The 72,089-nt window shown below is 39.4% G+C and overlaps 3 protein-coding genes across 3 annotated transcripts; all 3 read left to right on the top strand.

Annotated features, from left to right (window-relative positions):
• The first annotated feature begins 35,856 nt into the window (after window positions 1-35,856).
• Window positions 35,857-37,204, top strand: LOC141607275 (uncharacterized). Its single transcript, XM_074426632.1, has 2 exons — window positions 35,857-36,385; window positions 36,852-37,204. The coding sequence occupies exons 1-2, from the start codon at window positions 35,857-35,859 to the stop codon at window positions 37,202-37,204; spliced, it is 882 nt and encodes a 293-aa protein (XP_074282733.1).
• Window positions 37,205-57,752: 20,548 nt separating this feature from the next.
• Window positions 57,753-60,236, top strand: LOC141605355 (DNA repair RAD52-like protein 1, mitochondrial). The gene is made up of 4 exons (XM_074424077.1): window positions 57,753-58,194; window positions 58,812-58,849; window positions 58,957-59,051; window positions 59,738-60,236. The coding sequence occupies exons 1-4, from the start codon at window positions 57,839-57,841 to the stop codon at window positions 59,879-59,881; spliced, it is 633 nt and encodes a 210-aa protein (XP_074280178.1). The 5' UTR covers window positions 57,753-57,838; the 3' UTR covers window positions 59,882-60,236.
• Window positions 60,237-61,368: 1,132 nt separating this feature from the next.
• Window positions 61,369-69,068, top strand: LOC141605353 (single-stranded DNA-binding protein WHY2, mitochondrial-like). Its single transcript, XM_074424075.1, has 8 exons — window positions 61,369-61,527; window positions 62,351-62,529; window positions 62,627-62,712; window positions 62,829-62,921; window positions 65,369-65,463; window positions 65,543-65,613; window positions 66,601-66,689; window positions 68,375-69,068. Exons 1-8 carry the CDS (start codon window positions 61,463-61,465, stop codon window positions 68,492-68,494), a joined length of 798 nt encoding a protein of 265 aa, XP_074280176.1. The 5' UTR covers window positions 61,369-61,462; the 3' UTR covers window positions 68,495-69,068.
• Window positions 69,069-72,089: the final 3,021 nt, after the last annotated feature.

The following is a 72,089-nucleotide window of genomic DNA, read 5'->3' as shown; positions in this document are numbered from 1 at the left end:
TAATTCATTCACGCAAACGCTAGTTATTCGTTCACTTAATATGAATTATAATTTAGTTGATGGGATCTTCCTCGTATAAACAAAAATTGAGAACGGTCTTTATAGGTCAAACTCAATGACTCCCTTCTTCGTCGGTAGGCATAATATGACCCCTTCTACGTCGGGTAAGTTGGAACCGATTGACCCATTTTATCTCAACACTATGGTCACTCGTACGATCCTGTGACTGTGGTGGACTATAGATAGGATTTACGGAAATCTATCGACCAAGAGTTCTTATGGAAGAATTAGCTAAACAGTTGGCTTATCAATTTACAGAAATTGAGTCTTGGGATCACTTGTATCATTCTTGAGGGAGATCAATTATGCAAGTGCGAGAGTCTACATGTTTAAAATGAATTTTAAAATAGACTTAAATCACCTCGATGAGTTGCTTATTTCGTTTTGTTTTTCCTTTCTTTTTCAGTGTAGATCACGAACTGTTAAACTGCTAATAACAAAATGGCTGGTCACTTGAACGACCCAATGCCTAGTGCCACATTGGACCGTGAGTCCTGGCTTCGGATCTTCATGAATCAGATGAATCAGTCAACTCGACTGAAGAATGATGGATCAAACTTCGCGGACGGGAGGCAAAGATTACGAAATCTTGCGGCTGGCGCGACGGAAGCTCGATTCTGCTTGAGCCCATGCCGTCACACCAGGTGCCCACGGCCGGAGTTAACGAGATCGACAAGTATAACGATTTCGCCTTGGAAGCGGGTGCGATTAAAAACGTACTCATTTTTGCAATGGAACCCAATTTGCAGAAACGCTTCATAGCCCAAGGTGCAAACAAGATTTTCACTACGCTCACTAAGGAATTCTCGAAAGCACCGAGAATCGTGACCTATGAGCATACCACTCGCTTCTTTGATGCGAGACTCGAAAGGGGGCCAACCGGTTAGCCCACACATTCTCAGCATGATTGAGAATGTCGAGAAGTTGGAGACCTTTGATTGTAAGATCAGCGAGAACATTGTTATTGACCGCATTCTTCACTCACTCCACGATGGTTATTCGCAATTTAGAGCGAATTACTATATGAATGATTTGAAGAAAACTCCCCATGAACTGCACTCCCTCCTCGTACAGACCGAGAAGGACATGAAGTTCAGTGGGAGCATGAAACAGGATGTTCTCGTTGTGACAAACAAGGGAAAGGGTAAGGGCAAAGCTCAGGCAAACCTAGCAGTAGGTAAGGCGAAGTTCAAGAAGTCAGGTTCAGGTAAGAGTGGGCCTGGTGAGTCGAGCACCTCATCGGGCACGACAAAGAGCAAGAATGAAAACATGGAATGCCATCACGCCACAAGATGGGCATTGGAGACGCACATGTCCTGTTTATCATGAGGACATAAAAGCGGCCGCGTTAAACCCGTTGGTATGTCTTCTTCTTCTACTTTTATTCATATGATTGAGATTAACCACGCAAGTTACGGAACTTGGGTACTAGATCCTGGTTGTGGTTCTCATCTGTGTAATCATGTGCAGGGCCTCCGAAATCTCGAGCCTCTCGTAAAGGGTGAGGTTGACCTGCGTGTTGGGAATGGAGCAAGAGTGGCTGCCATCTCAAAGGGGACATATGTGATCCAGCTTCCTAGCGGATTTGAGTTGTCATTATATGACTGCTATTATGTTCCTAGTCTTTCCAAAAACATTATTTCGGTTTCGCACTTGACAAACTTGGTTTTTCATTTGTAATAGAAAATAATGCTTGCATTTTCTCTTTACACGATATGATTTATGGCAAGGCAATCTCCATGAACGGAATTTATGTTTTAGATCAGACGACCGAAATATTACACGTAATGAATAAAAAGTTAAAGGTTGGTGACAAAGATCAAACGTATCTATGGCACTGCCGTATGGGACACATTAATGAGAAACGCGTAAAACAGCTCATTAAAAATGGAGCTATCTCGGCCTTTGATTTTCAATCATTTGGCACGTGTGAATCATGTCTCATCGGTAAGATGACTCGTATTTCCTTCAAAGGTGTTGGAATGCGCGCTGGTGACCTATTAGGGCTCATACACACGGATGTATGTGGTCCTATGTCAATCACCGCACGAGAAGGCTATAGGTATTTCATCACTTTCACGGATGATTTAAGTAGATATGGCTATGTCTACTTAATGAAGCACAAAAGTGAATCCTTTGAGAAATTCAAAGAATACCAAAATAGGGTACAGAACCTACTTGGTAGAAAGATAAAAACACTACGTTCAGATCGTGGTGGCGAGTATCTTTCTCACGAGTTTGATCAACACCTTAAAGGCGTGGGATCGCCCTACGATTAACTCCACCTGGAACACCTCGCTGAATGGTGTGTCCGAACGGAGAAATCGAACACTACTTGATATGGTTCGATCCATGATGAGTCACACGGTTTTACCTGATTCATTATGGGGTTATGCTCTTTTGTCAGCTGCTCTAATACTTAACCGAAGTCCGTCTAAAGCTGTTGACAAGACTCCATATGAACTATGGAAGGGAACGGTCCCTAACTTGTCCTTTATACGGGTTTGGGGCTGCGAGGCTTATGTCAAGTGGAGACCTGAAGATAAGCTCGGCCCGCGATCGGTCAAGACATACTTTATAGGTTATCCTAAAGGAACGCGTGGTCATTACTTCTATTCGCCAACCGAACAACGTGTTTTTGTTGCGGCTAGTGCGACATTCTTAGAGAAGGAATTTCTCGAGAATGCAAAGAGTGATAGAACCTTCGACTTGTCGGAGATTCCAGAACCAAACACCGAGCAACCATTGGAGGAACCTATTCCTTCAATCCCGGCTGCGGTGAACATTCCTGAGGAACCTAGGAGGTCGGGAAGAGTCTCTATTCCTCCAGACAGATACATTGGCATGGTCGAGGAACATGATATAGACGACGTTCTACTCTTAACGAGTAGTGAACCCGCAACCTATAAAGGTGCTATGACTAGTTCTGACTCAAAGCTATGGCTTGAGGCCATGCAATCCGAGATGGACTCTATGTATGAGAACAACGTATGGGATCTTGTTGACTTACCTGCTAAGGTTCGTCCCCTTCAATGCAAATGGCTTTACAAGATAAAGCATTCAGTGGAAGGTCAACAAGATATCTATAAAGCACGACTTGTTGCTAAAGGTTTCACCCAAGTGCCAGGTTTGCACTACGATGAGATTTTTGCACCCGTAGTCATGCTGCGTTCCATTCGGATTATCTTAGCGATTGCCGCTTTTCATGACTATGAAATTTGGCAAATGGACGTGAAAACCGCCTTCTTAAACGGCTTTTTGGAGGAAGAGTTGTACATGGTACAACCCGAAGGTTTTATCGATCCAAAGACATCCTAAGAAAGTGTGCAAGCTTAAGCGTTCCATTTATGGACTTAAGCAAGCATCAAGGAGTTGGAATCATCGCTTCGACCAAGTGATAAAAGAAAATGGATTTACTCGATCGGTCGAGGAACCATGTCTATATATCAAGTCGAGTGGGAGCAAGATTGTCTTCCTAATATTGTATGTTGACGACATACTCGTGATTGGGAATGACATACCTCTCTTAACTTCGGTGAAAGTATGGTTGAAAAACCATTTCCGGATGAAAGATCTGGGAGAGGCACAAAGAATTCTAGGCATCCGTATCTATCGAGATAGATCACGACGGATGCTATCTCTCGATCAGAGTCTTACATAGACAAAGTCCTAGAGAGATTCAGCATGACCAACTCCAAGAAGGGGTTCCTTCCTATGTCTCCAGGGGTGCATTTGAGCAAGTCTCAGGCACCAGAGACACCGGAAGAGAAAGAGCGCATGACCCGGATTCCTTATGCTTCGGCTATAGGATCAATCATGTATGCCATGATATGCACACGTCCAGACGTGGCATATGCATTGAGTATGACAAGTCGATTCCAACAGCATCCAGGTGAATCACATTGGCTGGCTGTCAAGAACATTCTTAAGTACCTACGGAGGACTAAAGATTGGGCATTGACTTATGGAGGCTCTCAAAAGCTATGCGCAACTGGATACGCAGATGCTAGCTTCCAAACGGATCGTGATGACTCGAAATCTCGATGCCTGGATTCGTTTTTACTCTTAATGGCGATCAGTGGAAGAGTTCGAAACAAATTTAAAGAGATTCTACGATCGAGTCCGAGTACTATGCCGCGTCGAAGCTACAAAGGAAGCGATATGGATGCGTCAATTCTTACATGGGCTATCGTAGTGCCTAGTTCGAATGACCCGATCACCATCTATTGCGACAATAGTGGTGCCATCTTCCAAGCTAAGGAGCCTAAGTCTAGCAACAAGTCTAGACATGTACAACGGAAAGCTCATCTAATCCGAGATTACGTGGAGCAAAAGGAAGTAGTGATAGACAAGATTGCTACCGATGATAACATAGCAGATCCTCTCACTAAAGCATTACGACAAGATAAGCATGAAGGGCATGTTAATTCCATGGGAATTAAACGTGTTCCTAAGTTGTAGTACTCTTTTATGGATTAGATTCATTTCCTTTTGTACTCTATACGACATCATCGTTTTGATATTTTATATATATATTTTGTTTTTCATGTGGATTTGTACGACAAATTTTGAACACCACAAAGTGAACTGAACGAACATTATATTTTTCAGTCCTTAATTGCCCACATGAGCTGATAACTCTGGCAATTATTTTGTGACGTTGGTTGATGGTGGGTTCAACGAGCCATAAGTCAACCAGTTGTTTGACCAATCACAGAGGCGATTTATACGGATATTTCGTAGGACACAATTGTGACATCGACGTGGAGTCCTAAATGTTTTATAACATTCTGTGCCCGGTCGTGGATAGGACTTCCATGGTGATCCTAAGAGTCGATTCTTTTGACTATCAATTGTCTCTTGAGACTAAGGCAGATTTTGGGTGACTTTGGTTTCTTTCTCACGGTCATCCGTAACGGGGGCCAAGTAGATTATTTCGGGTCATTTCATCTTTGTGCTTAGATCGGAAGGAGTTCGAGTTGAAGGAAATATTCAGCCTTTATCGGGTACTCGATATTTCTCAGGGCCACTCGAGGAGTCAGAATCGAAATGCATGGCCATGCTCGGATACGGATTCGTTTTATCGGTTAAGTTACTCTCTAGTCGGGGAAACCACTCTAGATCCTGATCGATTGTAAAATACGACCTTTGTGGATCCAGATCTGCAAATTGTTTTACAGTGAGTGGGAGAAATTTTAAATGAATATGAGAATCGGTTATCGCACATACACTTGTACGGACAAGTGGGAGTTTGTTGGAGCTTGTGTCCTACAGTTAGTGCGGATAACGTCATTGCACATACACTTGTACGGACAAGTGGGAGCTTGTTGGGGTTGGTGTCCTTAACAGTTAGTGCAAGGACTTATAAATCTCTAAAAGGATCAAAGGGTATACTCAGTATCATAATCGGTTGATCCACGTTTATCAATAACGGTTGGCTTGCTAGATAAGTTTGACGTTATTGTCATACGGATGGCGGTGATCAACTGGTCCCTAAAAGTCACACCTATAGGATACGTTTTGAGTAATGTGACGGTATGAAAATACGATCATATAGATGCCAATTTTGACTAACCGATTAGTCCGAGTTATTTGACTAGTAATTAGTCTAATATGGGATGTTGAGATATTTTATTTAATACGGATTAAATAAAAATGGCTAAGACGAATTAAGCGATTAATTCGTAAAATTGAATATAAACGTTTTATATTTGATTAAATGTATATTGAATATAATTATACAATCGTTTTGTTTTGTCGGACATGTATTAATAATTCAACTAACCCGTATTATTAGTTGATGCCTTAATTTCCGATAACCGATAATGATTTATAATGAAACCGCGTCGTATACACTTAGCGAGCTATGGACCGGACCATGAGTTTAAGTGAAGAGAAAATGAAAAGCCCATGAGGGCTCCTCTCACTCGGTTTGGCCGAGACATGCATAGACAAAAGGGGAGTTTCCTCCTCTTGTCTAACCTAATTCATTTTGCTAAAATAATTAGGGTTTTGGGAATTGTGCCTCCTGAATCCCGGATCTCTCATCCAACACAAAACTCACAAAACAATCCCCTCGATATTGCAAGGCAATTAGGGGATTCTCTCTAGCACAAGGGCATTACTCGGACATCTTGGGTGCAACGATTAGGAGGAGATCTAACTTGATCTCTCATTGCCTTTTGCACTAGGACCGAAGGTTATTTCTATATCTTTGTCGTTTCCTTGTTGTTTTCGTTTTATGACTATAAACTACATATAAATTTTGCGTTATAATCCTATAAAGAAAGGGTTTTATACGGATATTACCCCTCAATTTTGACATTTCGACATCCTCACATCATCAAATAAATTGAATTGTACTTCCCTTAGGAGTAAGTAAAGCACATGCTTTTTTTCTAAAGTTCATTACAAGCTCTTGCTTCGAACAATTTTTTTTTTACATTTACTCGAACTACGCACAAGGTTTGATTTCATTTTTTATAATGAATACGTATGCAATCCTTCACAGGATACAGCCCATTATAAAAAACTATAAATAGAAGGACATTTGCAATTGCATTTGAAATTCGACAAGAATAATAAAAGAAAATCACAACAGTTTCTTAACTAATTAATCTTTTATTCATTGTTCCATAAAGAGTAATAATATGCCAAATACATATAAAATGCTGAAAATAAATGCTAGGCTAGGATTCTAAAAACCTCGCCGTTTATTAAAACTTAAATAATAATGCTATAATAAATGACTAAGGTTATTCTTCCATTTTCCCTTTGCCTTTGTCACCCTTGTCATATTTCTTATCTCGACCACGAGTCAGGCGCTCTTGCATTATCTCTGACCTAATCACCAACGGTCGTTCTCGCGGTGTAGCCTTACCATTTCGATCCCTCACCATCTCTACTGTAGGAGCAGCTTTCACCTTCTTCGACGGACGAGTAATTAGGAATCCGGCCTCTTATTCCTCTTCAGTCAAGTACTTTTGGTTCTCCTTTGCTACTTCGCGGATCGTATAATCCACAGGCTCGTGCTTCCTCAGCTTCTCACGTTCTTCAGAAGTACCGGCCTGTGACACCCCCATACTCCAAGTGCCTTACCAGTACCACTCAGGTATAAGGACGTCACCATCTCGGTTCCTCGAGGCAATGATAATCAAAAGACAATAAAGAAACAATATTTAAATAGTATAAAGTTACGTAATTACAAACCAAATCCAAACTGATAAAAATGTGTAATACATGTCCTCAAAACCAAATGTCTAAAAACTACTCAAGAACTACAGCGGAAGACTCTATCAGCTCGTGGTGACTCATCCCAGCTAGCCCATAAGCCTCTAATCATACCTGCTCAACAACTGCTCACCATCCCCGAATGGATCACCACAGTTTTACAAAATAAAGACGGGGTCATTACTAATCACACATTATATCATCACAATAACACAGAAGTCAACACAACTCAATTGTCACATAACCCAAACTCCATAATCAACTCCTCATCACTGACTACACACTCAAGTGTGTAGCCCTGCCAGAGTACCCATCGCAACAGGTTACTCCTCACCGCCAGTGAGGGACCGCAGCCGTTCCCACCTAAGCCCCACTCATCTCCATCGAGCGATAAACCCAAATCCATTAATGTGCACATCCCTTCTGTGGCGGGTTCCACAGAAGGCAAATAATGGGCATGAAGCCACTCCCGCAAGTGACTCCACTCAGCCGGGGACGCACCCCGAAGAACACAGGCAGATACAATCAATCACAACCATCAGCAACAACCAAACCCAACAACCGTCACAATACGAGTATGATATTATACAACAATCACAAGCAACAATCAACACATTATGTGACTAATACTGAGTAGGGAAACCCTACCTGGAATGCAACACAAGCAGACGATCTCAACAGCTGTATCAAAATCTCTCTTCTACGAATCCTCCTCCTAACATACAATCATATAATTACTAACAATACAATAACTAATGTTTGGGCTAAAAATAGCACAACAAAGAAGGCCCACTTAATAAAATAAAGGCTATGGAAGAAGTGATAAGGAGGAAGGAAGCCCGCGGTTGGAGAAAGGGGAAACAGGCTCAAGAGAGATCAGGAGCCCATCGTAGAAGGCGTCCGGATTAAGGAAAGAGGTATCAGGGAGAAGTTAGGGAGATCGGGGAGAATTGGGAAGGGAGTCCGGGTTTGGAAAGAGTCTTTATGGAAATTATATTCCCTTTCCATATTCGAGGTAGGACATATCTAGGGTTCTTACCCTATAAATAGCCAAAGAATCAAATCAAGAAGGCATTCATTCAACACCCGCATTCATACATCAACATTCAAGATCACATCTCGACATATAACATACGTTCGTCCAAGATCTTGCAGGCCTGACACCTAGGGCCAGCAGGATTAGCTTTGTGCCATAATTGTAATCATCCTCCTATTCATATAGTGCAATACTTGGCAGGGTACCGTCCCTCCCGCGGTTGTTCCCACATTGGGTTTTCCGCGTCACCAAATATCACGTGTTAATTTACATTACGCACTTTATTTTTATATTTACTTATTGACATCCGAACGATCGAACATCCAACCAACTAGTAAGACTACATTGACCCTAATTAATCGACTTGGGTAAAAATACCTAAAAACTAACAAAACCCCCCAATCCCCCAAATTAGGGTTTAAACAAACTTAACTAATTACTATAAAATTGGTATGTAGATCTTACCCTCGATGCAAGGATCACAAGGATATAAAGAACGATGAAATCCGACCTCTCAAGCTCCAGGATTTGTCAATAACACAGATGATGCGAAGAACGTAGGTTGAATCTCTTTTTTAATGTTATTAGGTTTGTAAAAGTGATTTATGAAGATGACGGAAAGAATTATATATTAATCCGTGTTATTAACAAAACCCGTTGAATTATCACCCGTTAACCGAGCTACTCGATCGAGTAACTGACGTACTCGATCGAGTGCCAGTTACTCGATCGAGTACCCAGGCTACTCGATCGAGTACCCTACAGACAGAATACTGTTTCTAAAATCAAAACACTCTTACTCGACAAAGTAAGGCCCACTCGATAGAGTACCCAGAGATTCATAAAACCGTATTATTACACGGCCTTTATCCATTGCAAGTATGAGTCAGATACCGATAAGGAGCCAATAGGAACTGGTATGAACCACATGTTCCTTTGAGCCCACCAAATTGGCCACTCTCGACAAGATTCCGAAGTGTATGACAAGGCACTTTGAGGAACGGTATCCAGGTTCGGAATTTTCTGCCTAAGGCCCACTTGCCCTATCAATCTATCCGGAAAAATGCAAACCATGAATTCTAAGCCAGGGACATGAACTGACCTTGTCGGATCCAAAGATATATAAGACTCCAGTGATTGACCTGAGATGCCACCATGGCACAATCTATCGGATCAAGGGGCCACCTTCACTCTTCAACTTATTTTCCCAGTAGTTGCATATCCGAGTGAAGTCCGCTATGTATAGCCTAGTTCTCATTGCAATTGATCGAGCATGATATCCTTGCACATTAACTGGGGGCTCAATCAACCGCATCCATTCCATCAGCCAAACCTACAAAAAAAGGACGGGAATTAATACCCATATGTCGAAAAAAAAAGCCAAAAAAACGAAACAAAATAAACGGTCAAAAAAAATAGGTTCTTACCTGCAAAATGACGGGACTTCCCAAATAAGGAAGCTCGCGGTTAGCCTTTCTATTATCCAAACCAAGAATGGTCTCCTCTGAGCAAAGGCATGCTGGGCTCTTGCGCAGCTCCATTTGTTCCACTAAGCTCAAAAACGAGGATCACCCCTCATATCCTCATCAACATGCCCTCGAAGGACATAGCAATGAAGTAGACAAAACCCGAAAGCTCTACGCCTCGCAACATAAGAAATAGTAGGGTCCTCCCTAATTATAAACCGATCGATAAAGTCAAACATGCGGACACTCTTTGAGGTCACAAGACGGTCCACCTCGGCTTTGGTCAACCGAAGCAATTCCCTATATTTACTTTTATATCCTTGAGCGCCATGGGGTATAGCCGATACATTTTCTAGGTCCCATCCTCCAACAACAACTATTTTTTCAGGGAAAGGACAAATTTCGCCTCCCTGGAAGGCGAATATGTGAAAATTTGGGTCCCAATACTCAAGACAAGCATCCAGGAAGGGTTTCACCACTTTCACTAATTTAAGACTCAAGATCGATCCTAAATTGAAAACACACATGTCGTGTTTCTCAATGTTTGTAAACTCATTCGTCCATTCCTTCAAACGGTTTTCAAAGGCATTCATAACTTTGGAAATTTTTAGAGGATATGTGAGTTTTTATGTAATAGGCAGAAGAAATAAGAATGAATTGTGTGAATAAAAGCTCACCCGAAGTCTCTATTTATACTATTCGCGGTTTCCTATTTCTTTCGAGGTCTGACAACCTGAGGAAATGACGCAGCATCTGTTGTGCCTCATCTAAGAGTCGCAGCTCTTGCTGTAACAGCCCTAAATTTTCACGACTAAAACGAAAAAGTAGAGATGGAAAACACGGCTGTCACTCCACACTTAGCTGAAAATGCCAAATACAAGGTAAATACAGAGTCAGCCTTTAAAAACAAAATACATATCTCAAAACTTTATCAACTAATTAAAACGTTGCAGCGGAAGACTTAAGTGAATTTTGTAGCGTGGGTGGCCCATGTCCACAGAATGTGTCTAATAAAATGAACCCCGGTTAGGAACTGTTAGGAGCCCCTCTTAATGCGGTTAAGAAGGATCCCTTAATTCGTACCATGGCCCTCTCAATTTTGAACCGGATACTTTGCGGAAGGATAACGAGAGATGGGTAATTATTAAGAATGTTAATTTAATTGGGTCTATGGATGCCTTAAGGTAGAAATTACTAACCTTGTTGCAGGATGCGGATTGAGGTACGTATTATGAGATGGTATGAATAGCCTAAGGCCGTGTGATATGGACTATGGTGTATTTATTGGACAGTAGGTGTTAGTTAAGAATCTATTACAAGAAGTTTGTTAGACTAACTGTAGTTAAACTATGGCTAGCATACTTAAGTCGGTTAAAGTTTGTTATAAATACTAACAAACATACTCATTGTAATCACCTTTGATGTTTACAAAATACTTGAAAACATAAGATCTTTATTCTCTCTAAATATACAAATATAGTTTGATCTCTATTCTTCGTATCTTCAAGCTTCATTTTCATGTTTCTGGGAATATACAGTTTCTTCATGGTATCAGTATACACCAACGTTGATTCTGGGTTTCTATCTCTGTTTTTTTGCCTGAATTAATCAAGAAATAAGAAGTATACAAAATGCTTCTGCACCTATTCTTTCTATTACTACAGTTTTATGGTTCTTTAATTTCCTCGTTTCTTTTATCTCCATTGTTGTCATCATGCCTGAAGTTAGTAATAGTGACTCTTCTACCAATTTTGACTATTATGATAACCTTTTATACCTATCTACTTCTGACCAACCTAGTGCTACATTGTCTTCCTTTCTATTTGATGGCCATGACTTCATGGGGTGGAAAAGGGAAGTTCTTATGGCTTTGGCAGCCAAGAACAAAAACGGACTCATAGATGGTATATGTCATATGACACCCACCACTAATAAATGCCACAAACAATGGAAAAGATGTGATTTTATGATCATGCATTGGATCTCAAATTCTTTGGATAGGTCTTTAAAATAAAACTTCAAATATATTGGATCTTCAAAAGTTGCTAGAGAGATTTAGCGTATCCAATGTTCTAGAAGTTTATCAGTTAACTAAGGATTAGGGTAATTGTGCAAGATAACCTTTCCTTGGTTGAATACTATAGCAAGATGAAAAATTTATGGGAGACTCTTGACTCTCTTGATCCTTTACCTACTTGTCAATGTGGTAAGATAGATTTATGTTCTTGTACTTTAATCAAGAAGATGATAGAGATGGAGAACAATGCTAAGATAATTCAATTCCTCATGAACTTGAATAGTAGTTATGATGGGATATGAACACTAATCTTAACAACTAGATTCTTTGCCTTCTATCAACAAAGTGTTGTCTTTGCTCCAGAAAATTGAGAGACAGAAGCAAATAATTGATGTTGTAATTTCTAGGTTGACTGGGGCAAATGCATATGTAAGTTTTAGACAATCTGATCAGAAGAAGGTTGCTCTGCAAAATTCCAATGGAGATTCTAGTTCCACAAGTTCTAAACATTGTGATCATTGCAACAGAACTGGACATAAAAGAGAAACTTGCTTTGATTTGAATAAATGTCGACACTGTAGTAAAACTGGGTATAATTCTGCTACCGGTTCCGATTAAAGGTTTTCCTGGGGATAAAATCAAGAGTAAGGAGAATGTGGTTTATAACAAGTCCAATCCACCAAAGAGAGGGGGTTAATGTTGTTGATGTTATTGTTGCTACGGGTGTTAACGAGTTGAGTCGAATCTGAGCTTGGCCTTGCTCGGGTTGTGCTCATAAAGTAAAAACTCGAACTCGAGTCAATCTCGAGCTTACCCGAACATGAAAAAATTGTGCTCGTTTACAAGCTTGTGAGCTTTAACGCGAACTCGGGCCAAGCTCAACTCGAGCCTATATATAATTGTTGAATTTTCGTTTTTTTCTCTCGATATTTTCAATAACAAGGCTCGAAAAATTTATATATAAATATTGAAAAATCAATGAGACATTTTTGGTATGTGTAATACAAATATGTAATCATGATAAAATATTTTTATAAAATATGAGTAATATCTCATCTAATTACAAAAGTTCGAGCGCTCACGAGCTTTTCGAGTCAAGCCAACGTTAGGCCAGCTTGAGTCATTAAGCTCTCGAGCCGAGCTTACACGAGCCGAGCTTTGACAGAGGCGAGCTCGAGTTGCTCGCGAACTGTCTCTTCTCATTAACACTCCTAGTGGTGAGATGCTTTTACGAGGCAATGAAAGGTATCTCTCTAATACAATTTAGACAACATTGTTAGCCTTAGCATTATTTCTAGCACATTGTAATAACCAGCATTGTCAACTTTCTCTTACTTTTACAAGTCGCCATTTGGATCTTTAACTGTTTGTGCTACCGTGATAAGTTCAATTTTTAAGTTACTTATTACGGATTTGAAATTTTATTGTGTGAAATTGTTTATTATGTGAAATTGTTGATTAAACAAGATCTTAGTATGGATTTGTTACGAAGAAGTAATAATATTCTTGATTGCATTTTCTTTTGCAAGAATTGATAAGGAAACGGTCTGGTATGGACAAATTTACCCTTTGTTAGGGGTGTAAGTGAGCCTAGTTCGAGCTTACCTGTGATCAAGGGTTGGCTCATATTATAAAAGCCGAGTCCGAGCCTCAACCCAAGCTCTTGAAATCAAGGCTCGGGATCAGCTCATATGACATATTACGAGTCCGAATCCATGTTCGAGCTTTATTTAAGTACCATTTTTCTGAGAATTATTTTAATTCTAAATAAATTTAAGGGAAAAGAAGATCCAATTTCAATTAGTATTTTTTCCGTTTACTAGCTTAAAATTCTTACATTATTTTCTTTTTATTGTAAATTAATATTTTAATTAAATTATCATCAATTTGATATATAATTAAGTAGATATTATTGTTAAAAATTAAGTAATTTAAAAAATAAATAAGCTTTCGAGTCGAGCCTGCCTTAGTGTGCTTGGGCTCAGCTCGGTTTGGGCTTAGTTTGGTCCGAGCTCGAACTCAAGGTCAGTTTGACCGATCTCGAGTCGTGTTTTGCTCAAGCCGATTCCAAAGGCATGTCAAGCAGGCTTGGCTCATTTACCGTACAATTTACAATCCTAATCCCAATCAACACTTATTCTTGATTGAAATCCTTTGGTCAGTTTGGTCTGAGCTCTCAAGTGCAAGCTCAGTTTGACTTATCTCAAGTTGAGATCTGTCCGGGCCGATTTCAAAGACTTTTCGAACAGGCTCGACTCATTTACCAGTTATAGCCCTAGTCCCAATCAATAATTATTCTTGATTGATATCCTTTTTCGGCAAATTAATAACTATTGACTAGGATGCACGGCGTAATACATAATCAAAAGTCAACACTCAGAGACAAAGCAAGAATGTTTTGGATTATAACGTCAACATAACATACAACATTGATTACTCATTAGTTCTTAATGTCTCACATTTGTGTTAACATATACATTAAATCTATGGACATATCCGTCACAAGGTTGTGACGGTTCAAGTACTATCCATGTGGATAGATAAGACAAAATAGATTGCTAGTCTCTAAACACTCTACGTTTGTCTAATCTACCTCACATAAATAATATTTGATGCGTGAGATTTTTTGTAACATATATACGTGGTAAATTATTGCGTAATAATTGTTTGACAACCTACTTACCTACATAATATACTTTGACATACTTGCTCTTGAGATTATTATAAATTACCTCGTATACATTGTAGGTCCAGTGCAAACTTTACATTATAATTAATATAGTTTGAAAAAAATAAAATCACTTTCGAAGAAATCGATTTGTGATGCAGATGATATCCAGTTAGAAAATCATAATGAGTAAATTGAATTCAAACTAAGGCCTCGTCTGGTTACTCCGCTAATTCATGGGAAATCTAAAATCCCATGAATTGTGTGTATATTGTGAATTTTGGCCAATTTGTTCATATATCATGTTTCTTTATGGTCCTTCTTTCTAAATCATTTGTAATCTCAGTTATGTGAACCTGAAATCGTAACTTGTTTGGTTATTGGGGATATTTCTTAGAACTTGGAAATTTCTTGAAATTCAACATATAGAACTTTTTCTAAGAACGGGTCAATTCAATAAATTATCGTAGATAGAGTGATGGAGTATCCAAAATATGAAGAGATTAATAACAAATATTCCCTCCGTCCCCATTGGCGTTTCTAATGGGGGGGGGGGGGGTTCAATTGAACCCCCAATGGAAAATATACAATGACAATATAGTTTCGTCTAGCCTCAAGGTCATGGTTCAACTCTAAGTCTAGTCTTTTTTGCCCATTTTCCTATTCTTACATTTTATTTTCACATTTTTTTAGGTTCTCTAAAACATATTTTTTTTAATTGTAATGAGACTAAGTGCACGCTTCGTTAGACAAAAAAAAACATATCTTTTTAATTTTCTTCATTTATTTCCATAATATAGATCCTTCTATGAAAATTTGAGTTTTCTTTTGATATTTCACCATATAAAATACTTGATTCATTTTAATTTTGTTATCTCCTTCAATTCCCCTTTTAATTTTGTTTAAATTATTACAATTATTATTATTATTGGTAAAATATTTTTTTTTTGGTAAAATGTGAGTTTTTCATATATAATCCACCATTACAATCATGTGTTTCCTACATTCATTTTGCATACATGCCGACTTAGCTTACAAAACAGTTAACATAATTCTATGCCCATTTGTTGTAGCCAATTTCTATCCCCTATTCTCTCACTGCTTGTTGAATGCAATACTTCAATCTTATCAACCAGCTTTTTCACTTCTCTACCAATCCCTTTTGGCCATGTCAATTCCATCTCGATCCTGCACCTATTCCGTTCCAGCCAAATCAAATACCGGTAGGACGGTTTGGCCACTACACCAACCGTCAACTACAGTTTAGTGCAATGCTGAGGATCTGCAACCAAGCCTCAATACAGCCCAAGACTCTGATGCTATATTGACAATCTTTAAACATATGTTCATGAGTCTCTTGACCACCTTCACATAGTTGTGGACGCGGCCCACGAGGGCGCTTGGGAAACAAGCGTTTGCATTTGTGGAGTCGCCACCAATTTATTGTGGAAAATTGGAAACCGTTCGGATACTTCATGTCATGTCAAGACACAAAGTAGTGACATGAACATCAAGAACTCGTTACCCTTAGCATTCTATGTCTAGAATGACTCTCGTGGATGCCAATGAACACGGATGTTCACAAAGATCTGGAGTAAGGGGTGAGGGTACGTATTAGGAAGCTCTTTTGATCGAACACCTAATACCGCCTGCCTCGATAGCGGCCTCTACTAATGATTAGGGAAATTGTCTATACTCGATATATTGTCGATTATATGCATGCAATGCAACATCCAACGTTTTAATCCTAACATGTGAAGAATTAGACTAAGTCGGTGAAACACGTAATTTAATCATGCAATTGGTCGATGTAGGAATTTAGGATCGATTACGTGTGAAGGCATACAAATAATACGATAAAAGAAATACGATAATAAATATACAATAATGAAGATTACAATAATTACATTGGATTAATTGATTTATGCCGAAAGTACATTTAAAACGGATAATTTTGGAAAAGAAAGAATAAGTAAATTAGCGAACAGATTATGAATGATAATACGAATAATAGTAAATTAATACGTAAACTAATAAACTAAGTCAAAGCAAAACGGGAGTTCAGGGACATAAATTAACCAGGAACAGGCGCAGCAGAGCTGCGTCCCTTGGAAGAGGCGCAACAGTCGTTGCGTATGTTCCTTGGCTCAGTTCTGGCTGTGAAGCCGGAATTGCAAGTCGTTAATATTCGTTAGTGAATTTAATGCTTGATTATGAACAATTGACTCAGATGAAAGTGATTAGCAGGTTATTTACATGTGATTAAGGGTCACAAAAACAATAAACATGGAACAAAACTAATTAATACGAGTTAATACAAGATTTATAAGATTATTAATTACAAATTAACAAACTAATTGGGTTAAACAAACCATTAATGATGAACTAATGATGACGACGATGAATAACAAATGAGAATATATCAAAGATGAATTCCAGAGATTCAATATGGGTAAATCGAATCTCTAAAACCCGAATTGATTTTAATGACGAAAACCCGCAAATATTGGTTTATAAGGGATTTAAGTCGGGATTTAATGACGAATTAATACTAATGATGATGAATAATATATTACATGTTAGAATTATCATACTCAAATTATTGTGTCGATGAAACAATGAACAAACAAAGAAAACGAAACTAACAATCGAATTATCAAAAGACGAAGGAAGAAGAAAGGAAGCAGGAACTGCGGCAGCCTTACGAAGAGGCGCGCGGCGATGCTGCGTCCCTTCAAGAGGCGCGGCGATTCTGCGTCCTTTCTCGACGGTCATCTTCTGGTAATTCGTAAAAAAGGATTTAAAGCATGGTTTTATAAATCGGTTTTAGAAATACTTTCGACATAAACCTTACATTATGATTACAATAGTAAAGAACAATAAATAAAATAGGGATTATACACCCTCAGACTTACATGTTTGACGAAACGAGATGAACTAAGTTAACGTTTAGTGATGCTCGACTCGAATGTAGACGAAAGTGCCCTCGTAAGAGGAAATTAAAACAGATTGATTAAAGTTGATTAATTGTGGAGTTGGTCAAATTGGTCGGTCATGTAAAACGAGGCTGGTACTCAGAAGGATCTGAGCTTACGTGGTCGGAAGTTCAAGCACGTAGACGCCAAAAAGTAAGAACGTGGTCTAGAATGCAAAGGGGGAAGACAAGGGCGGACACTCGCGTGAGAAATATGTGAGACCGAAGGTCTCTATTTATACAAATCACGCGGAGGAAATTAGGGTTTTCGGAGAAACTTTGGAAGTGAATCTCGAAAAGATACGAAAAATACGCAGAAAAGGACTTGGGAAGAGGCGCAGCAGGCACTGCGTCTCTTGGAAGAGGCGGAGCACCTGCTGCGTCTTTTCCCAAGTGGTTTCCTCCTGCGGAAGAAAGATTTCCGTGTTTTGGTTATGGAATAACGGATTAATCTTGTTTTCCTTAATATTTTGTGTGAATATTACGGGAAATTATTTGCCAAAGATTAAAAGACTGTAAAATATGGGATAGAAATATCCGGAACATTCCAGAACATTCTGACTCGGTTTTTAGAAAATGAAGACGGTTTTTGACCCGGACTCCAAATGTACTCTAATTACTGCCAAAACGACCGTATCGGCACGTAGATGACAATTAAGAGGTAAACATAAGTGTTTGAGCGATCACTTGACGATAAACTTATGAACTGTCATAAATCGTTCCCCGTACCAAACATGCGGCCCAATCATCACCGGGTGGTTGGCGGGAGGTGCAGAAATGAGGTATCTACAGAGCCCCCACTTTGACTGAGGCTTGGACAAGGCGAAAGTCAAAGTATAGTCATCTGGTCAATCGAAGATTACAACCTGACGACTATGGCGACGCGAGGCGGCTCAAGGGGTCTGAGCCAAGGACCTGTCATCGGGAACATTTTAGAGTCTGTCGACTATCGGGGAGGATCGTTTAAAGTCCATTAGACTACGTAAGGAGGCTCGCCAGCCATAAGAAGAGACCATACCTGAAATTCCTTGAAACTCCAGGGGAAACAAAACGCTATATTGGGAGAAGACAGCAGACATAGTCTGGAACTGCTGGGAGAAATCTGCTTGTGGCCGGCTTCAAACAAACTTCGGAAGAGCTTGGGGTCGATGTTGATCTCCATGTCTCGAGAGGGAATGACTGTCGGTTGTGAACTCTCTCTGGGGGAACATAATCGGGAACTCATCTCCATGTCTCGAGAGGGAATGACTGTCGGTCGTGAACTCTCGTTGGGGGAACATAATCGGGAACTGATCTCCATGTCTCGAGAGGGAATGTCTATCCGTGTACTCTCGCTGGGAGAACATAATAGAGGCGTGTCGAAACACCTGTCAAAGAAGGAACGCTCGTTGTGACAAGCTAGGTCTTGGATAAAAAATAATATATGGCAGTTTGCAGTTGGCTTGAAAAAAGCGGGTCCGGGCGAAGAATATACGTCAAACGGATCAAATATGTGATATGGCGTCAAGGAAGAGGCGCACCAAAGATGGGCCCACGAAATAACGAACTCATAACGAATTTTTGAAAATTCGTATGAAGGGAAGCTGAGGAAGAGGCGCAGCAAGAGCTGCGTCCCTTAGAAGAGGCGCAGCACCTGCTGCGTCTATTCCTGGGCGTGTCTTTCCTGCGTAAAAACCCGATGAAACAGAGGGTTTATTTCATTTATTCGAAACACAAACTCTCAATTTCTCTCTCAAATTCCAACCATTTTCGTCAAAATTTGATTCAAAAGCTTGCATTTGCCATGAATAATCGAGGTATGTGTACTAATCTTGCATTTATCTTCCGTATTTGATCAAATGGGATCGACAAAATTAGGGTTTTCGACCCTAATTAGTCGAAAATTTGGGGCTTTCCCCCAAACGATTTTGCCTTGCAAAATTGACCTTGTAAATGGCTAATTGGTAATATAAATATCATAAACATGTATTTGTTTTGAATTTTCGTTGAGTTTTGAGCATTTGAGTGAAATTGAGACGATTTCACAGCTAAATCGTAAATCGCTTCGAAAATAGCCTTAGGATTGCCCATTTTTGACGAAACTTGATATTTGCACTCCTTGTATGATGGGAAAACTTCCTACCATCTCGGAATTTTGATTGGTGACGGCTTTTTCAGGACACTTGGGCATAATCGCCGTTACAACGAAATGCTGTCGAAATTCCGACTCGAACCCATGACTAGGCTTCAACTTAGGCTTGACTTGACCCAAATTACCACATGAGCGGACGGGTTTATGGGAAAAAATTGCCAAGGATGGCGAGAAAAGAGCGATTTCGGAGCTCCGAAAACTCGAAAATCCCCTAATTAAGGCTTGTCGTCACTTGACGCGACCTAAATTTACTTTAATGTTGCAGGTGACGAGGCTTCTATATCTGGGAGAGATCCCATGCACGTGGACACTGCTGTTGACCCTTCTCAGGTGCTTGAGGAGGCTTTCACCGCTACGGTGACGGCTCCTGAGGACGAGGTCCTCGAGGAGGAGGTTGTTGAGGAGGAGGATATCCCGAGACGGGCCAACGTTGGACGGGGTGGTCGTCAGCTGAGGGGAGCACCTGCGTGGGCTGAGACCTGGGACAGTAGGCACCTGCTTTGGGTTACGTAGGGTCACCTGTCCTACAGAACGGTGAAGAGCTTGGTAAATCGAATTCATCACTCTTCATTCATCTTCTTCATTTCTCTTTGTCCTTCCTTTTCTTTGTCATCTGAGCTAAAGATAGCTTTTGTTTCAAATCAACATAGGAGGCTGGGAACATCAGATCGTTCTCGGGTTATACGACGGCGATGGGGTGCTACGAGAGGCTGTCGGCTGAGGAGCGAGCCATGATCGAGCGAGGAGCGTTCGGTGCCCTGGTGCAGGCTTGGAGGGATATCGCGAGGAGGAAGTTTCGGGCTAACCTCAGTCTTGTCCGAGCTTTCTTGGACCGGTTTTGGGACACGACCTCCACGTTTCACATGCCTTTTGGTGAGGTGGGGGTCACGTTAGAGGACTACGGCATGATTTCTGGTCTGCCGTGTGGGACTGAGGTGGTGGAGTGGCCGGAGACAGCCATGAGGGTTGATTCGGCTGAGGCTAGGAGGTTGATCGGCTAGAACTTGGCACCGAAGGCGGCTGCGGTACCTGGTTCGGTGCCTAGTTCTTACGTTTGGGACTACTTCGCGGGGAAGACCCCGGCGTCGGTGGTGATCGAGGGGAGGGAGACGACTCCTCCTCCCTGCACTACAGAGCAGAGGGTCCGTTTGTGGCTCTGGTGGTTTCTGTCTTCGATCTACCTCGGAGACAAGGGAGAGAGGCTTTCGATGAAGCTCCTTCCCTTTCTTTCTGACCTGAGCTCCCTAGGCCGTTGGGACTGGGTCACTGCTGGTTTTGCGGTCCTCATCCGCTTCATGAGGGCAATGGTTCGTCCGGAGTTGATGAAGAAAGGGACTTCTCCTGCTGCTGTCGGCCCTGGACTGCTGTTGGAGGTATGAACCTTCACTTCATTTCATGAAAGATCATTTCCTTTTCTGCCAAATCACGAAAGATCGTTATTGACTATCTTGTTTTACAGGCGTGGGTGTACTCCTACTTTCCGGGCCTCGCGCCCAAGAGGACGGAGCTGGTGGAGAAGGCTTATCCCGTTGTGAGGGATTGGGTGATGTGTCGCACGAGGAGTCGGCGTTCCTTCCACAACATCTGTCGGCGGGAGGTGAACGCTCTTCAGTTGGACGGCGTGAGTATTTCACCTTGCATTTGTTTGCCTTCCTTCTTTACTTTTAGAACCGATCATAAGAATGACCCTTCGTTTGCTTTTCTAGTGGGTGCCCAGGCCTTGGGAGGAGTACGCTGGCGCTCCTCCTTTCGTGGTTGAGGTCCTTCAACCTAGGAGCTCGAGTCGGCTGTTGCTGAGGACGTCGATAGGTCCTGCGTGGTACTTGGGTGAGAGCTTGGCTCGTCAGTGCTCTCGGGACGTCTTAACGGTTCCCATCGATCCTCCTCGGACGATGTTTAGGGAGACTTCTGAGGCTGAAAGGGAGGCTGACCTGGCTGGCGTTGGTGGCGACGCCCTCCTTCTTCCTGGTGAAGACTACTCGGCGTTTCTCTACGGGAGGTTGGCGTACTAGCCAGTTGTGGTAAGTGCTTTATCCTCTTTCATTTTTGATTATTTTAGAATACGATTAACGATCATCGGTTAATGGAAATCATCTGATCTTGCAGGAGGTCGAGGCGGCGGGCATCGAGCCCTCAAAGTACCCCGAGACCTTTGAGTACACTGACACGACGGGGATGACGATGATCTCCGAGCTACGTGACTTTGACGTGGCGGTAAGAGATGCTGGCTTGGACGAGTGGCAGCATCTTATTCGGAGGGTGAGTCTTCTAACTTGTATAATTTTGTGTAAGAACACAATTGCTCGAGTTTGTCCAATCGTTAAGAATTTTCCTTTTGAAATGCAGGTTGCGCCATCCCGGTTCATGGCTTTATGGAGGGTAGCCAACCGGCTGCGGGCTACTGCCGTCGAGGCACTTGCTGGCGGCCGAGGACATCAGGTATGAACCTTCCGTTTACTTCATTTTTGAATTTTCTAATCTTCCTTATGTTTGAAATTATTTGACATGAGCCAATTCTTGTTGTTTGCAGAGGGAGCGTGAGCTGGAGCGAGAGCTTGCCCAATCCCGGGAGGAGACAGCTCGCCTGCTGAGGGAGCTCGAGGTCCGCGACGCCGAGGTTGCTGCTCTCGAGGCGAGAGTTGCTGAGCTAGACGGCGGCCAGCAGTAGCTTTTTGTTGCTTCTTGTTTTTTGGCTGTATTTTGTACATTTGTACATTTTAGGACTCACATTTTGGACATTTTGACCTTGTTTTGGGGCTCGAGCCCCCAGTTTGGTGTACATGTACTTTCTTGGTTGTATATATGATGGCCTGAGTGCCTTTGCTGCTGGGTTGTTTTGTTTGTACCTGCAGGTTAGCTTTGAACAGGTTTGGTAGATAACGGTTTGCGCCGTCATGCTACCGAAATTTACATAGAAATCCCATAGGAAAATCACGTAGAACATACATTTGTACATATGGCCTAAATTAGCGCAAAACGATGACTCGAAAGTGCAAAAATTTGGCCGGAAATGAAAATGCAAAAATTTGGCCAGAAATGACTGGACGGTAGGGAGGGTTACCCCCTAAAAAAAGAAAAACTAAAAACATATAAGTTTGAAATGTAATGTGGAAGGAGAGTGAAATGATTCTCCAAAAAGAAAATTAAAAAGAAATGTATAAGTTTGAAAATGAATAAATTAAATAAAAATTTAAAAAAAGGTATAGATTTGAAAAATGAATAAATTAAATTAAATTGGTGAAATGATTCCCCAAAAAGAAAATTAAAAAGAAATGTATAAGTGTGCTAAAATGACGAAAATGTCGATATCGTCTCGAAATGCGTGTCCGTGAAATTAGGAAACACGAAATATGGCAACCTGACATATTTACCAAAATAATAACCCGTATGAATAGGAAATTATTCGTTGAGGAATTTAGGAAAGATCAAACGCGGAAAATCACGAAAAAGAAGGTCGGGAAGAGGCGCGGCAAGGGTCAGTATCCCTTCAAGAGGCGCAAAGATCTGCGCGCTTTGTTCCCTGATGCATCCGTCCTGACGGATTTTAGGAAACATTTTTTAGTATAAATAGAGACGTCGAGGGAGGTTTTATTCACATAATTCTTCCGTCTTTCTTCGTCTTATTACACAAAGCTCCCAAAATAAGGATACATCATGAATACTCTTGAAATTCGTCTAAAGGAATGGACAAATGAGTTCTCTAATGTGGAGAAACACGACATGGGTGCTTATAATTTTGGATCGCTTTTGAGCTTGAAGTTGATCAAGGTAGTCAAACCATTCCTAGATGCTTGTCTTGACTATTGGGACCCGAATTATCACGTGTTTGCCTTCCCTGGAGGCGACATTTGCCCATTTCCCGAGGAAATTGCTGCAATTGGTGGTTGGGACCCGGAACATTTGCCTGCTATTCCCTCCACTTCTCAAGGGTATAAGAACAAGTTTAGAGACTTGCTTGGATTGGCAAGAGTTGATGTTGATCGTCTTGTGACTTCTAAAGGAGTGCGAATGTTGGATTTCATCGATCGATTCATCAATAGGGCTGATCCCACTGTCTCTTATGTTGCGAGGCGAAGGACATTCGGATTTTGCCTATTACATGTATATGTCCTTCAAGGGCATGTAGTTGAGGATATGAGAGGCGACCCTCGTCTCTTGAGTTTGATTGAGCAAATGGAGCTGCATAGGAGCCCAGCTTGTCTGCGTTTAGGAGAGATCCTATTGGGCTTGGATAACAGGAAAGCTAATCGCGACCTTCCTTACTTGGAAAGTTCCATTATTTTGCAGGTAAAAGAACTCTTTTCCTCCTTTTTTTTTTCTTCTTCTTTTTTTTTCGATTTTTTTTTTGTTTCGTTTTTTTCTTCTTTTTTTTTCGTTTTTTTTTTTTGTTGTTTCTAATACCTGCTTTTGGTAGGTCTGGCTTATGGAGCATCTTCGATTGATCGAGCCCCCAGTTAATGTTCCTGCTTATCATGCTCGCTCAATTACAATGAGGACCAGGCTTTACATGGTGGACTTTACTAGAGTTTGCAATTATTGGGAAAACAAATTGAAGAGTGAAGATGGCCCCTTAATTAGGTGGATCGTACCATGGTGGCATCTCAAATCTGTCACTGAAGTATCTTCCTTGGATCCTACCCGGTCTGTTCGCATTCCCGGCCTGGAGTTTATGATATGCATCTTCCCGGAGAGGTTGATGAGGTAGGTTGGATTGAAGAAGATGATCCTAAAACTTGACACTGTCCCGCAGACTGCCGTGGCGCTTACTACTGAGAGTCGAAGGGAATGGGCCATCAAATGGGCTCAGAGGAACATTTGGTTCTTAAATTCTTCTGTCAGTGCTCTATGGGTGTCAGATTCTTATCTGCGGTGGAGGAAAGCTGCTACTCCGGAGGAGCGCGAGAGATTGAGGAAGCGCGAGCCTATTGACTACAAGGTTCGCGAGGTGGAAAAGGAGAAGGAGAAGCATCCGACTGAGGGAGAGGAAGAAGCCGGGTTTCGAGTTGTTCATCCTTCGAAGAAACCAAAGACATCTTCTGCCGTCGAGATGGTGGTTGACAAAAATGGCAAAGCAAGACCACGAGAGAGACCGTGGTGATTAGGTTGGAAGTGGCGCAAGAGCGTCCGGCTCGAGGTCGGGACAAGAAGTATGATAGAAATGACAAAGGCAAAGGGAAAATGGAAGAGTAGCCTGAGTCTTAATTATTATTTATTATTATTATTGTAATAAGAAGGTGGGGTTTTTAGAATCCTAGCCTATTTATTTTTATTATGTAACGTACTATTACTAGAAATGAAATAAAAAGGTTAATTGGTTGTGAAACCGTTATGATTTTCTTTTCATTATTCTTGTCGAATTTCAAATGCAATTGCAAATGTCCTTCTATTTACATTTAAGACAATTAAGTGGGTTGTATCCCGTGAAGGATTGCCTACGTATTCATTAAAAAATGAAATCAAACTCTTACGCGTAGTTCGAGTAAATGTAAAAGAATAATTGTTCTAAGCAAGAGCTTGTAATGAACTTAGAAAATAAGCATGAGCTTTACTTACTCCTAAAATGCAATTTAGTTTATTTGATGATATGAGGATGACAAATTGTCAAAGTGCAAGAGCAAGATGACATTAGCTTAATTCAGCTTTGCCAGGGGCCGTTTATTTCGTGCCACAGGAGCGACACGTGAGGTTACGCGAGGCGCGTTTTTTTTTTTTTTTTGCTCCTATTCTAGGCATAGTAACGTTTCAGTTGGTCAAGGTTTGTTGGGTTGGCAAATTCGTCCCCATCTAGGTCCGTGATCCTAACCGCACCCCCTAGAAGTATGGACTTGACTAGGAATGGCCCGGCCCAATTGGGTTTGAATTTTCCTCGTGGATTGACAGGTAAAAGAGCCTTAATTGACTTGAGGACCAGATCTCCTTCCTTAATGTTCCTTGGCTTAACCCTTTTATTGAAGCGTCGTTTGATACGTGTCCAATACGTTTGCACATTATGTAATGCACGTAACCTTCGTTCATCCAGGAGGATGAGTTCTTTATATATATCCCTCTTCCACTCGGCTTCTGGGATTTGGCTTTCGAGTAAAATACGCAAGGATGGTATCTCTAGCTCGACTGGTTGTACGGCTTCCATGCTGTAGGTCAAATAGAAAGGAGTAGCCCCAGTGGGCATCCTAACAAACGTACGGTATCCCCATAAAGCAAAGGGTATCTTGCTTGGCCAATCTCTATAGTTGTCAATCATTTTCTTGAGAATCGTGACGATATTTTTATTTGCTGCCTCTACCGCGCCATGTGTTTGTGGTCTATATAGCGAGGAGTGGTGATGCTTGATTTTGTACTTGGCTAGCAATTGTTCAGTCTCGGCTTGGAAATGTGACCTATTGTCACTGATGATCTTATGTGGGCAACCATTTCGACAGATACTGTTGGTTTGTATGAACTTTGCCACGTTCTTGGCTGTAAGACTGGTGTAGGAAGTCGCTTTTACCCACTTGGTGAAATAATCGATTGCTACCAGGATGAAACAGTGACCTCCTGTTCCGGCAGGAGTGATCTTGCCGATGATGTCAATTCCCCAAGCAGAAAATGGCTAGGGAGATGTCATGGTGTAAACCAATGAAGGAGGAATATGTTGCCCATTCCCGAAGATTTGGCAATTATGGCAATGTCTTACATATTTGATGCAATCAGATTAAATTGTAGTCCAATAATACCCTAAACGTGTGATTTTCTTTGTCATCATGGGTCCACTCATGTGAGGGCCACATTCTCCATCATGGACCTCTTCCATCACTTTCAGTGCCTGTGAATGATCAAGACAACGTAGGATTACACCAAGAGGTGTTCTTTTGTATAGCTCTCCTTGCATGAGAACGTATTGGGAAGCTAGCAAGCGGATAGCACGTTGTCCCTTTTTGTCCATTTTTGGTGGGTAGGTGCCATTGATCATGAAGTTTAGGATTCCTTGAAACCAAGGTTCCTCCGCAATTTCCTCTTCATCGGTGATTTGGTGCACATAAGCTGGCTCTGATCGTCGTTCGATGCATAAAGGCATTTCTACCATGATATCCGGCATATTAATCAAAGATGCAAGTTTTGCAAGAGCATCTGCAAATTGATTTTCTTCTCGAGGTAGATGTAGGTAGGTCACTTGATCGAAGAATTGGGCTACTTGGTCTATTCTGGCTTGATAAGGTGCTAAGCTTTCGCTTCGGATTTTCCAAGATCCCGTAATTTGATTGATGATCAAAGATGAATCCCCATGTACTCGAAGATTCTTGATGCCTAAACTTACTGCCGCTTGCAATCCAATGAGACAGGCTTTGTATTCTGCAGCATTATTTGTCACCTCTAAGTCGAGTTTGACAGAGATTGCTGTATGCTTGCCTTCAGGAGAAATGAGCAACACTCCTATTCCAAATCCTCTTAAATTCGATGCTCCATCAAAATAGAGGTCCCAGGAGTCTATGTCCGTTTGGAGTATATCCTCATCCGGAAATGATCAGGTGTCTATCGTTTGTGTATCATTGATAGGATTTTCTGCGAAGAATTTGGCAATGGCGCGCCCCTTTATAACTTTCAAAGGAACATACTTGAGATCGAACTCTGAGAGCATCAAAGTCCATCTTGCTAAACGTCCATTGAGAACGGGTTTCTCGAAGAGGTATTTGACAGGATCCATTTGGGAGAATATTTTGACAGAGTAGCTAAGCATGTAATAGCGTAGCTTCTTCGTTGCCCACACAAGAGCGAGGCATGTCTTCTCGAGTGGTGTGTATTTTCACTCGTACTCCAAGAACTTCTTACTAAGGTAGTAGATCGCTCTTTCTTCTTTTCCTACAGTTTGAGCTAGCATGGCGCCCATGGCCGTTTCAGTTACCATGAGATATAAACCAAGAGGTTGATCTCTTTGAGGTGACATGAGCTCTGGTGGTTTGGCTAGTATTTCCTTGATTCGATCGAAAGCCTTCTGACAGTCATCATCCCACATGGTGTGATCTGTTTTCTTTAACTTTTTGAAGATAGGTTCGCAGATCATGGTGAGTTTCGATATGAATCAACTTATGTATTGCACCTTACCTAGGAATCCTCTAACTTCTTTCTATGTTTGAGGTTGCGGCATTTCGATTAGAGCATTGATCTTGGAAGGGTCTATTTCTATACCTCGTTGGCTAACAACGTATCCCAGGAGTTTGCCAGATGTTACTCCGAATGCGCATTTCTGAGGATTGAGCCTCATATTGTACTTCCGTAGCCTTGAGAAGAATTTGCGAAGGTTCGTAATGTGTCCCTCTCTTTCCTTGGACTTGACAATCATGTCATATACGTATACCTCAACTTCTTTATGCATCATGTCATGTAAGAGCGTAGTTGTGGTGCGTTGGTATGTAGTTCCGGCGTTGATTAACCCAAACGGCATAACCGTGTAGTAATAGGTTCCCCATTGATTAACAAAGGCGGTCTTATGCATGTCTTCTAAGGTAATCTTGATCTGGTTATATCTTGCGTGTCCATCCATGAAGGATAGCAACGCATGATCCGCCGTATTATCCACTAATATGTCGATATGTGGTAGAGGAAAGTCATCCTTAGGACTTGCTTTGTTTAAGTCTCTAAAGTCAACACAAACACGGATTCTCCCATCCTTTTTGGGTACGGGTACTATGTTAGCTACCCAGTCTGAGTACTCGGAAACTTTGATGAACCCGGCTTTGAATTGTTTATCGACTTCTTCTTTGATCTTGAGAGCCCATTCTGTCCTCATTAGACGAAGCTTTTGTTTCACGGGTTTGAATCCTGATTTAATTGGGATTCTATGCTTTGCGATGTCCCTGTCGATCCCTGGCATATCTTTGTGGGACCAAGCAAAAACGTCTTTGAACTCGTGTAGGAGGTCTATGAAATCGGCCCTTTCGGTGGGGCTCAAGGTTGTCCCTATCCTAAGTTCTTGGGGTTCTAGTTCAGTTCCTACGTTGATGGGTTCAGTATTTTCTATCACTGGTCCCCCTTCCCCCTCTTGTAATATTTCTTTGGCTATGTAGGGAGGTATTTCGATTGAGTCTGGGTCTGGGTCATCCTCATCATCATCGTAAACAGAATTGCATTCAAGATAACACGAAGAGTAAGCAGAACCTGATTTATTCATATTAAGATTTGAGAAAAGTTAAAACAAAGAAGCCATCTGATCTATAGTTAGTGGCGATAAAGGGACAGCGGTTGGGACATTTCCCGAACTACTGTTGCTATTTGACACTAAGCTAGGAGAAACGAGGGGAATGGGAATGACGACAGGAGGAGACTCTCTAGGAACTTCTCTAGACTCCGACTCTGACTCTAACTCGAATTCATCATCTTCTGGTTCTCCTTTGAACATCTCTCCTTCTCCAGTAGTGAGCTTGAAGAGTCTTCCTTGATTGTTTGTCCACTTGATCGATTTTCTCCATCCTTTCTGTTGATTGGTGTTGGTTTCTGTACCCAGTGTGGCAATGATCTCATCTATGATGCTTTTGGCGCTCTTGATTAAGGGAAGATCTTGGAGGTAGACATCTTCCTCGCTATCTGTCCATATGCCATTGATCACCTCTTCTTTTGGGCAGATAAGATGTGAGCAATCTAAGGTAGATTCATCACCTGTAATCATCATAACTCCACAAGGATTCTGACTGTTGTTAGGCTTACCTCCAGGTGGTATTGGTAGGCGACCGTCTTCAATCATATCTTGAAGTACATTTTTCAGTTTGTAGCATTTTTCTGTATCATGTCCCTTACCTCTATAGTATTCGCAGTACGAATTCTCATCCCAGAACTTGGATTTCTTTTCTGGTTCAGGTGTAGGGCCTATGGGTTGAAGTTTACCCAGCTTCATCAACCTTTTCAGAGCATTGGAATATGTGTCCCCTAGATTTGTGAATTTCCTTGGAGGGGTACTCTTCTTAGATGGCTCGAGAAGGTTAACTTCATCAGTTTTGCTAGTAGAGCCGTAAGAACGACTTGTTGAGCCTTGATATCCACGACCTATCGTTTTGGACAAGAGCCCTTTACGGATGTCATCTTCGATCCTTGTCCCTAGTACGGTTAAATCTTTGAAGGTCTTGATGTTTTGATAACTCAAATGATTTGCATAGATAGGCTTTAGGTTGTCCACGAATTTCTCTACGAGGGTGGCTTCATCCAGACATTCAACAAGTTGAGTACTAGTCTTCCTCCACCGACTTAGGAAGTCAGTGAAACCTTCTTTGTCATTTTGGGTAAGAACCTCTAAAGTACGCATGTTGACTTGGATTTCAGCATTATCCGCATATTGTTTAGCAAACTCGATTGCGGCATCATCCTAGGTAGCAATTTTCTTGTGATCTAGCGAATAGAACCATTGCTTTGGGATGGTGTCAAGAGATGAAGGAAATATCCTTAAGAACATCTTGGGTTTAATGCCTTTGATAGACATGTAATCCTTGAAAGCACGGATATGGTTCAAAGGGTTTTCATGCCCCTTGAATTTAGGGATATCCGTCATGTTGAAGTTGGTTGGCAACTTGGAACTCACAGCCTCATATTTCCGATTGTTCTCCTTATAAATGTCATCCCCTTTGAGATACATCAATTGTTCCTCCAAGTATTGGAGTCGTTTCTCAGCTGCAGTCATACCTATGGGAGGGTTTTCGTCCCCGAAGTTGTTCACAAATTCGTCAGACACTTCACTTTCTCGAGGAGGCATCCTTGTTTCCACGACATATATTCGGCCCTCAATGGTGTCAAGGCGATCTTACACTTGGTCTTGAGTAACTTGGAGACGAGCTAGCGCGGCTAGGATTTGATCATTACCATTCTGGAGTTAGTTGAAGTTCACGTCGCTTGTTTCAGGCATCTTGGAAACTGAATAAGAGATCGATGACGAATCAAAACACGATCGACCATTCTAGCACACTTACTCGAGAAGAAATGTTTTGACTCGTGAAGTGGGAGTGTGCCACTTGTGTCAAGTGAGTTTTGAGGAAATGACAAAGTTTGAAAAATGTTGGTCCTAGTCAACTTTAGTGTAGTTGTAGGAGTGGACTCGAAGTGAGGTTTTGAAATGGGATTTGAGGCCCGAATTTTGACTTGACAATTGGACAGAGTTTCGACTGATTTTGCGCTAATTTTAGGCCCAAGTTTCGAAAATTTACATTTTGAAGAAGGATTTTGTTTTTACAAAAAATCGTCATGGTTTGTTTTATAAATGGTGATCACATATGGTACAAACATATATACAGGCATTATAACGGGATGCTGAGTGCATTTAAAATGGTTTTGGTCTAAAGGGTGGGTTGCCATACCAAACAATCAAACCCGAAGTCTGTGGAGAGGCTCGTACCAAACAGGAGTAAGGCCGATTCCTAGTCCATTTCCTCAAGTAGTGAAAGTCCTTGATACAAACAAGAGTAAGTACCATGGTATGGATGACGTCAATCGCTATTCATCCTTAGGCCCAAATAAGAATTAGGACCGTTTAGACGGGACGATTGGTCGAATGGGTTGGGTTGGGCCTAGGAAGGCCGAATAAACGATCTAGGAAGACCGAGTTATGAAAACCGACAATTGTCTTGTACAAACTATTCCCTAACCTTGTTCAAGTTTCACCCTTTTGGCTACACGTAACTGTATTATCCCCACCGGAGTCGCCAAACTGTGGACGCGGGCCCACGGAGGCGCTTGGGAAACAAGCGTTTGCATTTATGGAGTCGCCACCAATTTATTGTGGAAAATTGGAAACCGTTCGAATACCTCGTGTCATGTCAAGACACAAAGTAGTGACATGAACACCAAGAACTCGTTACCCTTAGCATTCTATGTCTAGAATGACTCTCATGGATGCCAATGAACACGGATGTTCACAGAGATCTAGAGTAAGGGGTGAGGGTACGTATTAGGAAGCTCTTTTGATCGAACACCTAATCCCGCCCGCCTCGATAGCGGCCTCTACTAATGATTAGGGAAATTGTCTATACTCGATATATTGTCGATTATATGCATGCAATGCAACATCCAACGTTTTAATCCTAACATGTGAAGAATTAGACTAAGTCGGTGAAACACGTAATTTAATCATACAATTGGGTCGATGTAGGAATTTAGGATCTATTACATGTGAAGGCATACAAATAATACAATAAAATAAATACGATAATAAATATACAATAATGAAGATTACAATAATTACATTGGATTAATTGATTTATGTCGAAAGCACATTTAAAACGGATAATTTTGGAAAAGAAAGAATAAGTAAATTAACGAACAGATTATGGATGATAATACGAATAATAATAAATTAATACGTAAACTAATAAACTAAGTCAAGGCAAAACGGGAGTTCAGGGACAGAAATTAACCAGGAACAGGTGCAGCAAAGCTGCGTACCTTGGAAGAGGCGCAGCAGTCGCTGCGTCTGTTCCTTGGCTCAGTTCTGGCTGTGAAGCCGGAATTGCAAGTCGTTAATATTCGTTGGTGAATTTAATGCTTGTTTATGAACAATTGACTCGGATGAAAGTGATTACCAGGTTATTTACATGTGATTAAGGATCATAAAAACAATAAACATGGAACAAAACTAATTAATACGAGTTAATACAAGATTTATAAGATTATTAATTACGAATTAACAAACTAATTGGGTTAAACAAACCATTAATGATGAACTAATGATGACGACGATGAATAACAGATGGGAATATATCAAAGATGAATTCCAGAGATTCAATATGTGTAAATCGAATCTCTAAAACCCGAATTGATTTTAATGATGAAAACCCGCAAATATTGGTTTATAAGGGATTTAAGTCGGGATTTAATGACGAATTAATACTAATGATGATGAATAATATATTACATGATAGAATTATCATACTCAAAATATTGTGTCGATGAAACAATGAACAAACAAAGAAAACGAAACTAACAATCGAATTATCAAAAGACGAAGGAAGAAGAAAGGAAGCAGGAACTGCGGCAGCCTCACGAAGAGGCGCAGCAGTTGCTGCGTACTTTCTTGACGGTCATCTTCTGGTAATTCGTAAAAAAGGATTTAAAGCATGGTTTTATAAATCGGTTTTAGAAATACTTTCGACATAAACCTTACTTTATGATTACAATAGTAAAGAACAATAAATAAAATAGGGATTATACACCCTCAGACTTACATATTTGACGAAACGAGATGAACTAAGTTAACGTTTAGTGATGCTCGAATCGAATGTAGACGAAAGTGCCCTCGTAAGAGGAAATTAAAACAGATTGATTAAAGATGATTAATTGTGGAGTTGGTCAAATTGGTCGGTCATGCAAAACGAGGCTGGTACTCAGAAGGATCCGAGCTTACGTGGTCGGAATTTCAAGCACGTAGACTCCAAAAAGTAAGAACGTGGTCTAGAATGCAAAGGGAGAAGATAAGGGCGGACACTCGTGTGAGAAATATGTGAGACCGAAGGTCTCTATTTATACTAATCACGCGGAGGAAATTAGGGTTTTCGGAGAAACTTTGGAAGTGAATCTCGAAAAGATATGAAATGGTACGAAAAATACGCAGAAACGGACTTGGGAAGAGGCGCAGCAGGCACTGCGTCTCTTTGAAGAGGCGCAGCACCTGCTGCGTCCTTTCCCAAGTGGTTTCCTCCTGTGGAAGAAAGATTTCCGTGTTTTGGTTATAGAATAACGGATTAATCTTGTTTTCCTTAATATTTTGTGTGAATATTACGGGAAATTATTTGCCAAAGATTAAAAGACTGTAAAATATGGAATAGAAATATCCGGAACATTCCAGAACATTCTGACTCGGTTTTTAGAAAATGAAGACGGTATTTGACCCGGACTCCAAATGTACTCTAATTACTGCCAAAACGACCGTATCGGCACGTAGATGAAAATTAAGAGGTAAACATAAGTGTTTGAGCGATCACTTGACGATAAACTTACGAACTGTCACAAATCGTTCCGCGTACCAAACATGCGGCCCAATCATCAACGGGTGGTTGGTGGGAGGTGTAGAAATGAGGTATCTACAATAGTATACACCTGTCAATACTACATAATCCAATATGATTCAATTTTTCCCTTGTGTTTAAAGGTTCATCCTTAATCAACTATCCAATAAACGCATGCTTGTGAACACATCAATTTATCCCAAACATCCCCATACCACTGAACAAGAGGGTTGATCACTGCAACCAGTGATATCCAGACCCTATTGAGTAACCCTTTTGATCATGAATCCAAATGTTATCCCGATACCCAACCTTCATACAAGTCCTCACCTTGCATATATTCCTCCAATTTCAATTGGAATCAGAAAGAGGTTGATGTGAATTCCAGTCACCACCTTTAAATTAAACATGATCCAACCATAGTACCCATAGTCTATCTGCATTGGTATAAATTCAGTTCACTAATTTCCCTACTCTTGCCACATTCCACTCCCCTGCCTCTGTAATTGCCAATCCACCTACCTTCTTACTAAAACACACTATATCCCAAGCTACCAAAGGAGCCATCTGATATTCAGTACTACCATCTCAGATATAATTCATGCATACTGCCTCAATCCTTTTAAATGATGCACTTTGGAATCAGAAAAATTGAAGCCAGTTATGCAAGTTATTAAACACTGAGTTTTTTTATTTTATTTCTAAAATTAGTAAGAAAAAAGTGTAAACATCTAAAATTATCCATTATTTTAGATTTAAGAGGTAAAATTGATATTTTATCACTTTTAACCTTTTTTTAAAGAGACATATAAAATTGTTTTCTATTGAGATTGAAATTTTAATCCCGCATGCACTTTTATCGCGGAAAAATTTATGTCAGAATACCACCATTAAAAAACTAGAAACGTCATTGTCCGTCCCGATTATTTTATACCTTTGTGTTAAGCCCAATTTAGCCTGGACTGACCTTAGTCTAGCCTGGCATAATTACGCTGACTGGGGCAACCAAGGTCCGGACAAATCTAATTACTGTTTGGCAGGTAAAGAATATTACAGGGTAAGCAAGCTACCAAACCTTGGAAGAAAGGCCTGATGGTAAGAAAGGAAAGCATAGAATAGCCTGGAAGGACTCTTAAGCAGGTTGGACTAAATTATCAAACAACAAAACGGTTACATAAAAGCAAAAGCCCACGTCCTATTCTCATGGAAGACCAAGTCCAACTTCAAGAATACCTTATTCCCATGAACCAGGTCGTGCAAGAGAAGGCAAGCCAAAGTTTGTTGAGGAAGACCAAGTCAAGCGGAATAATAGGGAATGTTCCCTATTTTTCAGCTAACAACTCCAACAGTAAAGAGAAACGTTGAGGTTGCATCCAGCGTTAATTTTTGAAGATTATAAATAGCATGATCTAACATTTGTAAAGGGGACAATTTGGAATCATCATTCACATACAATTTATCTCCTATTTTTCCTGTGTATTCAATTGTTTACACCGTACTATTGTTCAGCTTGTCAAAGAAATACAAACAATATCATTTACACATGATTCCTTCCAATAATTTATTGATACTTTTATTCCTAATTTAAAGAACTAGATACCCTCATTACTTAATAATCAAGCTGGATCCTTCCAGGGAAAATCCTGCTAAAACAATTGGCGCCCACCGTGGGGCATCTAGTTCACTAATCCTAGAAAAAAGTATATATCTTTATCATCCTCCATTTAATATTTACACGAGAAAATGGTGGAACTTACCCCAGAACAACAATTGGTCGTTGCCTTGGCTAAAATCAAGGAATTGGAAACAATACAAGAGAAAGCAGCCCAAGCAGAGGCCGAGATCACCAGGCTCAAAGAATCAGAGTCCAGCCTGAGAAAGAAATTGGAGAATCAGGCTTCAGGCTCCAAAACCAGATTTGAACCATGAACCCCGTTTACATCTATCATCAAGCAGATATATTTCTCTAGTTTTGGAACCCCGGAGAAAGATGCCTCCTCTGGCCCACGCATCACCCCTGACAATGAATCAAACAAGACTGAGACAGCAATAATGATGGCCATGCTCCAGGAAATCCAGAAACTCCACAGCAAGATAGAGAATATACCCGGAGTGCCAGATCCTGTAGCTGAAGTGGAAATTGATAGCTTTGTTGACTCACCCTTTGCAGATGAAATTGCAAAGATTGATCTCCCCAAGAAATTCACAGTTCCATCTATGAGAACTTATGATGGGACCTCTGATTCACAAAACCACGTTGCCATATTCAAACAGAAAATGTTAGCAGCCTCAATACCCAGTGAACTCAGGCAAGTTTGCATGTGTAAAGGCTTTGGCACTACCTTGACTGGAGCAGCATTGCAGTGGTTCATCAACCTCCCAAATAGTAGTATCAATAATTTCGCAGACTTGGTCAATGCCTTCAATCAACAGTTCGCAAGCAGCAGAGACATGGCTAAGAGACCTAGCAACCTGTTCAGAGTAAAGCAGCTTCCTGAGGAGCCCCTCAAAGAATTCCTGGCCAGATTTGTCAAAGAAAGGGTGGCCATTCTCAGATGCGATGAAGAAACAGCGGTAGAAGCTTTCAGGCAAGGAGTTCTGCTTGACAGTGACATCTATGTAGATTTAACCAAGAAGGCCTGCCCAACTTTTTCCACTGTTCAGTCCATTGCCCTAGAGCATGTCAGACTGGAAGAAGACCTCAACTTCAGAACAAACTCGTCCGGAGGAAAGCAAAGATATGGCCACACTAACAGGAAAAGCTCCTACCAAAAAGGAAACAACCCCGGATCAGCACCTTATTCTAGACCTGAACGGTCTGAAGTCAACGTGGCACAGGAATGCAAAGGTAACCTTTCTAACTTACCAACTATTCCTGAATATAACTTCTCTATAAATACTGCAGGGTTGATCAAACGCCTGGAAAACCTGGGAGACACAGTTAGATGGCCCAAGAAATCTGACAACCCCAGGAAAGATCCATCAAGATGGTGTGACTTTCCCCAGGGCATAGGAGATACCACAGAAGAGTGCATTCAGCTCAGGAAACAGGTGGCTTACCTCCTAAAGAAAGGCAATCTGAAAGATCTAATTCAACAACCCAGAGGCAAAGATAAAGGAACAGGCAAGAGAGATCCAGGAAACAGCAGGGATCCTCCTCCTCCTCCCCCCATCTACGAAGTCAAGTTCATAAACGGAGGCTCAGAAATCTGTGGCTTAACCAGCTCAGCCGCTAAAAGAATTGCCAGGGAGTCTAAACTTCAACCCCCCTTCTAGATCTAAATTGTTACCCGCTGTTACCTTTGATGACTCAGACTTGCAGGGAGTACCAGACCTACACCATGATAGCCTGGTGATTACCATGCAAATTGGTACAGCTAAGGTGTCAAGAATCCTGATAGACGGAGGCAGTTCAATCAAATTAGTGATGCTGGACGTCCTTAAAGCCATGAAAATAGATGAAGAAAAAATCAACAAGAAATCCAGCGTCCTGGTTGGATTCAGCGGAGAAACAAAGAATACTCTGGGAGAAATTAACTTGCCAACCTATGTAGAAATAGCTTCCTATGAAAGATTCGGAGTAATGAATTATCTATCCTCATACAACGTAATCCTGGGCAGACCATGGATCCACAACGTCAAAGCCATCCCATCACCATATCACTAATGCGTAAAGATACCGACTGAATGGGGGATAACCACCATCAGGGGAGAACAAAAAGCAGCTCAGGAATGTTACACTCAGGCTTTGAAACCTTCAAAGTCAGGTAAGTCCCTTGCATAGCAACTAAAGTCCCCTGTCAGGAATGAGTATATAGCCCAATCACAGATGGAAACAGGAGAGGTCACTTTGGACCAAGAATATCCTGACAGGAAAGTACTCGTAGGATCCGACGCACCTGACTCAGTCAGGCCTAATCTGGTCAGCTTTCTCAAAACTAAGATGTCTTGTTTTGCTTGGTCACATTTTGACATGACTGGTATAGATGCTGATATTATAACCCATAAGTTAAATATTGATAAATCATTTAAGCATGCATGAGAAAAAAAAGAAAAAGAAAATTTTTGCAGAGAAAGAAATGAAATCATCAATCAAGAAGTTGACAAGCTATTGGACATGCGAATGATCAGGGAAGTAATGTACCCCGACTGGCTAGCCAATGTAGTAGTTCTCCAAAAGAAGAATGGCAAATGGAGAGTCTGCGTGGACTACACCGACCTGAACAAGGCCTGCCCAAAAGACCCATTTCCCCTGCCGCATATTGATGCAATGGTGGATGCCACTACAGGCCACGAGATGTTAACATTCATGGATGCTTCAAGTGGATTCAATTAAATAAATATGCATCCCCCGGATCAGAAAAGCACAGCCTTCATTACTGAAAGAGAAGTATATTGCTATACTGCCATGCCTTTTGGATTGAAAAATGCAGGTGGAACCTATCAAAGATTAGTCAACATGATGTTCAAAGACCAAATTGGAGACACCATGGAGGTCTACATTGATGACATGGTAGTCAAATCAAAAAAAGCAGAAGACCACGTCAAAGACGTGGAAGTGGCATTCCAAATACTGGAAAAATTCAACATGAAACTAAATCCACAAAAGTGCCACTTTGGAGTCTCAGCGGGCAAGTTCTTGGGCTATATGGTGACAAAGAGAGGAATAGAAGCCAGTCCCGAACAAATTAAAGCTATCCTGGAGCTGGAACCACCAAAAACGGTCAAAGATATACAAAAATTAACAGGAAGAGTAGCCGCCCTGAACAGGTTCATTTCAAGGTCATCGGAAAGGTGCAAATCATTTTACAACCTGCTCAGGAAAAATAAAGACTTCTAATGGACTTCTGACCACCAGTCAGCCTTTGAAGACCTGAAAGCGTATCTATCTTCTCCACCATTGCTGGCAAAACCAGTCAAAGATGAACCCTTGACGGTATACTTGTCAGTCACTGAGACTGCGGTCAGCACAGTCCTGGTCAAAGAAATGGACGGACAGCAACACCCTGTCTATTACGTAAGTAAAAGTCTACTAGATGCAGAGATGAGGTATGGCCTACTTGAAAAGTATGTTTTAGCTTTAATTATGAGTTGTACTAAATTAAGACCCTATTTTGAAAGACATCCTATAATAGTCAGGACCAATCTTCCTATTAAGTTTGTACTTAGAAAACCAGAACTGTCCGGATGAATGTGCAAATGGTCAGCCCAGCTCAGCACTTACAACATAACCTTTGAACCCAGGACAGCAATTAAGTCACAAGCACTAGCAGATTTTGTGGCTGATTTCAGTCCCGCCCTAGAACCTAACCTAATAAAAGAAGTAAACAGACTAACCAATGACCAGACAGACCTAGAATGGACCTTGTTTGTCGATGGTGCAGCCAATATGAGGGGTACTGGCCTGGGCGTGGTACTAAAATCGCCACAGGGGGATAAGATAGTACAGGCTATAAGTTGTGCATTTGAAGCCACCAATAATGAAGCTGAATATGAAGCCCTAATAGCTGGATTAAAGGTATGTATTGACCTTGGTGTACAAAATCTAAAGGTACGTACTGATTCCCTTCTCATTTCAAATCAGGTAAATGGAGTTTATACCGCAAAGGACTCAATAATGATGCTCTATTTAGAAGTTGTCCAAAATTTAAAAAGCAAATTTCGTGATTTTAACATTGACCGAATACCTAGGGACTTGAATACCCAGGTCGATGCCCTAGCTGGCCTAGGATCCAATTTCCGTCCCCTTGATTTTGATAAAATCCTCAACATACATTTATTGGAACCTGCAATAAATAAACAAGATGAAACCTTTCCAATATATGTTGCCAACTCATGGACAAAACCCTATTACGATTGGCTCCAACAAGGGATCCTTCCCTTAAACAAACAAGATGCCAGAGCACTCAGGATCAGAGTTGCTTCATACACCATCATTAACAATGTGCTTTTTAAGAAATCGCAGGCATGACCATACCTCCGATGCCTGGAACCACAAGAAGCTGAACAGATACTATCAGAAATCCACGAAGGACACTGTGACAATCATAAAGGTGGCAGAAGCCTAGCAAGCAAAGTACTCAGAACAGGCTACTTTTGGCCTACACGGAGGGCCGACTGCCTGGAATTCAGTTCAAAATGCAAAGCCTACCAAATTCATGGACCATACATCCTCCAGCCGTCGGAGAAACTACATTCAATCTCCGCCCCCTGGCCGTTCATAAAATGGGGCATGGATATAGTAGGAAAATTACCTCAAGCACCTGGACAGAAAGTCTTCATGCTAGCAATGACTGACTACTTCTCCAAATGGATAGAAGAAGATTCATACAGGCAAGTCAAAGAGAAGGATGTCATATCATTCATCAAACACAACATCATATGCAGATATGGCATACCTTCAGAAATAGTGTGTGACAATGGCACACAGTTCGCGGGAAAAAGAACAACGGCTTTCTGCGCACAATGGAATATTAACCTGGTAACATCCACACCAGGCTATCCAAAAGCCAACGGTCAGGCAGAATCCAGCAACAAAGTAATAATTAGTTGCCTGAAGAAAAAGCTAAAAAGGCAGATGGGCTGAAGAACTCCCCATGGTCCTCTGGGCTGACCGGACTACGCCTAAAACATCCACAGGCCAAACCCCCTACTCCCTGGCCTATGGATGTGAAGCGGTGATCCCACCAGAGATTGATATCCCATCAGCCAGATGCAGCCTGAACACGATAACTGACAACGCTCCCCTGATGGAGGATAGTCTGGACTTAACAGAAGAATTAAGAGATACAGCCAATATTAGAATGGAAGCCTACCAGCAAACAGTGGCCAAAAGTTACAACAAGACTGTTAAGGCCAGAGTATTCAGAATAGGAGATCTTGTTCTCAGAAAAGTTTTTCAAAATACTAAAGAGAAAAACGCAGGCAAACTGGCTCCAACCTGGGAAGGTCCCTACCTGATCGACTCAATCGTCGGTCAGGGCGCTTACAGGCTACAAACCCTGGATGGCGAGATGATCCCTAGGGCCTGGAATGTTGCACACTTAAAATTATTTCACATATAAAATGCACTCCTCAGCCCAGGTAAAAACCTTTACTTTACCTTTTTGCCTGGCCTGATATGCAATTACATATATAATACTAGACATTATATAAATAAATATCCTACATGTTTCTTCTTATTATACGCCTGATTATTTGTTAATATTCTCATTTTTTTCTTTTACCAAATAGAATCTTGAATATTTGTTTACTTACACAGTGCATTCATCTAGTTCACACTTTACTTAAACAAATTCTCAAGATTGAGGGCCACTCCACTAGCATATACATTATTCATATGCAAAAAACACCCAACTTTCAGTTGCAAACTAGGCCTTAAAATAATGAGCTCAGTTCGAATAAACAGACTCGGGAATACTCCCTCTAATTTGTTTGTCATAAATGGGTCATAAGCCCTCTAGACAGACATAGGTCGTAAGCCCTCCAGACAGGCAAAAACCCCACCCATAACATAAAAGCCTGGTCAAATCCAGCATAAAAGCCTGGCCAAATCCAGTGCAAGGAACCTGGCTTGATCCAGTCAGTTAACTGGCCCGATCCAGTACGCGCCTAACACTACGAGTACACTTTATCCAGTCACATCCCAAAAAACACGAAACACAAAACACATACACCAGAAAATTACCAAAGACTGATTATTTAAAGGTCAACCAAACGTAGCTGACCAACCACCAAAATATTCAATCCAGGGACTTCTCCCCTGGATGGGACCTACTTACCAAAATATTCAAAAGAAATAAATATTCATTCCAGGGACATCCCCCCTGGATTGGTCAAACCAAAAACAGAAATCTAAACGGGTTTCGAATCAGAAACCGATCCACAGCCTTCCACCATTTCCTGATCAGCAGACTTCTCCTTAGAAGGAGGATAATCCACTTCTTCTTCATGCCCTAGGTTGGCCAAGTCAGGATATTGGGTATCCAAAGCTGTCTCATCCCGATCCGGATGCCACTTAGCCCTGTCAGACTTAGGATCCGTCATAGCATCAACCCGACCTTTACCAATGAAATATTGGGCAGCATCAGCAAGTCGTGCCTCCACCAACTCCTTTTCAGCGCCAAGATCTTTATTTTTCTTCAGCTGATCCTGCATAGCCTGCTCCTCAGCAACCAACTCTCTTCTAACAGCTTCAAGCTCCCCTTTTACAGCTTCGAGCTCTTTCCTGGCCGCCCTCTCAGCATTTTTTGCTGCCACCTCACAAGCCTGAGCAGCCCTAGATGCTTCCCTGGCTGATCCTAGCTGGGACTGAAGTACTGACTCGTTACCCCTGGACAAATGCAACTCGTGATTAACCCTGTCCAACTTCTCCTCCAAGCTGCCAATCTTGGCCCGGGCATCCTTAAGCTGGCTAGCAGTAATCAACCCAGCATCTAAACCATGAAGAGGGAAAAGTGAAACTTATTAACCAAACCTAAGGCAAAAGGCAATATAAAAAAAATATATAAACCCTTTACAACCAACCTCTTTGGCCTAAGAAGTAAGAGCAGCAACGTTCGCCATAAGAGAGGACAGGAGAGCCACAACCTTGGTAGAAGACTCAACAACATCATCAGATAATAGTTGGCCGCTCATATTAGCAGAAAAATCATTTATCTGTGCACGAGCAGCTTCCTTATCACCAAACTGGGCAGGCACTCCCCTAACGCTCCTAATCGGCTAGGCCTGAATAGGCTCCCCCTCTTATTCCACTTCTTCAGCAATAACAGCCTCTTTTCTCCTCTTGGACGCCTGGACGACTTCAAGAGACACAAGTTGGGGTGGTTCCTTATAAACTTGAGCATCACAGACTAGAATGTTGAGAGTCTTATCACTCTCACTACCAGTAGCCTCCTGGCTCCTAGATTGCTCAGAAATTTTAGCAACCCCAGCCTTCAAGTCAGCAGCGCTAAAGCTAGCCAGTCTAGCAGAAGATCTATATACTGATTAGACAAAAAGAGACACACATAAACAACAGGAAACAAATAGTAGGAACAAAACAATCAGCATAAGAATACAAAGAAGACGTACAGGAAAGAGCAGGAGAGGTAAGCTTGCCTTTGGGCGCCTTAATTACACTTAGCTTAGGCCTCATATACCGGGGCAGCAAATATCTACCCAAACTACCAGGCCAAGTTCTCTCTTCCTCGGGAAGAGCCAGGAAAGCCTATATCCTCGCAACAGACTCCTCATCAACAGGATCAAAATTCCAGTCAGGTGCTGCAAACATCCCAAAAGCATTCAGGTAAAATTTAAATACTTCAAATATGTGTAGCTTAAAATATGTATAGACCAGGAAGTACAGGAAACTTACCACTCTCCAAAGGAGGATATCTTAAATAGTCCAAGCCAGACCCCAGACTCTCAGTCCGGACAAAGAGGTAAGTCTTCGCCCAGCCTTTATCATCTCCCGAATCCAGGTTGGTGATTAATGGAGACATCTTAGACCTAATTCTTAAATTAAAACGACCAGTAGAATGATTTTTCAGATGATACACTGCCTTGATATCATTGACAGTAATTATAAGTTTATGCTTAGTACATAAATTCTCAATGAAATGGACAAGCTTCCAAACCATTGGCATAATCGGAAGGGAGATACTTCCATGGCCCGAATAGTATCAATCATCAGAGGAGTAAAGTGCAACTTACAACCAGCCTTGAAAGCCCATTCATAGATGCAGAACCAGCCTAGTGACGTCCAATTGGCCCTGACAGGACAAGATTCAGGGATCCAAACCTCGGCTGAATCAGGGATCAATTTTTTCTCCGTCAAAATCTCGTCATAATTTGTTTTCAACAGGTTCTCTTCAGAAAAAGAAGACTCAAGTGACCGGAGAGCAAAAAAAATAGAATCTTGGTACTTGAAAGCTATAGCACGAGCAGGAGGATCAACCTCAACCACCTCTTCTTCGTGGGTTTCTGTTGGATCAGGACCAGCTGCAGCCTTCTGAGAAGCAGGGCGTATTTTTCTGGATACTATTAACGTTGGATGCAACCTCAACGTTTCTCTTTACTGTTGGAGTTGTTAGCTGAAAAATAGGGAACATTCCCTATTATTCCGCTTGACTTGGTCTTCCTCAACAAACTTTGGCTTGCCTCAAAAATTAACGTTGCGTACTAAGCATCGTTTGGTTGTCATACGAAAATTAATTTTCATGAATTAACAAAACACATAAATTGGAAAATTCATGTGAATTGCCCAAAACTCGTTTAGTTGGCATATGCTGGGAGTTCGATTGACACAGGAGTTTCCAATTACTTAGAGGACAGGGGGTTAGGTAATCGAACTCCTCCATTATGAGGGAGTCAATTCATGGGGAAAAAATCACATGATTTAGATTAACCAAACATGTCTTATTTTTCCAAATCATGAGATTTTCAAATTCATCCATTTTTATTCTGACAACCAAACAAGCCCATGTAACCTGAATTAGAAACCCCAAAAAGGTTAATCAATAAAAGCATTTTCGCAGTAATCTACCTACTACGAGAGTAAGAAAACCTCTAAATTTTTTGGTCTAAAACACTACAACTTTGAGTGCAGTATCTCTGCTTTAAGTGAGCTAAGTTTTGCAGCATACTATATAGTTAAGTTTGACTGCAAATGACTCTATTCTTATATTGAAATATTTAGAGAATTCAAAATCTCACAATCTACACGTAGGCCAAATGCTTGCATTATGGTACAGAAAATTTGTCTCTAGATTTATGAAAGAAAAATAATTGACCTTATATGATAAAAAGTTGTAAAGTGCTGTTAGAAAGAATTAATAAAATAACAACATTAGATTCGTTTAAAAGTTAGTTTCATTAAAATACATATTTCATTAACTACTTAATTTTTTAAATTAATTTTGAAGTTTCAATACTTTTTTTCGAGTTAAAATACAAGAATGAGACGCGAAAAATTAATGAACTTTAAATTTAATACCTATAAATGGCACACTAAAAAGTTAAATTCAATAGATATCGCTTATGCATTACACGAGGTCTATATTAATACGGAACACAATTTGTCAATTGGAGAATTGATTGTACAAAAAAAATGGTCAATATTTAATTTGATTGACAAAAATAACTAAAATATAGTATATAGTAAATGAAGATCCAGCTTAGTCAAAATTCAAAAGGGTAACCAGTTCACATAAAGTATTAACCCGAATTAAAATATGGAAAAATGTAATTTATATTATGATCATGTTGCAAAATCGACTACAGTTTTATTATCAAGGAACCAAGAAGTTCAAGCTCAACTAATTAGAAGAGCATTATATTCTATCGGCGTCCAGCCCAAACTGGACCCCCGTAGAATATAGTGTGTCCCAGTTCAATATCATGTTTGTAATAATCTAACATTGTATAAAGTAAATTATAATCTTCAAATGATTCGGTGTCAGGAGGATTTATACTGTTAAATCTTTCATCGAGTACTGTCACTTGGTAAATACTTGATGAAAGACTAGTGTCGTCGGTGGCTTGCCTTTCGTTTCTCATTGCTGTCGGGGATTTATCATGCCTGGATTATTTATCTCTCCTCCAACTTCTACTTGATTAGCAACATCTTTTAACGTTGTGAATAGTGAAAAAGTTTTTTGGCCAATATCCAACTTTCTCGGTGTATACTGTTAGCCACCAATTTCCATCATCTTGATTCTACGATCAAGTAAATCAAATTACAAATAGGCAATGTCTCACAGTTGTTCTATCTCAATCAATTATTTATCTTTCTTATGTGTTTTATTTTTATTTATTTATTATCTTATAACACACGATGAATCAAAGTTAAATAAATGATCAGAACAAACAAAATTAGTATAAAATGGTTTTGAAAACGTGCTTATATAAGCAGGATTGAATTAAGAATTAAAATTATAGTTATGTCTTTCTCACGGAAAAATAATGGTGGCTAGTACTAGTTAATTCAATTGGTTACTTAAGTATTAAGATCATCTGATTTTACAATAATATCTCTAGAAAACCATCTACTAAACACAATAAATACACTTATTAAGTTTTTATTTAATTTACAAAAATGTTTAATAAATTTGAGTTCATATATGAGACTTTAAAAAGTAAAGTAAATTTATACCTTGTTAATTGATATTCTACATCCTACTTGGTCTCCTCCGATTACTGAATATTTACTCGTAGTTACGCCTAATGGTATATTAGTCGACACTTGTACAAAACCTGAGCAATCCATATTCATGCACGTTTTCCCTCCTGTATATAAATGAATCAATATAAAAATTAAAATAAAATAATAATGAAAAGATTTGTTTGACGTTTAAGACTATATACTAATGAAATTGATATTCTTACACTAAAGCTTCCATAAGATGAACTTCATAATCCTTAAACTTGTTGGGATTAATTTGTATGACAAAGGGAAGTAAACCAAGTTTATAAATTTATAAATCGTTATTTTATTTATATGATAAAGTAAAGATTAAGCTATGAATCTAACCATCTATCCAGCTTCGATACTCTCGGCTCCATTTAAAAGCTTTACTCGGGCGGAAGACCATTGAGAATTTTGAACTAGTGGTTTATAAATATTGATGATACCATGAACTCCCAAGAATTCTTTGTTCGGATTATTTGCTTTTGTTTAAATTTTTGCACTCTGCATTAGCCATTAGGTACACTAGTTAGCTACTGTAATACCAGGATATTTAAGGACTCTGTTGACCGATCCTATTGACCAAGAAAGACCTTAGGGAGGAATGGGTGAGGGACTAAGATTGGAACATGAACTTTATAGGATTGGTTACTCAACCTAGCAGAGGCTACTCGACCGAGTATCATCTATACTCGACCGAGTATCATCTATACTCGACCGAGTAGAGCCTACTCGGCCGAGTACGCCAATACTCGACCGAGTATGGCTGCTGTTGACGCGTTAATATAAAACGCAAGTTCGCGAGATTCATTTCATTTTCCCATTTTCTCTACAGTTTCTCTTTCTCTAACCCTAGCCTACCACTCTCTCCTATCACCCATACCTCCATACACTCTCATGTATATAGAAAGACGGGATTCTCTTGGGAAGGTTGCGTGCGTGGTCGTCGTCCGTGTCATCGTTGATTCGCGTTATTAGGTAAGTCTCTGCCTTGTGTCTCTTTTAGTAGATTATTGAGGATAGTTGTATAATAGGGGATAGCTATCGTTGTAGGATGCATGTTGGAGTCTTGCTTGGTTGTATGTGGATGCTTGTCATATTTGGCAATGAGGTAGGGTTTCCCCTACTCAGTTACTGTTGATTGATTAAGATTGTGTTTGTTGTGTAATTGTGTTATCTGCTGATCATTGGAGTATGGGTGTTGTGGTGATGTGATTGTGTTGTGACGGTTGTGGGGTTGTGTCAGCTGTGATGCTGTGGTGTGTATGATTGTGGTGGAGTCACTTGCGGGAGTGGCTTCACACCCTACTTCGCCCTCCGTGGAACTCGTCACGGGAGGGGATGTGCACATTAAGGGACAGGGATTGATAGTCGCTCGTTGATGAGCTGGACTTGGTGGGGATGGACTGCGGTCCCCCACCGGCGGAGTGGATTACCTGTTGCGATGGGTAATACGGCAAGGCTACACACTTCGGTGTGCAGTCAGTTACTATGGAGGGTGATCAGTCGGTTACATTGTTTGTTTGGCTTTTATTGATTAGACAGTACTGACCCCGTGTTGTTGTTTGTGGTATCTGCTGTGATCCATTCGGGGATGGTAAGCTGCTGGCTGAGCAGGTACTGTTGGTTTGTAGCTGCTGGGCTGGGAGGGATCGAGTCATCACTCTGCCGGTTTAGAAGTGCAGCGTCACGAGTTATAGTAGTCTCTATCATCACATGTAATTAGATTTGTATCGAGTTGTAAAGAGTACGGTAATGTATTAATAATGTTCTTTATTGTCTATTTGATCTACTACCTCGGGTAACCGAGATGGTAACAACTTCATATACTGGGACGGTCCTTGGTAAGGCATCATGGTGTACGGGGGTGTTACAAAGTGGTATCAGAGCCGACGATTTTGGAACCTGACCAATGAATCTAATGAATATAGGGTGTCAAACTAAAATGAACCTGGTGTATGTGCGTTGGGAGCTCAATCCAATGCTAGATTTTGGGTGAGAAGGTGCCCTCATTTCAAAATCATGGCCTCATCGCACTTAAGCCAGTCACGAGAATAAGGGTAGCTAGTAAGAGTCGTTGCATAACGATTGTTGTTGCGTGCATCCGTGGATAGAGTTATGTGCATCAATGTGAGTCTAGTATATAAAGTCAATGGTAGTGGAGAAGTCTTGGATTGATGAATGGATTGCTGAAATGATATGAATGATTAGCTCAATGGGAACAGAAGATGAATTGTGGAATGTGTAGAGTTGTGGTAGTATAGGTTAATCTTTGCAGGTGAGACAACCAATTGATATATGCGTACGGTTATGTGGTAATTGTCACAATAATGAAGTATGGAATACAGGTGGAATAATGATTGAATTGGTAATGGATGTGCAAAATTCTTGTTGATGCGTGTTTATGTGGTAGAAATAAGCTCTAACAGTGACGAGCCGATTGCACGGAACTCCGAACTATGCTACTTATTTTGCAGGTGCATTAAAATTCGAAATTTCGTTCCTGCTTTTTGGACACTCGATTGAGTAGAAAAGCGTACTCGACCGAGTAGGCCACACTCGGCCGAGTATGATGGTGCTCGACCGAGTGCTCATTTTGTGGAAATTAAAATCGCTACTGTTCTTGAAAATTCGACCGAGTATTTAGAATACTCGACCGAGTAGTCGACACTCGGCCGAGTATACCCAGAACTCGACCGAGTACTGCTTTATCAGGACTCATCCGGGTTATACAAAAACCCTATTTTCGCTCCTTCTTTTCTTATTTCCGCATCCCACTTCTTCTCCTTCTTATCTCTAAAACTCCATACTTTCTATCTCTCAAGCTCTTAAGTGATTTCTTGGTGGTTAATTGTCCTTGCTTGCCAAAAATCTCTTCAAGGTAAGGTTTTTACTCAATTTCCTCTTTTATCATCAAAGTTATGGTATGATTTTGCCTATATTTCGAATTTCCATCATGAGTAACTGAAATCAAGCCTTCTTCTTGTTATTCCTTGAATTTAATTGTATATAAACCTCGATTATACCGTTACTAGAGCAATTTCATGGTTTAAATTGGATTTTTAAGTTTTAGGGTTTGCTAAAATCGAAATACTTTATCTTTTGTTTGATTATCATACTGTTTCAAGCTTCTTGATGTTGGTAATGATGTTTTGAGTAAAGTATTTGGTGTTTTGATGAGAAAATTTATCTTAAAAGTTCGTCTCAAAATTGTATGGTGAAAACCATAGGTTTAACAAACAAGAGGACTCGTCCTAATGTTCAACTCGAGACGGGTCAGTCTAGCAGTGACCCGTGGTTCCACCGGTGGAGGCATATCCATCGGTAATTTTCTCCGACTTTAAGCAACGCAAAGCTTTCGTAGCTCTTATGAGTCGCCCTTTTTCGCCCCATCCGTTGTATAAATCCCGATATTCTAGAGACCTTGGGAGTTAAGGGAGACATATTTCATATCTGTAAGATTTTGGGGATGGAAGGGTTGTACCATTTGAGGAAGAAGTCCTATCCCCACCTGACTTTAGAGTTTTTGAGCTCTTACGTTTATGACGCAAAGGGGAAGACTGTCTACTTTCGCCTCATGAACAAGGATTACGAGCTGACTTTGGATGAGTTTGCGGATCATTTGGGTTTAGAGGCTGAGGGGATGGGATACCTTAGTGACGTGGCCAAGAATAGTGGTGCACCCCTCTACCTTCCGTATCTGACCGGCCGACCCGCCCCTAGCGCCAGTGTTATGCTGATCAATGATGTACAGCATGTTTCCCTTCGTATGTTTCTGAGGATGATAACATGTTTGTTGTACGCGAGAGATGACGTGAGCAAGCTTAATTCTCATGAGGTCATGTTGCTTATGTCTTACCTCAACCTGCACCGAAAGAAGCCGTTCTATTATAGTGCTCCGGGGGTAGTGTGCTCTAGTCTCGAGCGCATCGCACAGTCCCCGACCCGACACATTGCTTGCGGGGCCATAGTGACCCGCCTAGCTCAGCGTCTGACTGATTTTGAGGCCCCACCTCCATAGGGGGATGAGTATGTTGAGACCGTTCCTACCATGGACGCTCAGTATTGGCGTCAGAATAGATGGTTGAGGAAGATGGATGATGGGTCTTATGCGTGGAGAGTGAGAGGATCTATGTGGATGGTGCTTCCAGACCCTGCTCGTCTCCCTGTTGTTGACCACTTAGCTGAGTGGGAGCCTTGCGCTATACCTAGACCTGAGCCCCAAACCTATCTGATTGATTCTACCTTCCTCTTGAACCTACCTGAGCCTATCACAGGAGGGACAGCAGGCACCTCCCCCACCTTGTGAGCGTCGTAGAGTCAGACAGTTTAGGGCAGACCCGATCGTGACTGAGCCCTCTTACTCCGCCCCCGACTTCTACCCTCACCAGTACTCGCCCTATCCCACCGTGCATGACCCCAGGATGCAGGTGAGGGATTTGACTGAGCAGATCTCCACCACCTTAGTGCTCCGCAACATGCATGAGAGGGCCCTTAATCAGGGCATAGGGGCACAGCTAGCACAACCTGTTTGGTGGAGAGGACCTGGAGTGGACTCGGGAGTCTTCCACAGCTACGGAGTTGACCCCAGTTTTTGGAGACCACTGGAGGAGACCGAGTTTGGCTGCCTCGCGGGACCGTGGGGAGCCAACTACGGCAGCCAGTTAGGAGGGGACTACTCAGCAGCAGGTTTTCAGGGAGCAGGTACTTCTGGTGCAGGTGGTGACGAGAACATGGAGGAGGGTCCTGGCTTTTTATCATTTTGTTGTATTTCCTGGATTTGTTTCATTGTGTTGGATATTTATCTTCCGGATTTGTCTTTTACTTTTGGATGATTGTACTCGGCCATAAGGCCGTTACTTATTTAGCATACTGTGTGATGACCTATTTGACTTGGATATGCTTGGCATTGTGCTAGTTAAATTTGATTGCAGGTGACTTCATGGGTGCATTGTGTCGAATTGCCAGGAAAGGCTCTCTGCTTGTAAAAACTCGACCGAGTATAGGTACTACTCGATCGAGTAGAGCTTACTCGACCGAGTAGTCACCCACAAGCGGCCGAATATTACTGTTGCAGGAACTGTTGTGTTTAATATTTTCGAACCGTCATATTTCTTTGAATATCTGTATGTCAAGCTCGTGGGTGTCTCATGGTGTTGCTTAGCGTAACCAACTGTCCTAGTATGAAGTGTGATCATGTCATGTGTATGCATGTACTTGGATAACATGTCAAAATATGAATGCTTTGTCACATTGCCATGGTCGTCATGAATGCTTGTACATTGTTCAAAGTGGTGCAATTCGGTGTGTGTATATATATATATATATATATATATATATATATATATATATATACATATATATATATATATATATATATATATATATATAAGTGGTGTGAGTATGATTGTGTAATGACAAGATAATATCATTGTTGCCACGAGTCAAATATACATTTTTGGGGTCAGCTAGCGCAGTCTTCGGTGATGTCAGTGTTACTTAAAAGTTATAGCAAGTTAAATTGGATAAGTGGAACTCAATGGCTACAATGTTGTAACATGAATTACATGAATAAATATTAGATAATTGATAAAATCACTATTAGTCAATAATAGCACACCGAGAAATATTTTATCTAATTCCCGTCAGATTCTGTTACTATGGGTCGTGGTTGGGTAATGTCATAAATTAAGTTTCGTTAGCAGGAATCAATCTTGGTTGCGGGTTGTGAGTAATGTCAGTATTAAGATATATGTGTCAATTTGGGAAACGAGGAAGTTGTTTAGTGGTGAACTTCGGGGACGAAGTTCCTTTAAGAGGGGAAGAGTAATGTCGCAAAAGCAAATGATGAAATTAAATAAAATTATGTTATGTTGTTGAAATTGTATTTATGTTACATTTATGTTACAGTGTTTTGGTACTTAGTGGCATTTTAAGTTATATGAGTGAACGCTTGAACAACTTTGTAGGATCGTTAGTGGTTATAGTACAGGGAAGACAGCGGGATGTGTATTTTGTCGGTTGTTGGAGTATATTGTGATGTGAATCTATGATAGGATTATTTCACTGTATGTTTTGTGAGTGATGGTTGTTGGCCGGTAATACATGGGAGAATAGTTGTGGTCGTATGGTCATTTGTCTGAATAATGTGGTGTGGTGGTGGCATCAAGGATAGCCAAAGTTCGTATGTCTTTATGTATGTGGACTGTGTTCATAATGCTTAACCTTGCTTTTGGGGTCGAGTGGGCTGAACTTCGAGGACGAAGTTCTTTTTAAGGGGGGAAAACTGTAATACCAGGATATTTAAGGACTCTGTTGATCGACCCTGTTGACCAAGAAAGACCTTAGGGAGGAATGGGTGAGGGACTAAGATTGGAACATGAACTTTATAGGATTGGTTACTCGACCTAGCAGAGGCTACTCGGCCGAGTATCATCTATACTCGACCGAGTAGAGCCTACTCGGCCGAGTACGCCAATACTCGACCGAGTATGGCTGCTGTTGACGCGTTAATATAAAACGCAAGTTCGCGAGATTCATTTCATTTTCCCATTTTCTCGACAGTTTCTCTTTCTCTAACCCTAGCCTACCACTCTCTCCTCTCACCCCTACCTCCATACACTCTCATGTATATAGCCTACACCTCCACCATGGGAAAGACAGGATTCGCTTGGGAAGGTTGCGTGCGTGGTCGTCGTCCGTGTCATCATTGATTCGCGTTACTGGGTAAGTCTCTGCCTTGTGTCTCTTTTAGTAGATTATTGAGGATAGTTGTATAATAGGGGATGGCTATCGTTGTAGGATGCATGTCAGAGTCTTGTTTGGCTGTATGTGGATGTTTGTCATGTTTGGCAATGAGGTAGGGTTTCCCCTACTCAGTTACTGTTGATTGATTAAGATTGTGTTTGTTGTGTAATTGTGTTATCTGCTGATCATCGGAGTATGGGTGTTGTGGTGATGTGATTGTGTTGTGACGGTTGTGGGGTTGTGACAGCTGTGATGTTGTGGTGTGTGTGATTGTGGTGGAGTCACTTGCAGGAGTGGCTTCACACCCTAGTTCGCCCTCCGTGGGGAGGGGATATGCACATTAAGGGACAGGGATTGATAGTCGCTCGTTGATGAGCTGGACTTGGTAGGGATGGATTGCGGTCCCCTACCGGCGGAGTGGATTACCTGTTACGATGGGTAATCCGGCAAGGCTACACACTTCGGTGTGCAGTCAGTTACTATGGAGGGTGATCAGCCGGTTACATTGTTTGTTTGACTTTTATTAATTAGACAGTATTGACCCCGTGTTGTTGTTTGTGGTATCTGCTGTGATCCATTCAGGGATGGTGAGCAGCTGGCTGAGCAGGTACTGTTGGTTTGTAACTGCTGGGCTTGGAGGGATCGAGTCATCACTCTACCGGTTTAGAAGTGTAGCGTCACGAGTTATAGTAGTCTCTATCATCACATGTAATTAGATTTGTATCGAGTTGTAAAGAGTACGGTAATGTATTAATAATGTTCTTTTATTGTCTATTTGATCTACTACCTCGGGTAACAGAGATGGTAACACCTTCATATACTGGGACGGTCCTTGGTAAGGCATCTTGGTGTACGGGGGTGTTACAGCTACAAAATGTTAAACTAATTTAATATAAAACCATCTCAAATAAAAGATTGTGATTATAAAAGTTAAACTTACGCAGTGTTGATCTCGGTTTTCAATCGCACGAGGGAGTAAAGAGTGTGATCGAGGGGCAACAAGCCCATCGACATTCAATTTAGAGCGAACCATTATAGGAACGGTACCAATTGGACATCTTTGACCTTCACGTCCAAATTCACCTGCACCGTGTTGTTGTCGTTGAAGTTTTGCCAAGTTTGGCATTGCCTGTTTTTGAAAATTATTTGTGAATTTTATATCAGTCACTCTCGTGCATCTTAAATTTATAGAAAATTTGAATAACACGAATTAGGTATGTCATTTGGGTGGGGTGGTGGTGGATATATGCTCCTCCACACCTATACCCACAAAGAAAAACTCGTGCCAATACCCGCTCCACCACTCATAGCAGGTTGCAGCCTGCAGGTACAAGGTTTAAAAGCCATATCCACCCCCAACAAGTGGAAATAAAACATTGTACCCACACCACTTTCCTATTAACCCGCTACGCCATAAATTTATTTGATAATTTTTTCTTATTTAAGTTGGTTTAATCACAATTTATTTTCAAAATTTTTAAATTTACTTACATAGCTTCTAGTTTTCTAACAAGAAATTAGTAGAAAGTTTAAAATAGTCAAAATTAACATTATATATTTATATACTAACTATAATAAAATAACATTTAAATTATCATCACGATACAATTGATTTTTTTAAAGGTTGACGGGTATGCGGGTATGAAGTAGGTAAGAAACTTGACAAATGGGTCATTCGGGTCGGGTTCGGGTTGGACACTTAGGATTGGCTCGTCATTTATCGGGTCACTTTTGGATCGGTCATTTGGGGTCGGGTCATTTGAGTTATTTTGGGTCACGATTTTGCCTAATTCCTAATTAAGTCAGTTTGGATAATTTTGGGTCACTCAAGTCGGGTGACTTTCGGATGGGGTCTAACAGGTCGTCTTGGGTCTCGGGTCAACCTTATCTGGTTGGGTTTCGGGTCTGGTTAGTTTTGTCAGGTCTAGTAGTAGGATGCAAAATCCATCCCTACTCCACTACCCATTGCGTGTTCATACCCGTATCCGCCCCATCACCAGCCAAAGTTCTACATATGCCCGCCCCAATTGGGGCAAGTGCGGGGCGGTATCCACTTGTATCTGCCACACTAACATCCCTAACACGAAACTTACAAAAAATGACCTTGCATAAGTATTGTAGAATAGGAATATTTAGAAAAATATGTGTAACATTAATATGCTTATGTTTATACTATCTTTGTGTTAATAACCGTTTAAACAAAACTAACTTCGCAAAACAGTTAATCGGATTGGGTGTGTTCTTAATCACGTTTAGTTTGAAAATTTCGGGGTTCAAGGCATTTTGAGGCGTTCTGTTATCAAGTTATTTAGAAATAATAGCCAACATAAGACAATAACCATCTAGATTGAGTCGAGTATGGTTCGGTCAATTCAGATTGTGGGTCAAATTCCGGTGGTGTGTTCAATTGAGATACAGTTATGTTATTCGGGTCGGTAAGTTTTACCAGGTTAGTCCATAAGCAACTCTTCCGATAATCCAGAATAGCTTAGATATGTGTAAGTCCTAAAGGGGACGTTTGGCTAGAATGAAATTTATTGGAAAATGTGATATCATATTTATTGAAAAATGTGATAACATTGTTTAAATCAAAGAGAGAAGGGTAAGTATGAGATTCAAATGGATTAACGTAAAGTTAGAATTCTTTAGGGAGCTAACAAAATTTCAAAAATATTCTAACCAAATATTAGATCAAGCAAATACGAAATATATTTCAATTCAATCTGAGAATCCCAACCAAACTCCTCTTAATATGGTAACTTGCCTGGAGATTTAACGAATGATTCCCAAATGCCGGTTATTTATAAAAATCAACACACTCGTATATTTGTCCATTATTTACCTGTAATTGGAAAATATTATTTGGAAAGTTAAACTTGAATCACATTATATGAACACAATCCTGCTTTGATACTCTTTCCGTCCTAATAATTTGTTTCTCTTTGATTAAAATGTCACTCACAGACAATATAAAAAGGTAGATAAATAATCAGGACGGAGGGATCGGGACAGGGGGATCAGAACACACTGAAAAGCGACCTTGACGATAATTTGTTGGCCAAAGTGTGATCTTCCTGAAACTACACTGAGAATTAAAGAAACCAAAAGCACGAATAATATCAAATTATTAACTATAGTTGTTGTTCAAAGGATAAGTATAATTATCCTCTTCTTAGAGTGTTAATCAAAATTCTTAATTGTATCATTTTATGTACCTGTATTTATATTTTCTTCATAAGGAAAGCAATCATTACTTATTAAGATTTTGAAATATGAAGGAAAAAGAATCCTTAATAATCTTCGTTTTTAGGAGAATATAATCTTCATGACCTGCTATTCAAATATGATGAGATAAGTATAGTGTAAAGAGTATCTGTATTAAATTGGTTGAGAAGTCGGTCTTACGATATTTTATCCTGAGATTAGTTATTACTGTGTAATTAAAATTCATTGAAAATGTTACAAATTACGATTGTCCTAAATATATATGCACGATAAAAAGTTCAAATTAAACAATGGCTACAAAATAACAATATAATACTAGTTATATACTTATATTAATGTTGATATATCCATTATGATAAACGGATATATAACACCTCATTTGAATAAATGTGACAACTTTTTGCTATCGTTTGAATGAATGTACCATGGTAACGAAGAATCTTATCTATATTAATGCAAAAGACAATGCTCAACACAGGATGCACCACGTCATTCACCCAATTTTTCTTTTTCTTTTTTTTTGGGAAATTTAGGTAATGGTAGGTCCCGTTTACGTGGAAAGAGTTTATTTCTTTAAATCGTCTCTGACAAATATGCGACAAATTATGTCATAGAAAATACTTTTGAAATAAATAGATAATCGGCAGAAGTAAAAGTAATTGCATATAAACGGAATGAATTAAAAATCGAAATAAATGAAAATAATTACATATAATCGGACTGAATTACATAGTTAATGAAATAAATAGATAATCGGCAGAAGTAAAAGAAATTGCATATAAACGGAATGAATTACAAATCGGAATAAATGAAAGTAATTACATATAATCGGACTGAATTACATAGTTAATGAAATAAATAGATACGGCAGAAGTAAAAGAAATTGCATATAAACGGAATGAGTTACAAATCGGAATAAATGAAAGTAACTACATATAATCAGACTAAATTACATAGTTACTAATAAAATTACATAATTACGTGAATAAATTACATTTACTTACAGGATTGAATAACAAATAATGTGAATATTTTACAGAAATTAATGAAATAATTCGTCTTTGCCTTTATGCTTGACGAATATAGGTGTTCATACCTCCAAGAAACTTGGTGATTACGGAAAATACGTAACAATCAATGTCAAATCGCCGAGAACCACTATCATGAAATTTTTCAATTTTTAGAATAATTTGCCTATGTTAAAGTTGATTATTAAATTATATTTCTTTTTTCGGGATGTAAAGTTTTTTATGTATGCAAATTTTATTTACAATAGTATATTACGTTATTTTCTCTTAAATCATTGCAAGTAAACACGTATTTGAAACAAGGGAAAAAAGTTAATTATGTAATCGTTGATTTAGACCAACTAGATAATTACAATAGAAATGCAAAAAAAAAAAAAATACATCCAAAAACATTAATACCGGCCCAAATACATACCCGTGCAATTTTGCACCTGTTTAAAACTAGTTGTGTTATTTAATACTCCGTAGTAAAAAAAAGGTAAAAATAAAAAAAGGTTACAATTTTTTTTTTTTTGACTAGAAACCCGTCGCTGCTATTTTTTATGTGCACTAGATAAACCTTTAGATATATATAACTTGCAAACCACATATGAAACCACCGAGAATGAGAGCCTCGAAGTCTACCAGGCATGAATTCGATTATAGTTGTTTGAATACTCGGAGTTAGGGCTGGGCATCGGTCCAAAATCGGCAAAATTCACGGACCGAGACCGGACCGGATTACAAAAATTCCTGTCCGAGACCGGATCGGAAAAATTCCGGTCCAAGACCGGACCGGACCGGAATTACCCACTTTTTCAAATGGACCGGAATAAAAATACAATTTTAAGAAAAAAATGAAAATAACCATAATTCTGGGCATTCCGGTCCAAATCGGTCCGGACCGAAAAATACCGATCCCAAACCGGACCAGAAACCGCAATCTTGGAAAATGGTGGACCGAAATTTTTAATTCCAATTCCGATCCACTTGATTCCGGTCCGGACCTGTCCATTTTTCCAGTCCGGACCGGATTATGCCCACCCCTACTCGGAGTGCGGTCTCTCGATTTTCATTTCATAAACCCTTGTCCCTTGCCCCGTCTATTCATTCCTCCAACACTGAGGTTTGAGGTTTGAGCTCCGAATACAAAACAATGGCGTCTATAATCTTCAGAACATCTTCCCTGCGACGATTATCAGCCGCCATTACTTCATCACCATCAAGACCAACAACTTCTCTTGTGAAATCCCCATTTAATCCCTGTCCGACCTCACCAGGTCAGAAGAGATGGTCAGCTTACAACTCCACCTCTTCAGCTTCCAACAAGGAGGAGAAGGAACAGCGAAGGGCAAAACCGGAAGAAAAAGAAGAAGATGATAATTATGAGATACCCACAGAAGGAATTAGCAGACCGTTGTCAGTAATTTTGAAACAACTCAACAAGAAAGTTCCTAAATCTCTTATTAGTGTTCGCTCTGAAGACGGCTTTTCCATTAATTACATCCCTTGGTATTTTCTTCTCTCTTTTTTCTACTCCCTCCGTCTCGGTCACTTGTTTACCTTTCTTTTTTGATGAAATATCGAGGTTAAGTGGCTCTGCCGCTCTGGCATGGGTGACCTAGGAATCGCAGCTCGCAGCTCGCATAAAACATCTTTTATCAGATGTCTAATCTGGCTATTGTAGATTTTCCTATAACTTGTGATTGAATTTGGTCATGCCAATAATGAATAATGATGTACTCCCTCTCCCCGGTCATTTGTTGTCCTTTTCCATATTTGGGTGTCTCGGTTAATTGTTGTCCTTTCTATTTTAAGAATGAATTTGATGATCAATTTGATCATTTAGACTCAATTTGTTACACTTGTCATTTAGTAATTGGCCTATTCCTCTTTCCTTAGTTTTTGTGCCAAAAACAAAGGACAACAATTGACCGAGACGGAGGGAGTATAAGTTCTATAGGGGCAGCCGGGTAGGATATCAAATATCTACTCGGTAGCTGTTACTATTTGGTCATCAAAACTTCAAAGGCAAACAAGTAGATGCTAGGAAAGGAAATTGTGGCTGTTATATAAGATGGGTTTTCAGGTACAATTTAGTTATGATTGCATTCTTTGTTGCTTTGCAGGCATATTGTGAATCGCATCATGAATTTACATGCTCCAGGTATATTCATTCAGTGCTTAGCTAGTCACCCGATTCTTCATTCTTGAGGTCATTCACCATTGTTAAGGCTAATACACATTGATTGTGATTGGTTTGATTTCTTGTAGAGTGGTCTGGTGAGGTGCGGAATATTACATATTCACCTGATGGAAAGTTTGTATCTGTTGTCTATCGTGTCACACTACATGGGACAGATGCTGAGGTATATTTTATTCCCATGAATCTTGAACTCTATCTCTATGACTCTATCTGCATTACAAGTTGTAAATTCGATTGTTTGATCATTAGTATTGATTGGACACTAGAAAATATTTTGTGGGAGGAAGGAAGTTTTCTGTACTTTACTAGAAGAGTGGCTTCTCCATTAACCGAATGCATTTTTGTTAAGATGTACCCTATCAATTTGCTGTGTCACTCACTCGGCTGCAAGTATCAGATACATCTATTGTTTGTGGAAAAGTTTAATGTTTTTGGATAAAATTAAGTGTTGGACTGCTGTGTCTTGTTGGAAGTTTAGAGTGATGCTTGATGCCTGTTAAAGCAACATGTCAATTTGTAGGCGACAATTATTATCTTAGCCACCATGCCAAGCAGCTGACTTATGTTTATGAGGAAGCCTCCTTTCTTGGTTGATGAGTTAGATGACTGCCACAAGGGGACTATTCGTAGATCCTAACTTTTCAGCTGTAGCTCTTTTAAAGATTCTTTTTTTCAGGTTTTTATGATTTGCTTAATTTTACCGTGTTTTCCTCTTTTCTGTTATCATTAGTTTTACATGTCATTGACGATTTCAAAAAATGATTTATGTTAGCTGTTCCCAAAACATTTCGAGAATAGATTTCTGACTTGCATCGTTTCCATCTATCAATGTTATTTTGTCAACGACAGATCTCAAGGGAATCTACTGGCACAGTTCCAGTGGACGACAAAGGGTATGGAGATCCTGTGCAAAAGGCGGAAGCAATGGCATTCCGGAGAGCATGTGCACGACTTGGACTTGGTCTTCATCTGTACCATGAAGATCTGCTGTAGAGCCAACTCTCATGAGAATCCACTTGTCCACTGGATGCTTTGTTGACTATATGAAGCTTCCATCTCTGTTTAAATCATCTATGTATCTAAGTTATAACTACTGCCGTACTGCGTATCATATCAAGTAGACATTTCCTAATTACTCGTACTAGTTTATGGCGCAACTGTTTAACAGTGGCTTGTATTAAGATAGAAGGCAGGACAGGGTTCTTGATGTTTTGTTTTGGCTTCTGGATCAGTCTATTTTGCTCAAGTTATGTCCGATCCAGACATTAGACACTAGCAATCCGGTTTATTTCTGACATTTTAGCTCTATGTAATGTAATGTAATTCTAGAGCTGTCTTTCCATTTTCAGTTGGTGTTTGGCGGTGTTCAGGCTGTTTGCTTATATAAAATATATGCTCACAAATACTCGGGTCGTGCTCTATCAATTTGAATCCTTTTCGTTTTCTTCCATTTCTTTTCATTGGTCCAGGCTTTGTTTTGGGGGCAATCAATGTTTGGCAAGGTGGAGGAAGAATAATGATTTAAAATTGATCTATTAGAGGAGATGAAGATGACATACTCGCTTGCTATACGGAAGAGTTGAAGTCTCAACTCCGTGGTTGAAACATAATTTCTCTGTATGTTTATTGTGGATTGTAGATTTGAATGTTCTTTTCAATTTATAGTATAAAATTGGCATTGAAAAAGTATTTTATAAAATTATACGATAGGTCTTGGTATAGACGGGTGGGGCGAACAGACGGGTAAAGACCTCTAATAAAATGGGTAGGGGGGACAAGGTGGGGCACCCCCATGTGCTTCCCACTTTATGGCAAAATGGGTATTTTGTGAGGAAAAATGGTATCCGTCTATACGTATAGACGGTAAGACGGATAGTGTCCGTCTATAACGAGAATTTGTGAAAATCATACTCAAACGTTGTACAAATACAAATAAAGAAAACTATGATTGAAGACTTGAAGTCCCCAAAAATAAATATGATGAGTAGATTTTGCTTCTTAAGACAAAAAAATGTCAACATTTTTTTAATAGAAAGTTAACAATTTAATAATAAAATGTTATACTGAAACCGAATCATTTGGATCTGGAATTGCTTCCTTTGATTCATGAATTCTTGGATGACTAAAGTGGTTACTCCGTATTTTTTAACAGAAAACTGATGGTAACATTTTATTGTAAAATAGTACATTTAATTAGTCTTAATTTTAGATGAACATAGTCAGTCTAAAACAAGAATTTGCAAAATATCATTAGAATGAATTGGAGGGTAAAATCAGAGTCACACTAAGGCTCCCTCGTGAGTTATGACAGGGTATATCGTCACAAGCTTGTAACAGGTCAAATATCATTCATATGCGTTGATAAGACAAAAATAAAGGGCCTAGAAAATCATAAACGAGTTATCTTTATCTACCTATCTGAATTTTATTTGACCCGTCAAAAACTTATGACGGACAATATCCAGTCACAACTCACACATATCCAAGTCACATGCAGTAGCAGTAGACAGTAGTATTAGTAGACTGACCTTCCCGCACAGAACCCATAGACGAACAAAAACCCTTGCTTCCCCAATGTTATCGCCATCTCCTTCAACTTCCGCAAACATGATGAAACTAGCTTCCATTTTCAAGTCTAGGTAATTACTCCGCCTTTCACCTTTTTTACCCTCTCTTCATTTCAATTTTTTACTGCAATTTTACTATTTTAGGGTTTATTATCCATCCACTTTTTCCCTTTCAGTTGTCTTATATACTTTTCTGCTTAATTGCAACTTTACCATTGTATGTAGTGTTACATTATTGCATGTTTCGTTGCACTAATTTTGATAATCCTTCTGAATTTTGGTAAATTTTTTTGGGTTATTTTAACTGCTGTGGAAGTTAAAAACTCCCATGAAAAAAAAGGATGTATTTTTGTACATGAGAGGAGATATACTTTATCATTTTGTATAAATTTGTTTTGGCTTTTTATAGGGTTACTAATTTTTCATGATTAAAAGGATGTATTTTTATTCCGCAAAATTTCATTTGAGACCGTCATGCTGGCTAAAATGACTATGTTGTAAGCTTAAGATGGTCGTAAGCGAGACTATGTGTTTAAAAAAATTGTTTGGGAGAAATTAGGAAATGTATGCATTTTATTGTTTAATGTGTGATGGTGGAGCATTTTAATAGAAAAACTCTTACTAGGAATGAATTAATGTCGGGTTTGAGAATTGGGATTGGGTTGTTCGATGAATTAATTCTTGAAGATATTAGTTCCGCCTCTTCGAGTGCTAAGAGAATAAGTTTGTTAATATGTGTATTTGGTTATATAATAATATAACACAATGAACAATGAGAAATTTTGAAGACATCTGATTTTTGTTGAACTTTTTGTTATGATTTTGTTGGCATTAGGAATAATCTGTTGGCACTTGAGTAGAAACTTTGTGTTGCTGATATTAGTTGTTTTGTTAGGGGAAGTAATTCTGGGCAATTACTGGGTGGTGCTCAAGATGTTTTCATGGGCAGTGCCAGATTCTCGACTGTTGCACTAAAAGCTTCGACTGTTGCACAAAACGCTTCGACTGTTGCACAAAAAGCTTCTACTTTTGCACTAAAAGCTCCGATTGTTGCACAAAAAGCTTCTACTGGTGGTAATGACTATATTTCCAAGAGAAAGTATTTGAATAATTGTGGTGCGATTCTTGTAATCTTATTTTCCATGCTCTTGATGTGTGCTGAATTATGTAGGTCGCATTTTTGCTCCATTTAAGCTTTACAAGGGCAAAGCGGCATTTAATGCCGAGCCTGTAGCACCAACATTTACAAAAAATGAAGTATGGAATGGACTGTCTTTTCTTCTTTTGATGTCATTTTCCAGGAATTTGTAAACTAGACATGTTTTGTATTTTAGCATTCTAATAAAGGATTCACTTGGTTTCCTTTTGTGTAGGCCGGGGATCTATTTGTCAAGCGTTCGGGCTTTATTTTGCTGACCTTTTCGCCCTCTATAGGGGAGCGTAAGTATGACTGGGAGCGGAAGCAGGTTAGGGTTGCTTGCCTTTTCCACTCTGTTGTTTGATATATTTCCAAACAGTTATAATGTATATGAGATAATGCTTCTTCAATTGTTATTTAAATAACCAAGTTATTTACAAACTTTGGTTGGGCTAGTAATCAGAAGTTAATACACATATTGGCTCCTGGTCTCTTTTGCAAAACTTTATTATTTGATGTATCTGTATGGAATAATTCTGGACTGCAATAGCATCTGAAAGTCTTTACTGAAAGTGTTTGCCTCTGATATAATTAATCTAAATTTCACCCTGCTATGAATGTTCTAAAATGAAAGGGGAATGGCAGATTTCCTATAAAACCCTTTAGCTGTAATTGCTGATAATTACTTCCAAACCTTTTTCTGTATGTTCAATTAATTTCTGAACGTCACTTTACAGTCGAACGTCACCTGGAAAGTGAAGTAATGGCCACTCAATATCTCACATCTTCATCTAACTACTGACTCTCAAGTATGCACCAGGATAATGAGTATATTCGGAGGATACCTAATTATCAGTCCTACTAAATTTTTATTTACTGCAATCTTAGGCCTCTCATTAAATACATACGCTCTCTGCTTTTAATGTTCTTTCCACATTTTTTTTTGCACATTGTTTAAGCACGGATTATTATATGACTAGAAACAAACAAGCGGGGTTGCGGAGATTGAATCATGTGTGAGCACGTTTGTCAAGCACAGATTATTATCTCTGTCTATATTTTTTTATTTACGCATCTTAGTTTGTAATAATATAAACATTTCTAAGTCGTAACTCGTATCCTTCTTGCTTGTTGAAGCACGTGTCATGATATTAGCCTTTGTGTAGTTTTATAGGCTTTCAGAAAACGCATCACTCAGATGCATTTTTAATGTTTCTTACTACTAGAATTGTACTATCAAATAACCCTCTTTAGGAAGGAAGAGAGAGAGTGTTGGTGTTCTCATGTGGAGGTTATGGTTTGGGTGATTAGAAGGTTATATATTTAAGAGGATATAAAATTTGAGGCATATTAAGCAACAACAATACCTGTATTTATGGATTTACTATTAGGGATTTAAGGTATTCAAGTAATTTTTTACTATTAATGCTTAGCCGATATAGGCGAGAAAAGAAGTGAGAAGGACAAACTAATACACGCCAAAAAGGAAGCGGGAAGTACAAACCAAAATAGAGGAAGTAAGTACTTAGGTGGTTCAGTTTTTGCATGTACTCTATTATTCAACAATAAGGTGTAATTTTTTTGGGTTGGGGTTCCTGTCTAACAGCACAAGGTGTAATTTAATACAATGATATCAGACAAGAGTTTCTCAATTACACGTGCTACTTCCAAGACATCCGACCTGCTTCTTGTTGAGATTGAACAATAAGATATTAGGGCTTGAAATTTGAATATCACTTAGGATTAAAGGCGCTCTTGGACAATTTCAATTCTATTTGAAGTTCAGGGGCCTAAATAGACATAGGTTTTACGGGTTACCGTTACTAACTATTTCCCAATTTCTTTGGGTATATATTTTAAATCGATCATGAGCTGGAAAAAATTTATCTAGCCATTTCTTATGATCACAATCACATGGAAGATCATTTTGCTTTGTGAAGTGGGCTAAGATTGTTTTGAATATAGAAAATGCTTGTTTATTCATAGTTGACGAAAGTATATACTTTAATGTCATAGGGCAGATGTGTGCATGTTACTTTAGCATTTACTTATGTACCTACCTTTAATATGCTTCTTCTGAACTGTTCTAAACCTTTCCCTTGATTAATATATTGCTTCAGCTCTTTGGTTTATATATTGAGATAAGCCGAAGAAGTGCCCGCATCTTCTATTGTTCTTCAATTTAGTTTCTTTCATTTTCCCTAGATTTCCATATCCAATGGCGCCAAAGACTCACATTCTTTGGTTATGGAGTGTTTTCATTTTTTTTGCATTGCTAACAAAGGGGTAGGCTACGTACTAATGACCCCCCCCCCCCCCCTCCCTTACCCTACAATTTGCGGGATCCCTTGATGCACTAGGGTAACGGTGATGTTGTTCCCACGATTTATTTGTAATCTATGTTACTCAGACTTAACGCAAACTAACGGGCATGATAGATATTTTACTAGCCATGCTTTAACAGTTAACAGTTAACACCACATTAAAAGAGAGTAAAGCTAAATTGTACTTGCCTCTCCCATGTCTTCCTCTTCATTTTTCTTGAAAGTGTTTTTTTTATTACGCCTTTTACTTTCTTTTTTCCTTCCTTGCTCTTCGCGCTCTTTTCTTAACAACGTTGTTTTAAGAATCAGTCAAGTGACGGTGCCGTGTCTGATTTTGGCCTGTCAGACACCTGTTCTATTCACGTCAGCCATGAATCGTGTTTGACACATGATACGGTGACTAAGTCAATTGTTGAAGTAACTTAGATTGTCATTGCTTGTCTTCTTCCAGGTGTTTGCTCTGTCACCTACGGAGGTTGGATCATTGATCAGTTTGGGTCCTGGTGGTTCCTGTGATTTCTTCCATGACCCGGGAATGCAGACTAGGTAAGCTTTCAGCATACATGGTTTATTATCCCATCATTAGTGATATACTGAAATTTATTGATCTGTATATCAATTTTAGTAATGCCGGTCAAGTGCGAAAGTCCTTACAAGTTAAAGGAAATCCTGATGGGAATTACTTAATCACCTTGAGTAAGTTCTTTTACAGCAATGTTTTCGCCACTTCTAATTTTGATTTAGTTCAGGTTTAGAGACACAAAATATGTATGGCTTTGCAACGATAGCTGAAAGGCAAATAAAATGACGAAACTAAATTTTAATTTTGGCATGTGCTTCCTTCTGCTGAACATAAGCAATTAAGCTTTTTTTTTTTGTTTTCCATTTATTTACCATACTTTCCTATTTATCGCACTATACGGGATTAGCTTTTCTTGGAATATGGTATTTTCAGTTTTCGGAAGGCAGAAGTGCTGAGTTTCTGTTCGTCTATGAGTTGAACGTTTGTTTTAAACAACAGGATTGAGGTCAAGGACAGTTTTATTTGCATGGGTAGCTTGGAATAGGAAGTTACTTTTTTTTGTCTTTTACCAGGCATAAGTGTTAACTATTTGGAATTTTGTGTTGTTTTAATTTGTTTTTGGTGGAATAAATTCATGTCTATTGGAGCCGAAGAGTCATTGTCATTTGGTTATGACTTATGAATAATGATGTCACAAAGCAAAATGGCTTACTCAAGTGATTGTGTTTCTTTATTTTTTTTGAAGGAGATTGTGTTTCTTTTTAGTATGAAGTACAAATTTCATTACGGGTTATGAAACAACCTCTTTATGAGTTTATGTTGTTGACACACGGAAATGTTGCATACATCTGACCCCCATTACCTTGCCATTTGCGGGAGTCTAGCACTCCGCGGGGCACTGGGTTGGTGTGGAGGTGGAGGTGCTAGGTTATCTTTTCTTGCTGAGACGATCTTTGTTGAATCTTTGCAACTTGAGCTGCAAGGAGTTTATCTTTTCTCATATTCGTTTGACGTGCTACAAAAATATTCACTTTATAGATTTTCTGAGGCTGCTTCCGGCTTCGTGTTTTGGCCTAAAAGGGGTATTGTTGGTTTATATGCATACAGTATATCATATATGCCTTTAATTGTTTTTTGGCATTTTGTTTTTCCTCTTTCAGATGTTGTTGATAAGGTCAAGAAACTTAACGAGTACCTTGCAGTACAGGCGACGCCTGGAGAATTTGCTGTCATCCGCACATCATTCAGTGTATGAGATCATGAATACTCCCTTATAAACCTGAATTTTGTACGTTTAGAGTCTGAACTATGAGTCAATCTAAATCATAATTGATCCACATGTCAATTGACAACTTCACTTACTTTTGAACAAGATAGTCAGTAGGCCTGATACTTTCATCTTAGTGTGGAAGGAGGGTTTGAAAGAGAAAAAAAGTATTGATTTACATGATGCTTGGTTCTTAGAAAAATGGGAAATTATAAAAGCATTAGTTTTGCTGTCATAAAATTTTGTAGCCTGATAGCTGCTTTTGTTTCCTATAAAGTTGAGATGAAACCTTATTTTTTGGGTTGAGATGAAACCTTATTTGTTGGGTGGATAAGGGGGAATTAGGCGATTGGTAGTGAGGTGAATTGCAGAAGAATGTAAAGGTGTTTTTTATCAATGCTAAGTAGATACTTTATCTGGCCTTCTTTTTGAGATATTTTATGTTGTCGTGGAAATAAATTGGTTTAGCATATGTTTTGAACTTTTAATATTCAAGTTTCTGCGAAACAATTGGGGCTGAGGTTGCCCCAGTTTAAAATAATACGCCTCTAGTTCATTTCATTATGCCCTTCTCTTTGCCACACTATCGCTAGGTTTTACTACTTTACAGTTGAAAATCTAAAAGGATATTGTTGCACAAAATCACATTTTGAAATATAGATTCGTTTTGTAAAAGAAGTTTGCTTCGTGTCTGTGATGCCCACGTTGTCGCCGTGGGCCCTTATCACCCTCAGTGCGCGCTGCGTTTGTTGAACTTAGGAGGTAGCTAATAATACTAGAAGAAAAGTTCCCTTTTCTCCTTCACCTTTGGCTACATTCCCTTTGTGTACTAGCCGACTTCTCTACCTCAAGAGAAATGAAAGAATGCAGTTATTTTGTTGGGTATCTGGAATTCAACAAGTGTTCCATTTTTTTTTTACTTTCTTGTTCACACTTTATTTATTCTGACTATTTTTTTCTAATGTCTTTTTAACCGTGTTTTTCTTTCTTTTTTTCCATTTATTTTACCTCTAACTGATTGTTTCAAATGATTTTCTTGTTAGCCTACCCTAAATCACACTCCCTCTCATTCTTTGGAAAAGCACTCTTTGAATAAAATACTACTCACGTATATTCATAGGAGTGCTTTTCCAGTGAATGAGAGGGAGTATAGACTAAGGTTTTATTGTTGTTGTCACTACTTGCTCTTATTTGAAATTGGTAATGTTGTTGACTATGCATTTTAAGCAATGGAGCACTTCACATTATCTTTTAAGTTTAGGCATATTCCTGATGTTCATGTAACTCAAGCATTGAAAGTATCCACACAGGTCTGTCCGTCTGAGTGTCGAACTTGGCTGTTTTATGCCACGTTCTCATAATTTGTTGTAAAATAAATAAATTGTCCAAGTGTGATAGTGTAATACCTACATTGACGTGTCGTGCTTCGAACAGGGGTACACGTAGTAGAATAAAGAGTAAGAGTAACTTGTCGTCTTTCGCTTGTTTCATGTCTTTTGGTTTTGTTAATAGCGGTACGATTTCTCAACATCGTACACAAACTAGCAAGTACTGCTTTTGCTGATACTTGCCATTTAGGCATTTACCCTTGTTGCTGTGTTCTAATTGCTTTGATCCGTTTTTGTGTTCTTGTGGATCTAATTACCTGGCATGGATTCTATTTGTAGTTTGCTTTGCCTCACATCATGGGATGGGATCAGTACTCCAACAGGCCGCCACCAATGAAGGCAGAGTACTCCAACACGCCCTCACCAATGAAGGAATTTAGTTCAGAATGGGATAGATGAAATGTGCCGTCTGTAGTGTGTACACCATGGCGCAAAGTGAAGTCTGTTCAAAATGTGGAACAATTGTAGGCTACCCAGTTAATTACCGGTTAATATGTGATACTGTTGTTTAATTGTTACGTCAGATCTCAAGGGAATCTGCGGCACAGTGCCAGTGGACGACTAAGGCCATGGATAACCTGTGCAAAAGGCGGAAGCAATGGCATTTCGAAGAGTATTGCTATCATCCATGTATCCGTGTTATAAACTACACCGTATCAAGTAGACATTTTCCATGTTTTAACAGTTGCTTGGCTCAAGGTAGAAAGGCAGGGTCTTGATGTTTTGTTTTGGCTTGTGGATCGGTCTATTTTGTCGAAGCTCTGTCCGGTCCCTAATTTAGACACTAGCAATCCGGCTGATTTTCTGGCATCGTAACTCTTATGGAATATTGATGTATATTTCAAGAACCGTCTTCCTTATTCCATTTCTAATTGGTGCTTGACGGCGTTGGCGCTATTTGCCTATATAAAATATATGCTCACAAATACTTGGGTCGGGCCCTATCAATTTAAATCCTCTTCGTTTTCTTCCATTTTTCTCATTGGTCTAGTTTTTGTTCGGGTGTAATTGATGTTTGACATTGTGAGGAAGAACAATGTTTTAAAATTGTTCTATTAGAGAAAATGCACGACATATACCCGTTTGCTATATTTTATTTTTTTTTATTTTTTTTTTTTGATTAGGTAAGAAAACTAGGTTGATCCTCTAGGGTAGAACCAACCTATCCCATCCTTTCGAATGAGGGAGGTAAGTTGAAGCCACCGGCTATCAAACCACCTCGAATACCCGTTTGCTATATGGTAGAGTTTAAGTCTCTCTTGGTCTTAAAATTGACATGGAAAAAAGATTTTATAAAATTATACTTGAATGAAAATATAATACTCTATTTTCCTGTAAAAAGGCGGTATTAATAAAAAAAAAAAAAAACTACGATTAAATTCTTGAAAAATAAATATATTAAGCATGTACAAAGATAAACCTATACAATTTTATTATCCTATATAGTTAACTATATTAGGATTTGTTTCAAAAGAAACAATATATCACTTGTATATTTCATAAAATTAGACAATCAACTGATTTAAAAATTAAATTTCAAAAAATCTAATATTTTATAATCTGTATATTTCATAAAATTAGATAATCAACCGATTCAAAAATTAAATTTGATTAAATAAATACAGTGACATTGGATATAGCAAATATGTTAGTAATCACTCATATGACTAATAAAAGTAACAATAATAACTGTGGGATGTACTAAAATTAACATTATTAAATGCGGGAGTAGTGAAAGAAACGACAATGACGGCTGAATTAGCGAAAGTAATAACATCTTTAATGGTAAGCTACATTATATTGTAGCTTGACACCACATATTTATTTTCAGCAATATTGCTCTCAAACTACATGTTCTCCCAATTATAAGCTACTATACCTTGTAGCTTGAATATGCCCACTTCACATTAATCGACCAATAAAAACCAAGCAACAAAAATTAAGCATGTAGCTTGGTAGAGCAAGTGTAGTTTTCAAGCGGGTCATAATTTCCCGTCTCCAATGGTAAGCAACCTGCTTGAAATTTTCACAAAATTGTAAGCATGTCTTTTTTGTAACCATTGGAGATGCTCATAGCATTCACAACAAATGTAATGAAAGTAACACTAGGAACAACGGAAAAAGTGGAAAAATTAGGTAACAATTCGATTTAAGAAAAAAAGATCTTTATTTAAATATGAGTTTGATAAAATTAACGCCTTAACGGGAATGGATATAGCCGTAAAAATAGCATGAGTAGTCAAAGAAACAATAATAACCGGAGGAGTAGTGAATGTAATCAATCATCAATCAATCAATCAATCAATCAATCAATACTATATATTAATTCCAGAAACCAAGGGACTTCCATATAATTAAAAGTTTATACAAATTACTTACGATATGATTCGCTAAATTTGGGTTAACACATACATTTACAATTTATATTTTGAAATTATGATGAGATGTAAAATTAATCATGGGCTTGTCGACTTACTTATTTTAGGACGAAAACAATGAAACAATAGTAATATTTACAATTTATTATATACTAGATGTAAAATTAATCATGGGCTTGTCGACTTACTTATTGTTTATGATTATAAGGGACTTCGATGTAATTAAAGAAAGTTATACAAATTAATTATACTATATAGTTTTAAATCACTAGCACCGTGTGATAGACCCGATTAAGGGATCTCAATGCAAATATTATATAGTTTGGGTTAAAATTAAATTATATAGAAACTTGGTAATTTTCCTAAACATTTGTAAGAGACTAAAACATGGTCAATTTTCTTAAAATAAAATAATTAATTAAGATGTCAATTTCAAGGAGACTAAAAGAAAGAAGATCCTTGATAATTTTCCTAAATATTTATAGAAGACTAGAAGATGGTCAATTTCCTTAAAATAAAATAATTAATTAGTATAAGCATGCACACTTGTGGTATTAATTATTATCATCATAAAATTATATATTAAATTTAAAATCTATGCAATTTTATTAAATTATATAGTTTATTAGATGTATAGAGATGTTAATTATTTAACATACAAAAATATAATATAAGTAGGTTATAAATAATTCAAGTTAATTCCATAATATATAATATTGCATAATTCTTTCGATTTGATTTAATGCATATATGTAATATATTTATATAAATACATAATTCTCTTAAAATTGCATGCCTAAGTAGTAACATTGGATATAGTTATATGATAGTAATCACTCATTTGAATAGTAAAATTAACAATATTATCAGCGAGATTAGTGAAAGTGGTAGAAACAACAACGGGAGTTGTGAAATAATCAATATTAATGCGGCAATAGTGAAAGTAACAATAATTACGGCGGGAGTAGTGAAATTATCAATATTAATGCGACAGTAGTGACAGTAACAATAATTACGGCGGGAGTAGTGAAAGTAACAATGATTACGGGCAAGTAGTGAAATGTTATTACTATTGATTCATTAATAAGAGTAAAATATTAATAGCGGCAGTAGTGAATTTGTCTCAAAATTTATTTCATTGTAATTTTAGGATATGTCACAGAAAAATATATTAATGATAAATTTATGGGTTATGCAACTTTAAGTAATTTTATTTAATGAAAAAACAAATTAATGGTAAGTAGAGGTAGCACGGGCGAAGCCGGGCACCAATACTAGTGATATTAATTCCAAAACCAAGAGACTTCTATGTAATTAAATAAATCTATACAAATTAATTATACTATATAGTTTTTAATCGCTAGCTAGAGCTGGCAAAAGCTGACCCGACCCGACGAACCCGACTCGACCCGCCCGAAACCCGACCCGATACAACCCGACCCGATACAACCCGAAAATTGGGTGACCCGAAACCGAACCGACCCGACCCGCGACCCGATATTGACTCAACCCGATAGTGAATTAGCTTAATAATGGTGTAAATAAGACCAAATTGACATTAATCTTAATTATTTTCACTTAAAATTACAATTAATGCACCTCAACGTTGTTTAAAC

This window comes from Silene latifolia, chromosome 10 (genome assembly GCF_048544455.1).
Source record: "Silene latifolia isolate original U9 population chromosome 10, ASM4854445v1, whole genome shotgun sequence".
NCBI lineage: Eukaryota > Viridiplantae > Streptophyta > Magnoliopsida > Caryophyllales > Caryophyllaceae > Silene > Silene latifolia.
Note: the sequence above shows the minus strand (reverse complement) of the source record. Positions and strands in the feature narration are given on the sequence as shown.

What these genes read in the sequence shown, in the direction of transcription:
- LOC141607275 (XM_074426632.1), top strand. Translation starts at nt 35,857, where the DNA reads ATGTGTAAAGGCTTTGGCACTACCTTGACTGGAGCAGCATTGCAGTGG. An exon ending in CGTGGCACAGGAATGCAAAG is followed by an intron (nt 36,386 to 36,851) that starts GTAACCTTTCTA and finishes TTGATGACTCAG; the next exon opens with ACTTGCAGGGAGTACCAGAC.
- LOC141605355 (XM_074424077.1), top strand. Translation starts at nt 57,839, where the DNA reads ATGGCGTCTATAATCTTCAGAACATCTTCCCTGCGACGATTATCAGCC. An exon ending in TCCATTAATTACATCCCTTG is followed by an intron (nt 58,195 to 58,811) that starts GTATTTTCTTCT and finishes GTTGCTTTGCAG; the next exon opens with GCATATTGTGAATCGCATCA. An exon ending in TACATGGGACAGATGCTGAG is followed by an intron (nt 59,052 to 59,737) that starts GTATATTTTATT and finishes TGTCAACGACAG; the next exon opens with ATCTCAAGGGAATCTACTGG.
- LOC141605353 (XM_074424075.1), top strand. Translation starts at nt 61,463, where the DNA reads ATGTTATCGCCATCTCCTTCAACTTCCGCAAACATGATGAAACTAGCT. An exon ending in ACAAAAAGCTTCTACTGGTG is followed by an intron (nt 62,530 to 62,626) that starts GTAATGACTATA and finishes TGAATTATGTAG; the next exon opens with GTCGCATTTTTGCTCCATTT. An exon ending in ATGACTGGGAGCGGAAGCAG is followed by an intron (nt 62,922 to 65,368) that starts GTTAGGGTTGCT and finishes GTCTTCTTCCAG; the next exon opens with GTGTTTGCTCTGTCACCTAC.